The sequence below is a fragment of the Macaca fascicularis genome, chromosome 3, assembly GCF_037993035.2.
Source record: "Macaca fascicularis isolate 582-1 chromosome 3, T2T-MFA8v1.1".
Taxonomy (NCBI): domain Eukaryota; kingdom Metazoa; phylum Chordata; class Mammalia; order Primates; family Cercopithecidae; genus Macaca; species Macaca fascicularis.
In genome coordinates, this window is record NC_088377.1 from 92,411,987 (window position 1) to 92,484,075 (window position 72,089).

The 72,089-nt window shown below is 37.7% G+C and overlaps 1 protein-coding gene across 1 annotated transcript; it reads right to left on the reverse strand.

Moving 5' to 3' along the window:
- Positions 1–12,019: 12,019 nt before the first annotated feature.
- Positions 12,020–60,552, reverse strand: NME8 (NME/NM23 family member 8). Its single transcript, XM_045389018.2, has 15 exons — positions 60,512–60,552; positions 60,376–60,433; positions 60,071–60,177; positions 53,430–53,501; positions 48,632–48,748; positions 47,425–47,491; positions 46,464–46,537; positions 45,260–45,352; positions 42,962–43,158; positions 33,234–33,409; positions 25,321–25,465; positions 24,538–24,645; positions 21,353–21,504; positions 14,698–14,842; positions 12,020–12,362 (listed from the first exon to the last, which is right to left on the reverse strand). The coding sequence occupies exons 1-15, from the start codon at positions 60,542–60,544 to the stop codon at positions 12,140–12,142; spliced, it is 1,767 nt and encodes a 588-aa protein (XP_045244953.1). The 5' UTR covers positions 60,545–60,552; the 3' UTR covers positions 12,020–12,139.
- Positions 60,553–72,089: the final 11,537 nt, after the last annotated feature.

Sequence of the window (72,089 nt, forward strand, 5' to 3'; positions counted from 1 at the left end):
GGGCATCCCTGTCTTGTGCCAGTTTTCAAAGGGAATTTTTCCAGTTTTTGCCCATTCAGTATGATATTGACTGTGGGTTTGTCATAAATAGCTCTTATTATTTTGAGGTATGTTCCATCAATACCGAATTTATTGAGCGTTTTTAGCATGAAGGGCTGTTGAATTTTGTCAAAAGCCTTTTCTGCATCAATTGAGATGATCATGTGGTTCTTGTCTTTGGTTCTGTTTATATGCTGGATTATGTTTATTGATTTGCGAATGTTGAACCAGCCTTGCATCCCAGGGATGAAGCCCACTTGATCATGGTGGATAAGCTTTTTGATGTGCTGCTGAATCCGGTTTGCCAGTATTTTATTGAGGATTTTTGCATCGATGTTCATCAGGGATATTGGTCTAAAATTCTCTTTTTTTGTTGTGTCTCTGCCAGGCTTTGGTATCAGGATGATGTTGGCCTCATAAAATGAGGTAGGGAGGATTCCCTCTTTTTCTATTGATTGGAATAGTTTCAGAAGGAATGGTACCAGCTCCTCCTTGTACCTCTGGTAGATTTCAGCTGTGAATCCATCAGGTCCTGGACTTTTTTTGGTTGGTAGGCTCTTAATTATTGCCTCAATTTCAGAGCCTGCTATTGGTCTATTCAGGGATTCAACTTCTTCCTGGTTTAGTCTTGGAAGAGTATAAGTGTCCAGGAAATTATCCATTTCTTCTAGATTTTCTAGTTTATTTGCGTAGAGGTGTTTATAGTATTCTCTGATGGTAGTTTGTATTTCTGTGGAGTCGGTGGTGATATCCCCTTTATCATTTTTTATTGTGTCTATTTGATTCTTCTCTCTTTTCTTCTTTATTAGTCTTGCTAGCAGTCTGTCAATTTTGTTGATCTTTTCAAAAAACCAACTCCTGGATTCATTGATTTTTTGGAGGGTTTTTTGTGTCTCTAGCTCCTTCAGTTCTGCTCTGATCTTAGTTATTTCTTGCCTTCTGCTAGCTTTTGAATGCGTTTGCTCTTGCTTCTCTAGTTCTTTTAATTGTGATGTTAGAGTGTCAATTTTAGATCTTTCCTGCTTTCTCTTGTGGGCATTTAGTGCTATAAATTTCCCTCTACACACTGCTTTAAATGTGTCCCAGAGATTCTGGTATGTTGTATCTTTGTTCTCATTGGTTTCAAAGAACATCTTTATTTCTGCCTTCATTTCGTTATGTACCCAGTAGTCATTCAGGAGCAGGTTGTTCAGTGTCCATGTAGTTGAGCAGTTTTGATTGAGTTTCTTAGTCCTGAGTTCTAGTTTGATTGCACTGTGGTCTGAGAGACAGTTTGTTATAATTTCTGTTCTTGTACATTTGCTGAGGAGTGCTTTACTTCCAATTATGTGGTCAATTTTGGAATAAGTGTGATGTGGTGCTGAGAAGAATGTATATTCTGTTGATTTGGGGTGGAGAGTTCTATAGATGTCTATTAGGTCTGCTTGCTGCAGAGATGAGTTCAATTCCTGGATATCCTTGTTAACTTTCTGTCTCGTTGATCTGTCTAATGTTGACAGTGGAGTGTTGAAGTCTCCCATTATTATTGTATGGGAGTCTAAGTCTCTTTGTAAGTCTCTAAGGACTTGCTTTATGAATCTGGGTGCTCCTGTATTGGGTGCATATATATTTAGGATAGTTAGCTCTTCCTGTTGAATTGATCCTTTTACCATTATGTAATGGCCTTCTTTGTCTCTTTTGATCTTTGATGGTTTAAAGTCTGTTTTATCAGAGACTAGTATTGCAACCCCTGCTTTTTTTTGTTCTCCATTTGCTTGGTAAATCTTCCTCCATCCCTTTATTTTGAGCCTATGTATGTCTCTGCATGTGAGATGGGTCTCCTGAATACAGCAGACTGATGGGTCTTGACTCTTTATCCAGTTTGCCAGTCTGTGTCTTTTAATTGGAGCATTTAGTCCATTTACATTTAAGGTTAATATTGTTATTTGTGAAGTTGATCCTGCCACTATGATATTAACTGGGTATTTTGCTCATTAGTTGATGCAGTTTCTTCCTAGCCTAAATGGTCTTTACATTTTGGCATGGTTTTGCAATGGCTGGTACCAGTTGTTCCTTTCCATGTTTAGTGCTTCCTTCAGGGTCTCTTGTAAGGCAGGCCTAGTGGTGACAAAATCTCTAAGCATTTGCTTATCTGTAAAGGATTTTACTTCTCCTTCACTTATGAAACTTAGTTTGGCTGGATATGAAATTCTGGGTTGAAAATTCTTTTCTTTAAGAATGTTGAATATTGGCCCCCACTCTCTTCTGGCTTGGAGAGTTTCTGCCGAGAGATCTGCTGTTAGTCTGATGGGCTTCCCTTTGTGGGTAACCCGACCTTTCTCTCTGGCTGCCTTTAAGATTTTTTCCTTCATTTCAACTTTGGTGAATCTGGCAATTATGTGTCTTGGAGTTGCTCTTCTCGAGGAGTATCTTTGTGGCGTTCTCTGTATTTCCTGGATTTGAATGTTGGCCTGCCCTACTAGGTTGGGGAAGTTCTCCTGGATGATATCCTGAAGAGTGTTTTCCAACTTGGTTCCATTTTCCCCCTCACTTTCAGGCACCCCAATTAGACGTAGATTTGGTCTTTTTACATAATCCCATACTTCTTGCAGGCTTTGTTCATTTCTTTTTCTTCTTTTTTCTTTTGGTTTCTCTTCTAACTTCATTTCGTTCATTTGATCCTCAATCACTGATACTCTTTCTTCCAGTTGATCGAGTCAGTTACTGAAGCTTGTGCATTTGTCACGTATTTCTCGGGTCATGGTTTTCATCTCTTTCATTTCGTTTATATCCTTCTCTGCATTAATTACTCTAGCCATCAATTCTTCCACTTTTTTTTCAAGATTTTTAGTTTCTTTGCGCTGGGCACGTAATTCCTCCTTGAGCTCTGAGAAGTTTGATGGACTGAAGCCTTCTTCTCTCATCTCGTCAAAGTCATTCTCCGTCAAGCTTTGATCCGTTGCTGGCGATGAGCTGCGCTCCTTTGCTGGGGGAGATGCGCTCTTATTTTTTGAATTTCCAGCTTTTCTGCCCTGCTTTTTCCCCATCTTTGTGGTTTTATCTGCCTCTGGTCTTTGATGATGATGGTGACATACTGATGGGGTTTTGGTGTAGGTGTCCTTCCTGTTTGATAGTTTTCCTTCTAACAGTCAGGACCCTCAGCTGCAGGTCTGTTGGAGATTGCTTGAGGTCCACTCCAGATCCTGTTTGACTGGGTGTCAGCAGCAGATGCTGCAGAAGATAGAATATTGCTGAACAGCGAGTGTACCTGTCTGATTCTTGCTTTGGAGGCTTCCTCTCAGGGGTGTACTCCACCATGTGAGGTGTGGGGTGTCAGACTGCCCCTAGTGGGGGATGTCTCCCAGTTAGGCTACTCAGGGGTCAGGGACCCACTTGAGCAGGCAGTCTGTCCCTTCTCAGATCTCAACCTCCGTGTTGGGAGATCCACTGCTCTCTTCAAAGCTGTCAGACAGAGTCGTTTGCGTCTGCAGAGGTTTCCGCTGCTTTTGTGGTTGTTTACTGTGCCCTGTCCCCAGAGGTGGAATCTACAGAGACAGGCAGGTTTCCTTGAGCTGCTGTGAGCTCCACCCAGCTGGAGCTTCCCAGTGGCTTTGTTTACCTACTTAAGCCTCAGCAATGGCGGGCGCCCCTCCCCCAGCCTCGCTGCTGCCTTGCTGCGATATCGCAGACTGCTGTGCTAGCAATGAGGGAGGCTCCGTGGGCATGGGACCCTCCCGGCCAGGTGTGGGATACAATCTCCTGGTGTGCCTGTTTGCTTAAAGTGCAGTATTGGGGTGGGAGTTACCCGGTTTTCCAGGTGTTGTGTGTCTCAGTTCCCCTGGCTAGGAAAAGGGATTCCCTTTCACCTTGCACTTCCCAGGTGAGGCGATGCCTCGCCCTGCTTCAGCTCTTGCTGGTCGGGCTGCAGCAGCTGACCAGCACCGATTGTCCGGCACTCCCTAGTGAGATGAACCCAGTATCTCAGTTGAAAATGCAGAAATCACCGGTCTTCTGTGTCACTCGCGCTGGGAGTTGGAGACTGGAGCTGTTCCTATTCGGCCATCTTGCTCCACCCCAGGCGTCTATCGCATTCTTACAACAAAGCCCTTACTAGCTTGAGGGTGTTTCAGGTTGGGGTAACCAGTCCCTGAGTAAAAAAGAAGAGCACGTTTTTACTGCAAGGATGTACCTGTTATTATTACCAATTCAAAAAGCAAAAATGGTTGTTTGGAATCATGCAATGAAAAGGTTGAATAAGATCTCAGAAGTCATAACCTCGCTTGTTGGAGAAAGGTTGTATAAGTTTTTCTGATTTCTTGCACATAGCTAGAGACCAATTCAGGCCCTCAAATTTCCTGAATTTTGATTTACCAGTCCAAAGTCCACTGATTTTTTGGTAACATAAATCTGGGCTACTAGAGGGACCACTTATTTATCACCATAGAAAGCAACAGGATAACAAATTTCTGCTTCTTGTTGTAGTCTGATTTATGCTAATACTGACCATATTTCCTAATGGAAAATACTTTTGAAAAGCTGTTTACACTGAAAGATGTATTACGTCATAGGGAGAGGCATGCCAACCAACAATACATCAGTAATTAACTGATATTATTAGCCACAATATCAGTTAATTGTCAACTGTGTGATTTAACTGATAAGGAAGCATGCCATGTTCTCCAGATGAATGAATTACCCAAGATAGAGTAGCTACTTTAATTTAAAGCACCCTAAAGAAGATGCTGAACCCTAGGATAGCAATGGAATATCCCCCCTTATTATTCAAACAACAGAGATAAGCAAAAAAAATAAATAAATAAAATAAAACAAAACGACCCAAAATGTCAAAGTAGCTACTCAAAATGTCAAAATTAACATTTTGGTGTGAATCCTTCTGGTCTTTCTTTCTGTTTTGCTGTATCAACTTAATAAGGCAGCATGAAAATTGCTCCACGTAAAGAATGCAACAGTAGGTTTATATTGGACAGTTGCATAGCTTGGATGTATCAGAGTCTATTTTACCAATAATTTGTGACAATGGACTTTTAAATGTGGTTCACAAGTCATGCCAGGGTAAGATAGGTGTTTGTGACACAAATAATTTTCCTTCATTATTGAATACTAAAGACCATAAAAAATGTTGCCATAAGAGAGTGCAAGGCACAGACTGGGGGCAGTGGCTCATACCTGTAATCCCAGCACTTTGGGAGGTTGAGGTGGGCAGATTACAAGGTCAGGAGATCGAGACCAGACCATCCTGGCTAACACGGTAAAACCCCGTCTCTAAGAAAAATACAGAAACTTAGGTGTGGTGGCAGGCGCCTGTAGTCCCAGCTACTCTGGAGGTTGAGGCAAGAGAATCTCTTGAGCTAGGGAGGCAGAGGTTGCAGTGAGCCAAGATCACACCATTGTACTCCAGCCTGGGAAACAGAGCGAGACTCCGTCTCAAAAAAAAAAAAAAAAAAAAAAAAAAAAAAAAAAAAAAAAAGTGCAAGGCATAAATGTTTTCTGTATTTTTTCTAATGAACATGTATTACTTTTATAATTATCAGATACTACAAAAATATTATCAGAGAGGGATATATAGAATGTAGTTTGGTTTAAAGACATTTAGACATGCTAGTTTGAGAACTATTCCCTTGATCATACGTGTTTTCATCTGGGTTCTCAGAGAAGCAAATGCCAAAACAGAATTAAATGTGCAAAATGCCTGTGAGAGAGAATGAGGAGGGATCTGAGTAGGGCTGGAAGAGTTGTCAGAACACAATGGATGTCCACTCTGAGTGAAGGAGAGAGGGAAGAGAGAAGAAAGGTTGAGTAGAAGCATTCCAGACTGCTGCAAAGTCTAAAGAAGGTTTGGCAAGGTTATCTGGGAGTCTGAAGCCAGTCATCTGTCAAAAGAGTCCCTCTTCTCCCAGGGATAGCTCTAAGTACCCTGTTGTGCTCAGTCACTGACTGAGAGCAACCCATCGGTAGTGTGGTCTTGCTGCAAAGGTGACAGTCAATTTCAGGGTGCAGAGCTAGAACCCTTATCATTATGGCCTCTGCAATTGGAGGTTGTGATTCACATTCTCATGCTCAGCACACTATGACAACCATAAAAATATTAGCATTTGATCACTACACTTTTCCACCAGAATCTATAAAGTAGCGTCAAGCAACAGAATGTCTCTGTCAACTTCTGTAACTGTGGGCTTTTGTCTTCGTGCTTTTTCATGTCTTTTTCTTTTCAAATTTATTGAAGAAAGACTATGTTGATCATCACTACAGATCTTACAGTATTTGTTTGCTTTGCTACCTGAGAGAAATTTCTATCTACTGGGATGTAAGAAAATATTTTTAAAGAGGTAATTAATGGCAAGAACAAAGCCATGGTGTGTAATTTTGCCTTTACAGCATAAGTCTCATATATTTAGTTGTGATATTTGTATGAGAACAATTTTATAACTAAAACATGCAACTGCAGTATCTCAGTGAGAACAATTTACAATGGCTAATATGGCTAACTTTAATGACATATTATGAAAAGGGAAAACAGTAAAATTGTTTATTAACAATTAAATTCAGCTAACAGAGCAGGCTTATAATCAGAGGACTATTCCTAAATCTCATAAAATTATAAGAACTTGAATAATATAACCAGGTGCAAAGAACTGAAGTTAAGCAAAAAAAAGATAGTATTATGAATAAAATGTCACCATGGTACCAAAATAAATCTAAAATAATGTTGTTGATTCAAACTGATGGACTTTTAAAATTCACTAGCATTTTAATAATAATTCTAATCATTTATAATATTTATTATGTCATTGAAATATTTCAGCAGCTGAAAAATTAGGCAGGCAATTGCTGAATCATCTTTCTCGTTTTTTGAAAAGCATAAAATGTCTGGCTTTGGAGGTCATCCAAAGTAGCTTCCAATGTTTGAGCAGGTTCAGACACAGTTCAGATAGGCGTCAGTGTCAGGAATCCCTTTCAGTGTCCAGAAAGGGCACCAAGACAGTCCAGCTAGAGGGCCGCAAATAGAGGACAACATATTTTACAAAATCTGTCCATCTTCCACAGGGCATCCAGGGAAGGTACTGGAGAGTATTAGGCTCAAATCAAGAATGCTTTGGGTGTCCTGTCGTGGAACTGGGCTGGATGGACTGGGTGTAGACATCAGAGAGACTCTGGCTTTAGGGTTAAGGTGCATAACTGAGCCAGTACTAGAGAATGGGGACTGTTCTGTCTGGGGGAAGTCATGTAGACACTGACCTCATGCCAGTGAAGTCATCCTCGTGTATTTGGTTGATGGGATAGAGGCGCTTTCAGCACAGATGTCCCATTGCCTACTTACTAAGCCTGTCCCTGAATTCGGACCCACATCCCCACACTCCTGGGTATCTCAGCAGCTGACAGTTCTCAGCCCCAAGCTCCAACTTTTCCCACTGATTTTTCAGGTCATACTTGCCTTAGCCACAGTGGTCCAGGTCATGCTTTTACTACCTAAAGTCCAGCCAAAATTCAAGACCAGCCCATTTGGCAGAAGCCCTGGTGACTTTCTAGCCTTTTAAAATCTTTCTCCCCTAGGTGCAAGGTGCCAAGTACTGCTAACCCCAGTCCTTACACGCCGACCTCTTGCTATTGTGTTCCACCTACTAAACACAATCCCCTCTAGACTAAGACGAACTCAACTTAAAGCGTAGTTGGATAGATCTCTTTAGACATTGATTGTTAGATTTCTGGCTACTTCAGTTAGAAAGAAATGGCCTTTCTCTATATCTTGTGTATGAAATCTTTGTACAGCTTTAGTCACATATACACACAACTGAGTGTAGCTTGCCATCTGCTGGTGAAATATGATATCACTTTTAAGAGAGTTTTGTCTTGTTCCGTTTTTTTCCCAATGCATTCGAAGGTCTGGATCATCCTTGAAGTAATAGCAGTGTGCCACTCAGCACAATCACATTATGAATATCCAAATACTATTAGGCCATTGAAAGCATCAGATAATAATACTCAACCTGCGGGAGCAGGGAAGGTGAAGGAAGTGAGGAAAGTAAAGATACTGACTGTACTTATTTCTCTGCACAATCTAAAGGAAGCCAATAATTGATTTGCCTTATTTTTTAATGCATTCTGAGAAAAATTGAGAAATATCCTTACTGATAACTCCCATGTACGTAATTAGATTTTGTATAATTTAACACAGTTCACAGGCATGCTTCTCAAACGTTATGTTGGAATATGAAAGTATTGCAGTGAGTAATCTGTTTCTAATGTAGAGGGATCAAAGTTTGTGAGCGTCTTATTTTTATTAATATTAGAGTTAAGAAATTAGATTGAAAACTTAATCATTCAGCAACATGATTCTCACTCATTTGCAATCTAATATTTCCCCCGAGTGTAATGAAAAGGAGGGTGTCACGGCTAACATGCTGGGAACCACATATTACTCTGGCTATGGGCTTAAGAGCACGCCACTGCAGAAAACATCATTCAGAGTACATCGTGAGGGAGGAAAAGAAACAAAAAGAAAAACAAAATTGGCTTATTCCCTTCTTGCATTTTCTTACCCTCAGGGAGTTAGGTACACTGCCTGGACTGTTGGACTGTACTACAGTTTGCAAACTATACAAATCTACATGTCATCCTTTCCTTATTTTCTGCAAGAAAATTTAGAGTGAAAACTTTGATCAATTTTAAATATACATTAGACAGTGTGCATTTGTATTTAACTCCACTCCTGGCTTTATTTGATCTCTCCTACTCTCTTCTTCTCCCACATTCCGTGTTCCTTCCTCAATTATCTTGTTGTATATTGTGTGCATTTATATACCTTAAATCTTTTCTGGAAGATCGGGTAAAAATAAACATTAAGATTTGTTTGGGGAATACATTTTTATTGTTATTATGCATAGCCATTCATTTTTGTATCTTGAGATGAGTTTTCCTCCAAAGCATGTTTTTCTTATTATTCCTTCCAGGAAGCTGTGCCAAATGGTTACTTATTGATGTGAACTTGTGTATTATCTTCTCAAAGTTCTAGGAAAAGAAAGAATGCACTTAACAAAATAAATGACAGTGCTATACACTAATATTTCAGCAGTTACCAATTTCCATATTGAAGTGTTGCACACAAATCATAGAACTGGGAGATGGGCCTTAACCTTTACCTATAGACAGTCTGACTGAGCAAGTAAGCAGTCATCAAACATTTACAGAGCAATGAGTTAATGAACAAACATTTGTGACAGGGTTAAAAATATTAACTTGTGAGTAAGCTTTCTACTCAACCCGTTCAAGGATTAAGAATTGCTGGTTGAACCAAAGGTTAAGAAGAGAATAGGAAGGGGCTGAGAAAAATCCCAGGACTGATTGTGCAGATTCTTCTGAACATGATGGACAGGCTGGAGTGTAAAGGTGGGGGTTGTGGGGTGGCCTGGGAGGGCAGCTGGGCGTTCAGCAGGACTCTCAGGTCAGAGATGCCCAAGAAAGAGTTTAGGGAGTTTTGTTATTGTTATACTTTGTTTGAAACAAAATTTCCTTTATTTACTATCTGTTTAAGAACTTTATTAAAGGCTTACTTTTTTTTTCTTCAACTTTATTTTAAGTTCCAGGGTACGTCTACAGGATGTGCAGGTTTGTTACATAGGTAAACGTGTACCAGGGTAGTTTGCTACACAGATCATCCCATCACCTAGGTGTTAAGCCCAGCATCCATTAGCTATTCTTTCTGATGCTCTCCCTCCAGCCCCCACCGACAGGCTCTAGTGTGTGTTGTTCCCCCCACGTGTCCATGTGTTCTCATCATTCAGCTCCCACTTATAAGTGAGAACATGCAGTGTTTGGTTTTCTGTTCCTGCATTAGTTTGCTGAGGATAATGGCTTCCAACTCCAACCATGTCCCTGCAAAGGACATGATTTCATTCCCTTTTATGGCTGCATAGTATTCCATGCCATATATATACCTCATTTTCTTTATCCAGTCTATCATTGATGGACATTTAGACTGATTCCATATATTTGTTATTGTAAATAGTTCTGCCATGAATATATGTGTGCATGTATCTCTATAATAGAAGGATTTATATTCCTTTGGGTATATATCCAGTAATGGGATTGCTGGGTCAAATGGTATTTCTGGTTCCAGGTCTTTGAGAAATCAGGACACTGTCTTCCACAATGGTTGAACTAATTTACACTCCCACCATAAAGGCTTACTTTTAATTAAAGATTTCGATGTTAGGATTACATGCATTTTCTTTTAAAAATGTAACACTAAATTTTGTATCATTTTGGGGCGGGCGTTGAAGAGTTCTCTTGCAAGAGCTTTTTGTGCTTGTCTGAAATAATTCTTCCTTATTTCACTATTTTTGTTACTTTTTTTATCGTGGCAATATGTCGGGGGGGTGTGTATTAAATTTGCCATTGCAACCATTTAAGTGTACAAATCAATGGTATTAATGACATTTACATGGTTTGCAAACATCACCACAAACAATTTCCAAAATATTTTGTCAACTTAAAAAAGACTCTGTACCCGTTAAGCAATAACTTACAATTGCACCCTTCCTTCAGCCCCAAGCTATAATTTACTTTTTCTCTCTATAATTGCCTATTCTAGGTACCTCATGTAAGTGGTAACATGCAATATGTGTTATTCTGTGTCTAACACTTCATTTAGCAAATTTTTTTTGAGATTCATCCATATTGCAGTATGCATCAATACTTTATTCCTTTTAATAGCTAAATAATATTCCATTGTATCTTTATACCAAACTTTGTTCATTGTTCTGTTAATGGACACTTGGGTGATTTCTTCCTTTTGGCTCTTGTGAATCATTTTTCTATAAACATTACTGTACAAGTATATGTTTGAGTCCCTGTTTTCAGTTCTCTTGGGAATGCACCTAAGAATATAATTGATAGGTTAAATAATGATTCTATGTTTAACCTTTTAAGAAACTGCCAAACAATTATCCAGAAGATGCACCATTTTATATTCCTACCAGCCCAAGGTGACTATGGGTTTTTCCATCACTGTACACTGTACAATCATTGTACACTGTACACTAAAACTTTGGCCATTCAGGTAATTACTAAAAAGTCAGGAATAATAGATGCTGGTGAGGCTGTGGAGAAATAGTAACACTTTTACACTGTTGGTGGGAATGTAAATTAGTTCAATCATTGTGGAAGACAGTGTGGTGATTCCTCAAGGATCTAGAACCAGAGACACCATTTGACCCAGCAATTTCATTACTGGGTATATACCCAAAGGAATATAAATCATTCTACTATAAAGACACATGCACATGTATGTTTATTGCAGCAATATTTACACTAGCAAAGACATGGAACCAACCCAAATATCCATCAGCGATAGACTGGATAAAGAAAATTTGGTACATGAAATACTATGCAGCCATCCAAAGGATCATGTCCTTTTCAGGGACATGGATGAAACTGGAAGTCACCATCCTCAGCAAACTAACACCAGAACAGAAAACCAAACACTACATGTTCTCACTCATAAGTGAGAGTTGAACATTGAGAACGCATGGACACAGAGAGGGGAACAACATATAGCAGGGCCTGTTGGGGGGTGGGTAGCGAGGGGAAGGATCTTAGAGGATGGATCAATAGGTGCAGGAAACCACCGTGGCACACATATACCTATGTAACAAACCTGCAATTTTTTTTTAGAACAAATAAACCTAAAAAGAAAGAAACTTTAGCCATTCAAAGCGGAGAAGTGGAAAGGAGTTGAGTAGAGGGACTGCATGAGGCTTTTTATGTCATGGTAGATGACACCACAGCTCAAGACCAAGGTGTGCAAACCAATAGGTGCGTTGCTTGCCCTGTTGTCTCCATCCCTGCAGCCTGGATGCAGCATCCTCCCCCTGGTTACAAGCAACCAGAATCCCCAAGGTCATCAGCATCTACTAGGCTCAGGTTTGAGGCTGTGCAGCTACTATGCAATAGAACAGTGTGTCTCACAGGAAATAAAGTTTGATTCGGGAATTTGGGAAAAGTTCTTCTCTTTTTAGGACAGGTTTGTCCTAGCCTCAGTCACTGCAACAAGCAAATAAAATAAAATAATAATTAAACAGGTACGTACTTCACAGTATATACTTTAGTTTTCCTCAGGATTCTCAAAGAGTCTATTAATAACTTCTTTTGCTTCATAGGCATTAGATGCTCCATGGACAACATTTTTCAACTTACTTATTCCAAACCGGGCTCGGATGGAGTCAGGGGAAAGTACTTTTGCTTCTTCCGGGTCTGTTGGACCCATCAATCGTCTCCATTCGGCAACAGCATTCCACTTGGTCAGAATCATGACCATAGATGGACCTCTGCAAAGAACAGTGCTTTCAGAAGACCCAGCCTACTGAAAACTGTTGACACTGCAAACAAGGCTAAAGACAGAACACTGCACCCTGGGCCAGGGAGCTCCTCTTTATTCTTTGTCCTTATCAGTGCAATCATATACTTCCTTTTTTTTATTTCTCCCTCTTCTAATAGGTTTATATGCTAGGTGAGTGCTGTAATTTCATTCTAGACAATATTTGTCAATGAAGTCTTATTATTTTTCTAGTATGAGGTCTGTAAATAGAGACATTGTGATGGATTCAGGACTTGTTGCTTTATGGTTGTCCTGTAGCCTCTGACCCCTTCAGGGATTGCCTCCAGTTCAGACAGCCACCTTGCTCAGGCCACCCTCAATGCCAGGATGGCCTACCTTCAAGTAACTGAGTGATATGACCGTACAACAGCCTGGTCATCTCAGCCAATACTGGACAACTCTGATAGACCAATCTAGCTGTGCAGAGGCAGTTGTCTGGCCTGCACTACATCTTGACTTGCCCTCATCCCCATCCTGCTTCTTTGCCCTCTCTTCTTCGTCTCACCCTTATTCAATAGCCTGAATAAGAAACTCTTCCAGTTTCCCAGAAAATGCAACCTGCAACGAGTACAAAAGTTAGTTTTCTAAGCTTTCATGGTGCAGTCCTAGGCTTCTGCTTACTATTTATATCTAAATAGCACATATATTCCATTAAGTTTTGTTAACTTTATAAATTCTGCCTTCCTAAACTCATTGACAAATGGTCAAGAACGGAAAAAAGGGAAAATGTGCAATTAAAGAGATTTCTTATACGTATTTTATACACATGTGTGTGTGTGCATGTGTGTGTACATGTACAGTCATGTACCTCTTAATAATGGAGATACATTCTGAGAAATGTGACATTAGGTTATTTCATTGTAGTGCAAACATCATAGAATATACTTACAGAAACCTAGATAGAAGAGCCTTTTACACACCTAGGCTATCTGGTTTAGCCTATGGGTCCTGGGCTATAAACCTGTATAGCATGTTACTATACTGAATACTGTAGGCAACTGTAACACAGTGTTATTTGTATATCTAAACATATATGAACAGAAATGGTAATGCATTGCATTACAATGATCATGATGTCACTAAGGCAAAAAGAATTTTTCAGCTCCATTATAATCTTATGGGACCACTGCTGTACATGTAATTCATGATTGACTGAAATATTGAACTGCAAAGCATGACTGTATAGAAAATTTTTGATGTTTAATATATATGAAATAGAAAAGACATTTAACTCACAGTAAATGGATAATCATGTTCACATAATTATGAACTCTGTGTAAACGATAGTTTTGGAAAGCAGCAGTTAAAAGCAGAGACTCCCTGGGTTCAGGACCCAACGAAACATGAGTTTTGTGACTGTGGACAACTTCTAGCCCTGGGCCTCTGTTCTCTCAAAATCAAAGTGGAAATTCTAGTAAAACTACTTCATAGAGTTGTTATTATAAGAGTCAAATGAAATAAAGTGTGTACAGCTCATCACAAGGCCTGGAATTAAGGAAACAATAATTGTTAGCCTTTAATTTCTATGCGGTGGTTATAAAAGTATGTGTTGTCAGGAACAGATGTATCATGTAGAAAGAAGTTGTAAAGGAGTGTATTTCTTATCGCAATCTTTATGTTATTACGATACATAAAGACAAGGTATCAACACATGTAAAAGGTATCAACACATGACAAGGTATCAACACATGTAAAAAAGATGTGAATAATCATAGCTAGTATTTATCAAGTGTTTAATATCTGTCATGCACTGTTCTAGGTACTTTCAACACATAAATTATGTAGCCCTCCCAACAAGCCTATTAGATAGATACTATTATTATCCCCAGATAAGGAAACTCAGGCAACAATTAAGTATGTTGGCAAAGCAGGGGTTTGAACTGAGCCAGCCTCTATATATCTAATGCGAAGACCTAGAGAAACTAGAAGGAAGGAAGGAAGGAAGGAAGGAAGGAAGGAAGGAAGGAAGGAAGGAAGGAAGAAGGGAGGGAGGGAGGGAGGGAGGGAGGGAGGGAAGGAAGGAAGGAAGGAAGGAAGGAAGGAAGGAAGGAAGGAAGGAAGGAAGGAAGGAAGCAAGGGGGCGAGGAGAGAAAAAAGGAGGGAGAGAAAGGAAGATAGGGAGAGAGGTAAGTAAATAGAAAAAGGATGAACCGTGAATGTTCGCAGAATGTCTTCTCATGAATGAGATTAGATGAAATGTTTCAATTAATTTTTGCATTTTTCGAAGTTTCTATAATGAACATTTACCACTTTTATGATGCAAATAATTACGTATCAGAACTTACTCAGATAACATTTCCAGTAAATCTTTATAAAAGTCTTTTCCTGTTATTTTTGGATAAATGTTCTCTATTTGCTCAGGAGTTAGGGACATTTTCTTCACCTGTATCAGATCAAATCCAGCCTCCTTAATCATATTCAGAATCTTCTCTAGGAAAAACAGATATTTGATAATATTGCAGATTGCTTCACTTTTCCTTCATATTCAAGTAGACTGAAATAACTACGGAAAATGATAGTTTAACTTGCATGTTGTGGTTTAACACGGCAAAACTCTGCTAAACTAAATTAAAATTCCAAAGCACAAAATTGACATTCAGAACCTTAGTATGTTAACATAGATTTTCTAGTCTCTGAGGTTCACTTTTCCAGAAACCACCTGAAACACCTAGTAGACCACAAGAGTAGAAGGGGAAGGGACCTGCTCTCATGCTAAGAATAAAGATGTATTTTCACTTTCATGCTACAAATGCCAAGGAATTTCTTGCTAGACATGGATTGAAGGATAAAGCCAATCTGAACTCTTCTGCCTGAAGAATCAGAAACCTTAAGGGAATTAAACAAAGCAAATGTCAAAATCTCACCAGCAGCCTAAGTTTTGAGGGCTACATTCTAGAGACACAGGTGAACCAACGGAGAAACTGGGAGCTTTCTGGTAAAACGGCCTCTTCTTTGCTCTGGATCAAAAACACACAGAGTGGTCTGGGAGCTAAAGGCAATATGATTATAACCAACAGACAGCCTGGAGAAGGCTGGACTCCTCCTGCTGGAAGGGAGGTGGCCAGGATCTGCCCTAAGACAGGCACTGCAGAAATGAAAGAGAAGAAAACATAAACCTTTCCTCAGAGACTAATTGTCTCAACAGAGAGCAAGGCCTATAAAGATATCATGAGAAAGTGATCATTATTATAGAGTAATATATAAGGTCCCCAGAACCACAGGTGAGAAAACATTTAACTTTCCCTGGAGAGGTCAGGGATGACTTCACAGAGACACTGACCTTTGTGTTAAGCATGGAAAAAATAAGGTGAGATCACCAAGTGGACAAGTAGGGAAAGTACACTGCAGGCAGAGTGAGTAATGTATGCCAAGGGCAGAGGGCAGGAAGAAGTGACTGGGTGAAAATATACTGGAGATGAAGTTGGCCAAGTAAGTAGAAGAAAGATTATCAATAATTATGCCCTGTGAAGAAATCTGGACTTTCCTCTAAAAACAACAAGGAACATTTAAAGCATTCTAAGCAATAACATATTCAGATCTGTGCTGTAAAATGATAATTTCCTTTGCACATGAAGAATGAATTAGTGTAGGAGTGGGTGATTGTGGCATTGCAAGCAAGGTATTTGAAGACTAATGCAGTTTTTGGAAATCAATACTTCCTGGTAAAAGGAGCCACATTGGAAAACAAAAGTCTCTTACAGTTCTTCTTTTTTTTTTTTTTAATACTTTAAGTTCTAGGGTACATGTGCACAACATGCAGGTTTGTTATATATGTATACATGTGCCATGTCGGTGTGCTGCACCCATTAACTCATCATTTACATTAGGAATATTTCTTAATGCTATCCCTCCCCACTCCCACCACCCCACAATAGGCCCTGGTGTATGATGTTCCCCTTCCTCTGTCCAAGTGTTCTCATTGTTCAATTCCCACCTATGAGTGAGAACATGCGGTGTTGTTTGGTTTTCTGTCCTTGTGACAGTTTGCTGAGAATGATGGTTTCCAGCTTCATCCATGTCCCTACAAAGGACATGAACTCATCCTTTTTTATGGCTGCGTGGTCTTCCGTGGTGTATATGTGCCACATTTTCTTAATCCAGTGTATCATTGATGGACATTTGGGTTGGTTCCAAGTCTTTGCTATTGTGAATAGTGCCGCAATAAACATACATGTGCATGTGTCTTTATAGTAGCATGATTTATAATCCTTTGGGTATATAACCAGTAATGTTCTTAGATACAGACAGCAAGTGGTTCAGGTTAACATTCAAGATAAACAGAGAGTACTGTAGATAGTGAGACAGATTCACCCCCTGCAAAGGCCCTACCTATTAAGAAACTACCTAATTATATTAATACAAAACCAAGAGAAAATCTGACCTGAGAAATGAAATGAGCTAACCCAAACCTTATTAATCTTTACTGAACAATTAAAAAAGATAAAATTAAAATTACTTTTAAAATTACTATTTAAAAAATGTCTTCCCCTGCTAAAGAAAGAAATAAAAGAAAGAGAATGAAGAAGGAAGAGAGGGAGGAAGAAAGCCAGCAGAAGGATGACAAATACCCCCCAAACTGTAACACGACACCCTAATGTGAATTAAGCAGTTTGAACATTAAAAAAATCATAAATCAAAACTTCAAACTCAAAACTAGAAATGACCAAGCAATAAGTAGATGTGAAATAAAAGCTGCACTCACGAAAGACAAAGATAAAATAACAGAAATAAACTAGGTGTCTAATGTAACTTAAAACACAGAGAAGGACATAGATAACAGAAGTAAAAACAGCCAAGTAAGGGATAGCAAAATAAAGAAAGAGAAGTCAATAGGAAAAGCGATAGATACAAAAGTTAGGCAAAGATAAGTATGTCTACACATGTGTGTATGTAGGGGTGTGTGTGTACATATCTGTGTATATATATAATTAAATACTATACATTACTAAATTTATTTAAGAAATTTGACTTCATCTTACCAAAAGAGAATATTTTTAACTAAAAATTGGGTAAGTCAATCTAAACACTCAGAAACTTCAAAAGAATCCACTGTTAGTTCCAGTTGGTGAAATCCCTAAAGAAAAAAAAAAAAAAAAAAGACCCGTGGAACAGAACTAATATTTAAAACTATAAGGCAGGAAAACCATCTTGAAATAAGAGAGGATAAGAATCTAGACAGCAAAAAAGACTAACATGTATGTGGAAAAACAAACCAAGAGTGGTCAAATCTCAGACATATGTTAGTAAAACTACTAGCCTTGAGAAACAAACAAAAATTCATCCCTTCTTCTGGGAAAACACCATATTACTTACAACGAAACAAAAGTCAATATGGCACCAAGCTTCTTGAAAGAAATGCAGGAAACAAGAATAGAGATACCCTGTCAAGAAACTCCAAGAAAAAAATGTGAGCCTAGGATTATTTTTATCCAGCATATATGTAAATAATATGTTTACTAACAAAGTACATTTAACATTTAACACAAGTTCAAAAAATAGGAGAATAGCTCAAGAAAAGAGAAAGATTAAGTACCTAATTGTCACAAAGGTAAAAGGATATCATTTAAAGCAGAGAAAACAAATATCCATCCCACATTTTTTGTTGTTGCTGTGTTTTGTTTCAGGCTTTTAGCAGCCCGAAGCCATGGTTTTTTGTTTCCGTCTCTAGTGATAACCAGAAAAGAAAGATGAGGAACGGGCTTTACTGGCCCGATCAGAAATAGAAACTGAGAACCCATGACTATATTCTTTCCCTTGGACAATCCTGGTAGATATTACAATAAAAATAGCTTCCAGAACAAATAAATTTCTCAAACACAAAAGAAAATGTAAAAGACCACACAGAGAAGAACATCAGTAAACGAAAAAATAACACGTAAAGTAAATATAATTTAAAATAATAAGATGTTTGAAACTAAACATATTATTAATATAAAATAAACATATTATGTGAATTTATCTCACCTACTAAATTTTTTTCCCTGTAAGACCTAAAACAATAAAACTACTAGAAGAAAATATAGGTGAAATGCTTCATAGCATTGGTCTTGGCAGTGTTTTTTTTTTAATAAGACCTCAAAAGCACAGGCAACAAAAGCAAAACTAGACAAATGGTATTATATCAAACTAAATTCTACATAGTGAAGAAAAAAATCAACAGAGTGAAGAGACAACCTACAGAATTCAAGAAAATATTTTCAAGCTATGCCTCTGACAAAGGGTTAATATACAGCATATGTAAGGAACTCAACTCAATAGCAAACAAACAAAAGCCAGAAGAAAGGATTCTGATTTAAAAATGGGTGAAAACCTGAATGTACATTTCTCAGAAGAAATCTGTTGGACATACAATGACTAACAGATATATGAAAAAAGCCTCAACATCTCTTAAAAAATTAAAAATAGAACTACCATATATGATCCAGCAATCCCACTATGGGTATATATCCAAAAGAAATAAAATCAGTACATTGAAGAAATATCTGTACTCTCATGTTTACTGCAGCATTATCCACAATAGCCAAGATTTGTAACCAACCTAAGTGTTCATTGATGGATGAATGGATAACGAAAGTGATATATATACATAATGGAATATTATTCAGCTATAAAAAGTAATGAAATCCTGTCATTTATGGTAACATGGAAGAACCTAGGAGACATTATCTTAAGTGAAATAAGCAAGGCACAGAAAAGACATATACTGCATGATCTCACTCATATGTGGAACCTAAAGAAGTTGATCTCCTAGAAGTAGAGAGCAGAATGGTGCTTTCTAGAAGTGGGGAGGGTATGGGGGAGGGAGAATTTGGGAGAGATCAGTCTTTGGGTACAAGTTCTGGTGTTCTACTGCATAGTAGTGTAACTATAGTTAATAATATTGCATTGCATATTTCAAATTGGTAGAAGAGGAGATTTTGAATGTTCTCACCACAAAGAAATGATAAAGTTATGAGGCAATGGGTATGCTACATACCCTGATTTGATTATTACACAATATGTACATGTATCAAAACATCATAAGGTACCCCATGAATATGGACAATTATGTTTCAATTTAAATAATTAAAAATACATGAGTTGTGTACTGTTTTATTACAGTAAATTTGGCTGTTTAACATATATTTTGAGAGAAAGTCATGAATACAAATCCGTCTTTATGGATTTTATGTGTGAGACAAGCCTAAAAAAAAGTGATTCAAAAAGGTTAAAAATAAATAAATAGGCAAAAATGTATAAGGTAAATGCAAATGATAAGAAAGCAGGGTGTGTGGTCTTGATAGCAAACAATACAGAATTCAGGCCCCAAGGCATTAAATGAGACAAATAGGAGCTTTGTTTAATGCTAAAAACTAAATTTACCATGAATAGTTTTAAATATCTAGGTATCAAATAACATGGCCACCACCATTATTAATCAGAAAATACAGGAAATATAGCCAACAATATACTGAAAACAGGTGACTCACACCTCTAGTTTCTGACAGATCCTGCAAATTCAAGACAGATCAAGTTGGGAAAAAAATTAAATCTAGATGAATCAAACGGTAAGGCTGGTTTTATCTTATATTCAAACTTTTCACCATGATACCGGTGATAATATTTTTTCTCCTCATACACGTAGAATCTTCACAAAAGTTTGCCATATGGTAGTTCAACAATATCATGATAATTTCAAAAAAATGCAAGCTTTTTCTTCTACCAGAATTTTTAAAAATCTCTTTAAAATAAATTTATTTGTTGAATAACTCTAAGGCCCAAGGGAAAATATAAACCAAAATTTCAAAATTTTAATAATTAATTATCAATAATCAATAAAGATAATGAAAACACTATGCATTAGAACCTGTGGGCTATAATTAAAGCAGTAATCAAATGAAAATGTATAACTTTAAAAATTATTATCAATAAAAATTAAAAGTTGAAAATAAATTTACTATTCAACTCAAAAAGCTAGAAGAAGAACATAAGAAAAAACAACTAGGAAATAGAAGGAAGAAAATCATGAAGATACAACCAAAAATAGTAGTTAGAAAAGAGAAAAACATAGAACTCATGAATAAATTAAATTTTTATTGTTTGAAAGAGAGCAAAATACAAGATGGTAAAGTAGAAATAATCACTGAAATGGAGGAAATATAATAATGATAAGAAATTACTTTACAAATTCCATAGCTGGAATAGATAACTTCCTAGGAAAATGTAATTTATCTATATTTACTCAAAGGGTGATAGAAAGCTTAAATACAGCAATTTCCATAAAAGAAACAGAGAAAGTGATCAAATAATTATCCCACAAAACAAAACAGGCCCAGATATTTTTGCAGGAAAATTGTGCCACACCTCCAAATACCAATCTCAGTGCTGCTTACACTGTTTTGGAGCACTGAAAAACATATTCACATTCCTTATGAAGTATTCCATTGATTTCTAAACCTGATAGATATCAAACCAAAAAAATGGAAAGCAGAGATCAAGCTCAGTTTCAAGTCTCAATACAAAAAAATAAACAAGTGAAATATAAGCAAATAGTATCCAAAAGCATATCTAAAAATGCATCATAACTAAGCAACATCTATATAGGAATGGAAGGATATAGTTCAATATTTGAAATATCATTAACATGATATTCCATATCAATATATCCATGGAAAAAATAACTCATCATTTTCATAAATTCTGAAAAGGGCTTCAGCAAAATTCAATACCATTTCTGATTAAGAGAAAGACAAAGAGAAGGATGAGGGAGGGAGAGGAAGGACAGGTAGCAAAAGAAAATATGACAAAGTTAATTGTTGAATCTAAATGAAGGACATACGTACTCATCGCAACTTTTTTGAATTTTCTGTTTCCTGCTTTGCTTTTCTGTTTGTAAATTTTTTAAAAGTTCACAAAATTTGGAGAAAATGTATACATTGACTTTTATTCTTAAATATTTACCTATTTGTTCACTTGTTGCATGAGGTTTAATCAAGCCTAAAGTGCTTTGAAGAGGAAAGAAATGCTGTATTTCCCTTTCAGCGGTTTCTAATGAATCACTGCCATACAACTGGTTGACCGGCAAACTGTCCATCGCAAATTGTGCACATAAACTTTGAAAAAAGAAGTCAGATTTAAAAGCTATTGGAACAGAACAGAATAATATACCACAATTTATCTAAGTTGTTCAAAAGTTATCAAATAACAGCAAATTATTCCAGATCTTGACACTGTGCAAACGAAAGTGAGTACATGGTGGCTTAGGGCATGCTACTTCTTTTCAAGGAGGTAATGGTCATTAAGAAGAAAGGATGTGATCATTTAAATCATCATGACAATGAATATTGACAGATAACTATGAAAGAGCAATGAATGCTTATATGGTTTGGCTGTGTTCCCATCCAATTCTCATGTTGAATTGTAATCCCCAAAATCCCCACATGTCATGGGCAGGACCTAGTGGGAGCTAATTGAATCATGGGGGCAGTTTTCCCCACGCTGTTCTCGTGCTAGTGACTGAGTTCTCAGAAGATCTGATGGTTTTACAAACACCTGGTATTTCCCCTGCTGGTACTCATTCTCTCTCCTGTCACCCCGTGAAGAGGTGCCTTCCGCCATGATTATAAGTTTCCTAAGGCTTCCCCAGCCACGCAGAACTGTGAGTCAATTAAACCTCTTTTCTTTATACTACCCAATCTCGGGTATTTCTTCATAGTAGCGTGAAAACAGACTGATACAGATGCCCTGCGCAGTGAAAAAGCTCAGAGGGTAGAATCCTTGTTGCACTATTTGCTAGCTATGTGATATTAGGGAGCTGCTTAACTTCCCTGTTCTTTAGTTGTCCCAAATATAAATATGACAATAAAACCTGTTTCAGAAGGTGATTTTGCAGATGCAATCAGATGATGCCTTTGAAATATATGGTGCGTGTATTGAACTCTAAATAAATTTTCTTTCACCATGTGATAATGCTTCATATTATCAAGCATTACATGGCATTTGACTCTACACCAAAGATACAAAATTATAAACAATAAATCCAGAAGATACTGTAAAGGAACCCCCCAGGTGAGCAACAACAGCAATAAAAGAGAAGTAGACAGGGCAGCTTTGTGGGAAGAGGCGAGAGTGAAGTTGATAATACCAGACCAACCACATTAGATTAGACAGTTTATTGTTATGCTTTCTTTCCTATAAATAAGTATGTATCTTCTGAATCAGTTGTTGCTCCTTGGTTTTTTTTCCCAGTGGTCCTTTTTATCTGTCTTTCTATCTATCTATGCATATTTTAGTAGCAAATGATGCTCACTACCCATTTCACCTTTTTCCCTTTAAACGGTCCAGGGCAGTCAACCCAACAAATTCCAGCTATGGTGAATAATGTTCCTTCCTGCTAACACCAATGTGGATTCTTCATATCACAGGAAACTTGGTTTTCTGTCCCCAGCTTCCAGATCCTCTTCTTTCCTCTCTGGTCTCAGTGACTCATTCAGGATTTTGTTTGTTTGTTTTTGCTTTTTTTTTTTTTTTTTTTTTGCCTTATCACCTTGACGTTTCCATTCTGCCCTTGGCTGTTCCCACACCTCCGATTTGGAGATACTTTCAGCCCTAATCCCTTGGACTCTGTGATTGCCAAGGATGAGGGATTTGCACAACAATTGAATGAAACAGCCAGAGCCATCCCGAGCACTTACTCTACTCAATGCAGAGCATTCTCCCATCCCCTGTTACGCTGTCAAACATGATTATTGGAAAATGTCAGGGGAGGAATAGTGGGATAGAGGGAGTAATGGGTAACAATGAGGGGTTGCTGTGCTTCTCTTCTATGCAAATTATCGTATTTTGGGTAAAACAATGCCAGCATAGCATCTAATATTCAGGTACAGGAAAAGGGTGAAGTTCCATTGAAAGAGTTATTCCTAAAGCAACCGTAAGTGCTGGGTGGAGCCAAGGGAAGTGGAAAAGTGGGGATCAATTGGAAAGAAAGATGAAGATTAATTGTGAATTTGTGGCAATTTTCAGTATGATAGTGGGGTGGAGATGGGGCAGTAACTGAGAGCCTCCACACTTGGTGCCATAGTGTCTAGACCAGTGTGCCTACAGACACAGGCCTTGTGTTGATAGCAATCCTTCTCTCTGGTAGCATGCATTGCACTCTATGCCACATTTTATTAAATGATTCCATGGCACTCTGCTCACACCACCTGCAGAGGTTCTATGCTTATTATCCTTCACAATCATTGGCACATAAGCAAAGACATAACTGAGTAGGGCTAAATAAGGGGCAATACATGTTCATGCAACACAAGCCAAATTTAAGTATATCCTACCCAAAAGAAAGCACTTCAGCTTTCATGTAAGTGAGGCTTCATAACTATTGCTATTTATTGTGTCAACATGTATGTCAGGTTTGCAGTGCCTTAAAGAACATCTATATTCTTACACACTTGAAGGGGGTATGAGGGGAGTCCTTTCTTTCTTTGAACTGAATCCTACCCTAAAATCAGCACAAAGAATTCAAGGGAATTGAAATTCAATTTGCTTCCATCAGCTTCGTGCCAAATATGGAGATGCATGAGATACTATTTCTATCCTGCAGATGATATTAAGCCTAGCAGGTAAGCTCAGAAAATACAGAAAGAGTTTCCCCTATATGCCAGGTAATATGCCAGGGGTCAAGTTGATTACAAAGTTTAGCTGATTTCTAAGATTAATCAATAAGCTAAGTCAATAAATGTTCCCACTAAATTGTAGAGTACATATTCAATTAATCATCATTGTCTTAAAACTCATGATCAGTTAAAGAAGCTATAGCTGCCACCACAACCTTCCCAAAGGAATTTCTCCTAAATAGTGGGTAGGGTGGATATTTCTCCCAAGAGATGACCTGTTGACTGAAATATACATCTCTTAGCTCCCGGCCCCAAGCCTAGCATCTCACAATGGTCTCTTGCAAATCCTTGGCCATCCTCAGCCTGGCACAGGGCTGGACTTCCAGTCATAAGCAGTCCACTCCTTCACCAGGAAAGGTAGCTTTCCTGAGAAGCTCCCTTGGACTAGAGCTGTGGTTCCAATACTCTACATCTAAAAAGGTGTTTAAAGTGGAGCCCATGAAAACAGATAGGGACCCATGGTATGAATCCTACCTCTCTGGAAAATATTCAATAGCTTCTTCCACAGTTTTTGGTCCCAGTAATTGTTTCCAGTATTGCAAGCCATTGTCTCTCAATAAAACAAGGGCTAGAGATGGACCACTATTAGAAAAGGAAACAAAGAAGAGGTAATAAGAATTGTAGCTCAGTAATTAATTATGTGTAGGCAATACAAATGCATGTTGTTAAATAGATCAAAAACATGTAACATGTAAAATAATCTTTTAACAGAGGTCTGAAATTAGTTTCCACTGATAAATTTTCAAGAGCATATCTTTAAAATAGAAGCAGAGAAAGGAAGGGAAGGGGAGGGCCATGATTCTTGTAGATGTTTCTTTAATTATTCCCATGGTCCTGCTGGTTTACATGCCCTTGCAGGATTTCTGCTTCAATTGCCATTTCAGTTATTCTTCTAGCACATTTCTAGCAACTCATTCTTTCCAGAACTAGTTAACTACAAGATTACAAAAGGCTCTTGAGAGTCAGTCAGTTCTCTGCTTAAACTTGATAGTGTTGTACACCCTGGACTTCTAGTGTTCAACTCAACAGGACTCCATTAACTTCCTCTGAGACCTTCCTACTATTCCAGTAACATTCCTGGAAGACTAGAGAAGGTGAGCAGAGGATTGGGATGGGAGCAGGACTGGTAGAGAAGTAAACTCAGAACGTGTTTACAGACTTGAGGAGTTTGGCAGCTTAAATAGAAACCAGACTTAGGAGAAAGTTTACATGATTCAAAAATAAATCAGACTGAGTTTTCTAAATCTTGAATTCTACCTGGTCATGTTTTCTATAAGTTTATTAAAATAGTCTTCATTTTCATATTCCTTGCACAGTGCTTGTGCTTCTTTTTCTGATAATACTAGTTGCCTTTGCTCCAGTATTTTGAAGTCTTCATCTCTAATAGTACGCAAAACATCATCTAAATAAAAACAGTCACATAATAAGTTTTAAACTGGTAGATTACTGGTTATGTACACAATACATAATATACTATCATGAGGGCATACAATGCACTTTATTCTCATACAAAATTTTGAAAATTTGCAGAAATAGCTTCTTAGGTTTTAATTTAAGGTGAACAGTGTCTCTTAACATCTCATTATGATGCATTTCCAATTTTTCATTGCATAGGAATCATGCATACATACACATACACATATACAACACACACACATAGGTATCTCATTAAATCTTTTTCTTGGGTGTATGCATGTGAATATGAGTGTGTGTGTGTGTGTGTGTGTGTGTGTGTGTAGATAGTAACCTAAATAATCAACTAACACAATTATGGAAGTCATTATAAATAATTCTTATGTTCAATTACCATGATTTGATTTGTCCCATTTGGGGAGAAACAAGTTGATTGAATACCTGAAAGTATATCTCAACCTTCTTCTCTCTTGCCTGCTTCCCACTATAGCAGCCTAGAAAATCCAATACTCATACCTCCATCCTTCCTTACAGATAGTGTGGCAGTGTGATCCAGCTATGGTCAATGATATTTATAGGAAATACACTGGGGAGTCTTCTGAGAGAGGCACTCAGGGAGAACCTCTGTCCTACACCACCTTCTGCTTCCTGCTTTTGAATGTTTGAGGGACATGATGTTTGGAGCTGTGCGGGTCATCTTGTGACAAAGAAGGATAAGTCAAAAGCACAAATATTGACTCAGATCTCAAACAGCCTTAAGCTCCTTATTGAGGCCAAAAAACAGGAAATAAAGTGAATAAACTAGAACTAAGCAAACAATTGTAAAGAAAGAATAAAACAAAGTGCCATGCATGTTAATACAGTTTAAGCAACAATTTGCTTCAGAACAGCCTCATAGAAAAAAAAGAAAACACAGGATATATAGCTCTTGAAATTTGAAAAGGTGAAATCATATTAATTCTTAGAAGATACTGAAGTTTTTTTTAATTACTAATTTTGTAAAAAGATTTCTGAAAGGAAGATACCTGATGACCACAGTTTAAAAAGTGACAACCAATCCCCAAGCAATTGCCATATAATATTAATAGCTTCTTGAAATGACTCATGATAAAAGCCGAGGAAAAATATTCAGGGAAGGTAAATCTGCATAAAGCTAAAGAAAGTAGATTTAATGGGAGAGTAGGTCAATTGTCGACCCTTGAGAATCCTGGTGATTGCCTTCCCTAATTTGCACTCTCTCAGTTAAGTGATCACAGACAAGTTATAAACCAGGTGTAGAGAGGGTCCTCACCATCCAACGGATAAATGGAAAAAATATTGGTGAGTATGCTTTATTTGCAAGACAGCATTGAGTTTCTTTGAACTCACCACTAGAGGATTGTTTCACTCTAAATTCCATGATGAATATAATAATAAATATTTTATTTTGCTTGCACTATGCCCACAAGAATTTTCAAACATCCTTTCAAGCATTCCAGTAACACTTCCTAATGCAGTATTTGGTGACAGGTATGAACACATACAGAATTCCTGGTTCTAGATAAAGGCTTCTAGCAATTGCATAGAAGTTTCATGGAATAACCTGATGCATAAAAAATCATACTTCAAAGCCTTAAACACCTTGTTGACTTCTTTCTTTCTTTCTTTCTTTCTTCTTTCTTTCTTTCTTTCTTTCTTTCTTTCTTTCTTTCTTTCTTTCTTTCTTTCTTTCTTTCTTTCTTTCTCTTTCTTTCTCTCTCTTTCTGTCTTCTTTCTTTCTTTTTCTTTCTTCCTTCTTTCCTTTCTTTTTCTTTCTTTTTCCTCCCTCCCTCCTTTCCCTCCCTCCCTCCCTCCTTCTTTCCTCCCTCCCTCCCTCCTTTCCTTCCTTCCTTCCTTCCTTCCTTCCTTCCTTCCTTCCTTCCTTCCTTCCTTCCTTCCTTCCTTTATTTCTTTTCTTTTTCTTGACAGGATCTCACTCTGTCGCCCAGGCTAGAGTGCAGTAGCACTATCTCAGCTCACTGCAACCTCCACCTCCCAGGTTCAAGTGATTCTCCTGCCTCAGCCTCCCCAGCAGCTGGGACCACAGGCATGGGCCACCACGCCCGGCTATGTTTTCTATTTTTAGTAGAGATGAGGTTTCACCATCTTGCCCAGGCTGGTCTTGATCTCCTGGGCTCAAGCAATCCGGCTTCCTGGCCTCCCAAGGTGGTGGTACTACAGGTGTGAACCACAGCACCTGGCCCACACCTTGATACCTTACTTCTCATCAATCACAGGTAAATTTCTAAGTAAGGTGCTTAATAGTTAAATAAATGTGTAAACATCAGTTCATTCTTAGATATCTATATAATTTTGAAAAACAATTGAGCAAAAATAAAGGGAAAATATTTTGCAAGTATCTAAATAAATCAAGCCACAACTACCAAGAACAAAAACTGAATTATCCACAAAGGAACAAAAACCAAGCTGACAGCAGACTCTTTCTCTGCAATACAACTTTGTGCTCACAAATTTGATAATTCAGATAAATTGACCCATTCCTTGAAATACGCTAAATATTAAATACCAAAACTCACACAATGAGAGCTAGGTAATATGATTATCCCTATATCTATTAGATAAATTGAAATAATCCTTAATAATATTCTGAAAAATACAGCACCGGGACCAGATTATATCACTAGTGAATTCTACAAAACATTTAAGGAATAAATGACACCAATTATCTGGAAACAATTTATTTATTTTTTCCAGAAAATAGAAGCAGAGGGAACACTTTCTAACTCATTCCATGAGGCCAGCCTTACCATAATATTCAAAAAGATATTACAAGAAAGAAAAACTACAGATCAATAGCTCTCATGAACATAGGCGCAAAAATCCTTAACAAAATATTAACCATTCAAATTTAACAATGTATAAAAAAGTTACGAACCATGACCAAGCTGGATTTATTCCAAGTACGCCAGGGTGGTTCAACATTTGAAAATCAATTAACATAATCTTCACTAACAGGTTAAAGAAGAAAAGTCATATGATTATATTAGTAGATACAGAAAAATCGTATGACAAATTTAATACCAATTCATGATAAAAAATTCTTACCAGAGGAGGAATAAAGGGAAACTTTCTCAACTTACTAGAGAACATCTTCAAAAATCCTACAGTTAACACTGTCCTTAATGGAGAGAAACTAGAAGCTTTGCCTCTAAGATCGGGAAAAAAAAGCAAAGCTGCTCCCTCTCACTACTCCTCTTCAAATTCATACTGGAAATCTTAGCTAAAGAAATAACACAAGAAAAGGAAATAAAAGGTATACTGATTCAGAATGAGGAAACAAAACTATTGTTGTTCTTCACAGAGGGCATGACAGTCTCTGCAGAAAATCCCAAAGAATCATCATCATCATTGCCAACAACAACAACAACACAAAACTTCAGGCACTGATAAGAGAATATTATAGCAAGAGTTCAGGTTATAATTAATGCACAAAAGTCAATTTATTTCTATATACCAGAAATGAACAATTGGAATTTGAAATTTAAAACGAAACAATCTATACTAGCACTAAAAAAGAAAATACGTGGGTAAAAATCTATCAAAATACGCAAAGAATCTAAATGAAGAAAACTACAAAACTCTGGTGAAAAAAATCAAAGATCTAAATAAATGGAGAGATATTCCATATTCATAGATAATAAGACTTAATATTAAGATGTCAGTTTTTCCCAACTTGATCTGTAGATTAAACACAATCCCAACCAAAAACCGAGCAAGTTATTTTGTGGATGTGGAAATTGACAAACTGATTCTCCAGTTTATATGAAAAGGCCAAAGATGTGACACAGTATTGAAGGAGAAGAACAAAGTTAGAGAACTGATACTACCTGACCTAGCCACATCCATTAATGGAACACAGTAGAGAGCCCAGAAAAAGACCCACACAAATATAGTCAATTGATTCGTGACAAAGTTGCAAAGGCAATACAATGGAGGAAGGACAGTCTTGTCAACAAATGGTGCTGAAGTAGTTAGAAATACCCTCTCAAAACAATAAATCTAGACACAGACTTTATACTATTCATAAAAATAACTCAAAATGGATGATAGACCTAAATGTAAAACACAAAACTATAAACTTTCTAGAGAATAACATAGAAGAAAATCTAGGTGACCTTGTGGTTAGCAATGAGTTTTTAGATACAACACTAAAACCACAATCCAGAAAGAAATAACTAATAAGCTGGATTATATTAAAAATAAAAACTTTTCTGTGAAAGACACTTTTAAGAAACCACAGAACAAAAAACTTGGAGAAAATATTTGCAAACCACATATATGATAAAAGACTTGTATTCAAAATAAACAAAAACACTTTCTACTCAACAATGAGAAAAACAAACAACTCAATGAAGAAATGGGCAAAAATTTTAAAGAGACAACACATCATCAAAGAAGATACTGAGATGATTAGTAAGCACATGAAAAGAAGCTGTGCATAATATGTCATTAGGGAATTGTAAACAAGGACATCGGTAAGGTAATATTATTTACCCATTAATGTAACTAAACTCCCAAAAACTGACAATACCAAATCCTGGCACGGTTGTAGAGCAACAGGAACTCTGATTCATTTCTAATAAAAATGGAAAGTGATACAGCTGCTTTGGAAGACATTTTGGCAGTTTCTTACAAACTACGCATAATTTTACAGCATGATCCTATACTCATGCTCCTAGATATTTACCCAATTAAATTGAAAACATACATCCACACAAAAACCTACATATGAACACCTACAGCAATTTTCTTCATAATGGCTGAAAACTGGAAGCAACCAAGATGCCCTTCGATAGCTAACTACATCAATAAACTTAGTTGCATACATACAATGGAATATTATTCAGTGATAAAAAGAAATGAACAATCAAGCCACCAAAAGACATGGAGGAACACAAAATGCACATTGCTAAGTGAAAGAAGTCAATCTGAAAAGGCTATCCACTGGCTGGGTGCGGTGGCTCACACCTATAATCCCAGCCCTTTGGGAGGCGAGGCAGGTGGATCACTTGAGGTCAGGAGTTCTAGACTACCCTGGCCAACAGGGAGAAACCCCTCTCTACGAAAAATACAAAAATTAGCCAGCGTGGTGGCACACCTGTAATCCCAGCTACTTGGGAGACTGAGGCAGGAGAATCTCTTGAACCTGGGAGGCGGAGGTTTCAGTGATCCAAGGTTGCACCACTGCACTCTAGCCTGGGTGACAGAACGAGACTCCATCTCAAAAAATAAAAAATAAATAAAAACATATATATATATATAATGAAAAGGCTATATGTGGTATGATTTCAACTCTAAGACATTCCGTAACATATCAAATAGTAAAAGGATCAGTGGTTGCCAGGGGTTAGGAGAGAGAAAGGGATTGGTATGTAAAACACAGGGGATTTTTTAGGGTGATGATTCTATTCTGTATAATACTGTAATGGGAATACCTAACATTATGCATTTGTCACAATCCATAGGATGCACAAAATAAAGAGTGAAACTTAATGTAAACTATGGACTTTAGTTAACAACATTGTAACAATATTGGTTCATTAACTGTAAAAGTGTATCACAGTAATACAAGATGTTGATAGGAGAAGCTGGGAGGGAGCAGGTATATAGGAACTCTGTAGTATTTTTCTTAATTTTTCTCAAAGTCTACAACAATTTAATTTTTTGGCTTGATTTTTCTGTAAATCTAAAACTCTTCTATAAAGTCTGTTTATTTAAAAATAACATATATTTGAAAATATTATCTTTTTTAAATATTAAAAGACATTCAAAATGGCAAAAAGACAAAAATAAAACAAAATCTTCCAAAAAAGAGAATCCCATGTCTAAATCGTTTTACTCACAAATTCCAGTAAACATTTAAGATATAACTCCAATTTTATACTGTCTCATCCATAAAATAGGAGTGATTGCTTCTCATCTCACTTTATGAACCTGCATTACTCTGACACCAAAACCAGATAAAAACATTACAAGAAAATAAATCAACACGTATCCCTTCTGAATATAGACACAAAGATTCTCAAAAGAATATTAGCAAATCAAACCCAGCAGTGTGTAAAAAGGACAATACGTGACAGCCAAGTCAGATTTTTCTGGAGAATGCAAGGCTGTTTCAACATCAAAAATCAAAATAATCCAGCATATTATCAAAATGATGGAAAAAACACAATCACATCAATAGATACAAAAAAAAAATAGAGAAAAACACAACATCCATTCCTCATAAAAATTCTCACCTAACTAGGAAGAGGTGGTAATTTTCTTAATCTGATGAAGGACATACACAGCTAACACACTTAATGGTAAAAGACCAAATGCTTTTGCTGTAAGATCAGGTACAAGGCAAGGATGTCTCCTCTCATCACTCCAATTCAGCATCATGCAGGACATGTTAGCTAGCTCAACGAGGAAAGAAAAAGAAATAAAAGGCATACAGATGGAAATGAAGAGGAACAAGTATCTCACTTTGCAAACCCTATTACTGTGTATATCAGCGATTTTCAGCCAGAGAGATTTTGCTCTACAAGGGGCATCCTCCAGAGACGTTTTTGGTTGTCACAATTTGAGAGGTGGGGCAGTGGGGAAGGGGGATATGATACTGACTTTTAGTGAGTAGAGGCCAAGGATGCTGCCTCACATTTTACAATGCACATAACACAGTCAATTCTCCCCCCTGGACAAAGAATGATCTGGCCCAAAATGGAAGCAGGTCTGAGGTTGAGAAATCCTGGTCTACACAGAAACGCCAAGGAAACAATGTCAAAGCTCCTAGAAAGCTCCTGGGTAATTGGACAAGTCAGAGAATAAAAGGCCAATATAAATATTAATGGTAATTATGTTTCCATATATTAGGCATAAAAAAAGAATGAATAGTGTTAATTTATGACTCGTGTTCTTGTTCTGCCATATTCACTCTGCTATAAGAATGTGGGGTGAGATGAAAAGAACTAACTCTTTATGTGCCAGGTGCTTTATTTGTGTTTTATCATTTCAATGTTCTGAATTTTACAAGTGAAAAAATAAACTTGGTAAAATATCTTGTTCAAGTCACACTATCAGTTATGGTAAATCCAAGCTTTGAATTGAGGCATTTCAGACATAAAAGCTTTCAATCTTTACTATGTAATAATTCCTGCAATGTTAAAATCTACTCTAACAAATTCACAGGTTAGAAAATACCTTGTAAACTCTTCAGCTACAAATATGTTTTATTCACTATTATTAAGATATTAGTAAGTTAATACATTGATTTCTTTCTTTTTTTTTTTTTTTTTTTTTTTGACACGGAGTCTTGCTCTATCACCCAGGCTGGAATGCCGTGGCGAGATCTCAGCTCACTGCAAGCTCCTCCTCCCGGGTTTACGCCATTCTCCTGCCTCAGCCTCCCGAGTAGCTGGGACTACAGGCGCCCGCCACCTCGCCTGGCTAGTTTTTTTTGTTTGTTTGTTTGTTTTTTTTGTATTTTTTAGTAGAGACGGGGTTTCACCGTGTTAGCCAGGATGGTCGATCTCCTGACCTCGTGATCCGCCCGTCTCAGCCTCCCAAAGTGCTGGGATTACAGGCTTGAGTCACCGCGCTCGGCCAATACATTAATTTCTTAAGGTGCTTTTTCTTCAATGTTAAATTTTAAAACAATGTCTTTAAATGTAATTATACTAGGGTTTATTCAAATCTCATCTATAAAATACTTAAACAATTTATGCTTGATTCCCTACCTTTCCTTTCATGAAAGAGATTTGGTCGAAGTAATGCCAATGTCTTTTCTAATTTCATGCTTTTCGTTTTTATAAAATCAGGGAAGAAAGTTTCCATGAACTTAGAAACATTAGTTGCATTCTCTTCAATGTCACAAAACTGAGCTACATGCTGTCTTTCCAGATATTCTTGTAAACTGTCAAAATCCAAAATACAATTTAAGATTATTGTAAACTGAAGTTTATAACCATGCCAACAAATCAAAACTGATAGTATGTTCATAAACTACTAGAAGTTTAATAAAACAAAATTAAATTCCATATAAAGATAAATTGCATCTCCCTATTATATCCAAAAATATGATACTTAATTCAACTTTTTATTGAGCCCACTATAAAAATTACTTACATGATATCATCTATGTTTGACTTTATGAGAGAATAAACAAAGATCAAAATAAAATTTTGTGTCTTTAAGGAAAAATTTTTCTTTTCCCTATGTAGAACTTTCCAGATAGTTTTTAATTTTCTTTTTAATCTTGTCTTTGAACTAAAGGTTATCTGAAAATGCATTTAATATTTTCAAATGAAAATTGTCAGTTACTTTTTAATTGTTTATTTCCAATTTTATTGGATTATAATCAGAAAAATATGTGTGGTAAAATTTTGATTAAAAATGTGTTGAGGTTTTCTTTGTATAAAAGAAAAAATTATAACGTGTAAGGTTGTATATATGTTTATGTTTCATATATTATAGATAATTTATCTATCTATATATACATATATATACACACACACACACATACATATGGGTTTTTTTTTTTGTTTTTTTTTGAGACAGAATCTCACTGTGTCACCAGACTGTAGTGCAGTGGTGCAATCTCTGCTCACTGCTACCTCTGCCTCCCGAGTTCAAGCGATTCCCCTGCCTCAGCCTCCTGAGTAGCTGGAACTACAGGCACGCGCCACCAGCCCAGCTAATATTTTTTTTTGTATTTTCGTAGAGATGGAGTTTCACCATGTTGCCCAGGATGGTCTCGATCTCCTGACCTTGTGATCAGCCCGTATCGGCCTCCCAAAGTGCTGGGATTACAGGAGTGAGCCACTGTGCCCGGCCAATTTAGTATATATTATTTATGGATTATATATTTTTAATTCCTCTACATCCTTACTTATTCTCGTCTGCTAGCAGGTATTTTTTCCAGTTCTCCTTATTTTTCCAGTAATTCCCTCCTTATGTACTTAGCTGTTATGTTGGTGGGGGCACAATTTTTTCTTTTTTTGGTTGCTATATTGTCATAAATGTTGCCTTCTACATCATGTCTTTCTTTATCAAATTTAGCAATTTTAATGATCGATGTTAATACTTTATTTTTCCTGGCTATTTTTTGGCCATCCCTTTATTTTCATCTTTTTTTTCTAAACAGAATATAGATGAGTAAAGTTGTTTAAATTTTTTATTTTGAAAAACATTAAATTAATAGAAAAGTTGCAAGACTAGGACAAAGAACTCCCATTTATACCCTTCATCTAGGTTCACCAACTGTTAACACTGTCCCGTATTTGTTCTCTCCATCTCCTGCTTTCATCCCCCAATGTGTGTTGAGGGTTGGGGGGGCTCTGCAGATCCATTTGAGAGTAAGCTGCAGATATTTTAACAATTCACCTCTAAATACTTCAGGAAATATTACATTGCTACAAAACTATTACCTCATAAACAGTGTATATTCAATTTTCACTAATTTTCTAATATCATCTTATCTATAGTAATTTTTTATATTAATCCATGATTATATATTGCAAGCAGTTGTTCCGTCTCCTTAGTTTGCTTTTATCTCCAACAGTGACTCCACCTCTTTTGTCTTTCATGATATTGATATGTTGAAGAGTCCAGGCCAGTTGTTTGTAGACTTCCCTTCATTTTGGATGGTTTCAAATTATTGGATGGCCCAGTAGTCTCCTTTTACATTCCGGTTATGAATCTTTGGTAGGAAAACTACCTTTGTGAGCCTGTGTCCTTCTTGGTCCATTACTTGCTCCATCACATAGGAGGTGTATGATGTCAGTTTTTCCCATTATTGGTGATATTAATTAGTTGATATCCCCCGTTGCCTCTACTGAAAAGCTACAATTATCCCCTTATAATTAATAAGTCATCTCTGAGGACATTATATGAAATTGTGTATATATTTTTCACACAATATTTTTAAACTCAATGATGATTCTTGTGCCCATCATTAATATGGTGGTTTTTAATTTAGTTTATTTTTTTTACCTTTACCTAGTAATCTCTATATGTGATGGGAAAACTAACCTTTTCATAGTTAGCCTAATAGCCATATTCTTGACTTTATTTTTTTCATCTAACTTTATCTAGATTATTTATTTTAAATTGAGATTTCTTCTTTTTTCCCCTCTTTTGCTGGTCTGAGCAAGCTGCTATTCATTTCATGTTTTTCCCTTGTGAATGTGGAAGTTCTACTATACTTATCCACTGCACTAATGTTTACTGTCTTTTTCCGGCCCCTGTTGTCAGATGCGTATGTCCCAAATATTTCTTGCGTTCTGACACACTACCTCCCAATTTTAATACTCCAGTTATGCCCTTTCTGCAAATAAGAACCTCAAAATACAACTGTCAAAATACTACCTTCTTGATCTTTAAACCACTTTGCCACATACACCCAGAAACTTCTAGGTTTTGTTGAGATAATTTAGAATCTAGAAGAATTTTCTTCTATTTCTAGAGTCCTTCATCAGCTGTTATATTATAAAACCCAGAATTATGGACTGTATGTGTCTGTGTGTGTGTTCAGAGATTCCAAGTTTTGCTGATAAGAATTGTTTTTCTTTTGTTTTCCTCCCATATTTTTGATTTGGTTAAGTATATCCTCACATATTTTCCACAGGAGTATATAGGTGATATACTGCTAAGTATGTCCTTGAAGATCTTCATTTGCTCTACCAGGTAAATATCTTAGCTTTGTAAGAATGCAGAGGTTGCAGTCTTTTTCTTCCAGTAGCCCTAAAATGAGCCTTATGGCAGTCAGGTATTCTTCCCTTGTAACTTATTCTCAATTGCTGCCAAGTATGCAGTTGGTGGAAGAGATCCACCTAAAGTGCAAGTGCAATTTTAAACCAGTAATAAAACCAATTAAAAGTCTGGTTGCTTTTTATCAGCCCCATGTACCAGCACTCCTAAACATTAATGATAATGCTCCTATGTACTCTTGGAGTTTGCACATATTCATTACTTATCCTTTTGTAAGTAGTGTACTATACACGGTGCTCTACACAGAAGCAATCCCAAAACAACAAAGCTATTGGCAGTATTGCAATTTATGCAATGTACTGTAAAATGGGAATTTCACCTGTCTGTTTCTATCAAACATAGAGTGGAGATCAATTTTCAGAACATCATGGACAAATCTTCAAAAATTAAGACTTTCAAAAAGCAAAATCTGTACTTCATTTCTGTGACAGATTAATATATACAGGCATATATGTATTTTATTGATAAAAACATTAATTAAACAAATAATCTATCACTTTTTTCCTTTGGGACATATATACTCACATATTTATATATTCAAAAGTCCATAAAATACTATTTTCTTTTCTTCTTTTTTTTTTTTTTGAGACAAAGTCTCACTCAGTCACCCAGGCTGGAGTGCAGTGGTACGATTTTGGCTCACTGCAATCTCCGCCTCCTGGGCTCAAGCAATTCTGCCTCAGCCTCCAAAGTAGCTGGGACTATAGGCATGGGTCACCAGGCCTGGCCAAATTTTGTATTTTTAGTAGAGATGGGGTTTCACCATGTTGGCCAGGCTGGTCTCGAGCTCCTGAACTCAAATGCTGGGATTACAGGCATGAGCCACAGCATCTGGCCCGTAAAAGACTATTTTCACTGTCTGTATTTTTATTCTAGCATAATTGTTTGCCTCATTCAGTAACTAGTACTTAAAAATAATTTCATCATACAGAGGAAGAGGATGTTAGGAAGATGATCTGCTCTGGGTTTCAAACATATGAAGTATACAATTGCTTATTCTGTCTGTCTGGAAACAGTGTGCAGTGTTTCTTCCCAGGATGTTCCTATATTTGTGTGTGGGGTGGGGGTGGGGTGGCATCAGCTGAGGGTGGACTATTGTAAGCCGTTGCAATTGGCAGACAAATGCATTTATTCTGGGAAAACATTTCCCCCATTATTTGTTGAATTACAGTTTGTCCGTCTGTTCTCTGTGTGGAGTTTCTCATTAGCACATTGGTCCCCTCAGTATATTATCCAGATTGCAGACTTCTGCTCTCATAATATCTGTCTAATTTTTTGTGTGTACTTTCAGCTATTTCTTGCATCTGACTTTCCATGTCATTAATTTGAGTCTCAAACAATGATCATACCCACTAATTATCCACTGAGCTTACAATTCAAATCACAATTTGTATAATTCAAATTTGAAAGGCTGTTTAAATGTATACCTAGCAACTGAATCTCAAGCCCTATTTTTATTGCTATTTTATTTAAGGATTTTTCTGTCTCTAAGCAGATCTTTTTCACTAGACTTGTGTTGTGATTTTTGTATAGGCCTTCCTTTCTCTGGCTGCCAATCTCCCTTAGACAGGTAGTCATTTTTCCTTGTTGGCTCACGGGGGCTCAGGTCTGATTTTTGATATAAGTGTTGGAAACCCTGTAGTTGGAAGGCAAGATGACCTCTAGGCTACAAGCTTGCGCTGTAGAAGACAGTGGGTTGTTACTCTTCTGCAGGGCCAATCTGGAAAGGTACCCAGAGAGCTAGCTAGGACAAGGAATTCGATAATTCTACTCAGTTCCATCCTGGCCCTTTAAGAGTCAGGAAGTCGGGCCGGGCGCGGTAGCTCATGCCTGTAATCCCAGCACTTTGGGAGGTCGAGGTGGGTGGAGCACAAGGTCAGGAGTTCGAGACCAGCCTGGCCAATAAGGTGAAACCCCCCCGTGTCTACTAAAAATACAAAAAAGTTAGCCGGACTTGGTGGCGCATGCCTGTAATCCCAGCTAATCGGGAGGCTGAGGCAGGAGAATTGCTTGAACCCGGGAAGCGGAGGTTGCAGTGAGCCGAGATCGCGCCACTACACTCCAGCCTGGGTGACACAGCGAGACTCCGTCTCAAAACAAAACAAAACAAAACAAAAATAGCCTAGGCTGGGCGCGGTGACTCAAGCCTGTAATCCCAGCACTTTGGGAGGCCGAGACGGGCGGATCACGAGGTCAGGAGATCGAGACCATCCTGGCTAACACGGTGAAACCCCGTCTCTACTAAAAAAATACAAAAAAATAGCCGGGCGTGGTTGCGGGCACCTGTAGTCCCAGCTACTCGGGAGGCTGAGGCAGGAGAATGGCGTAAACCCGGGAGGCGGAGCTTGCAGTGAGCTGAGATCCGGCCACTACACTCCAGCCTGGGCGACAGAGCCAGACTCCATCTCAAAAAAAAAAAAAAAAAAAGAGTCAGGAAGTCTCAGTGAAGTCCACAAGTCTGTTATTCTCAGGTCTGTTGCTGTCTGCAGGTCCTTGTTTTCTGGGGAGCTCAGGAGCTCCTCAAACTCACAGTGGAGAAAACACCACACCACCCTCACCTTCTCCTGCCCCGGGGACCTGAACAGAGCTCCAGAATTCACTGATAGCCAGCTGCTCATCAGTTCAGCTTCCCTTTGACTCAGAGAGGAAAGAAAGCTTTGCAGATGGGAGTAGAGTCAGGGTATAGAATTCAGACTGCCCTGATCCCAAAAACACCTTTAGGGATTATTTTAGGAATTGTATCTACTGTGTTTAATTTAAATGAGAATACCATAAAATAAAAAATTAAGTTCCCTATAGCTATTACAGTTATAGGGACAAACAGAGAGGCTACTGAGAAGAGAATAGATATTTTCTAAGGACAGAGGAATACAATATAGTGGAGGTGGTTGGAAATGTCACCTTCACTCTGTCATAAAGACTTAAAACTGAAAGTGACCTCAGAGGTCATCATCTAATTCTTCCCCATCTTCGTATCTCTAGGATTTGGCATATAGTAGGACTTTAATAAATACTAGATGAATGAATCAACACATAACAGAATAAGTGAATGAATGAGAAGACTCGGCCAGTTACTATGTGTGTGACTCTGAGCAATGTAGCTAATGGAACCACACCTTCCTGATCTGTAGAAAGACTGGAAAGCAAAGATAAATGACACTATCCTTTGATTTCTTAAAACAGGCTGATTAAAGAGACAGACATGTAAATAATGTAATAAAAAGCCATCATGAAGGAAGCTGGAATGTGAACGACAAACGAGGGTACCTCTGCCCTGTTTCCCTGGCTCTTCTCCATCCTTCTGCAGCCACTGGAGCAGGGAGACCATCAGTGGCATGGAGAGAGTTTCCCCACACCATGTGAATTCATAAGCTGCGAAGTGTTTGTCTCCATAGGAATAACCAGCCAACAAAGCCCTGGGGCTCTGCTGCTCTGTACACAGAGGGGTCATGTGCATGGGAGGGGTCACCAATCACTCCCAGTTCAATTGCTCTGCTTTTAACTTCTCTCCTGTCTCACCCTCTCCATCCCCCCCACCCAGAGAGGAGAGTGAGCAGGCTGGGAGACAGGGGAGAGGGGGCAATAAAGAGTGAAAGTGAACAACTGAATAAATTACTCATGAGAGTTTTTTGTCCTTATTCCTTTAGATTCTGGACATACTTGAAAGATGTCACATGGAAGTGACAGTGCCTTTCAGGCCCTCCCTCCAAAACAAGAGCTGTGAAAACAAGAACAAGCACTATAAGGGCCGGGGAAAGCTTCCCCTCTGTCCTCTCAAGTTTTGCTGAAAAACCAACAGGCATCAACAACAAAAAGTAGCTTAGCTGGAGAAAAAGCAGACAAATTTGATTAACATGTACACAGTGAGAACCACAGAGTGAGTACCCACCCCCCAACGAGGTTCAGAAGCTTAAAGACCAAGCTTGTCCGACCTGCAGCCCGCTGGCTGCATGAGGCCCAGGAAGGCTTTGAATGTGGCCCAACACAAATTGGTAAACTTTTTTTTTTTTTTTTTGAGATGGAGTCTCACTCTGTTGCCCTGGCTGGAGTGTGATGGTGCAATCTCGGCTCACGGCAACCTCCACCTCCCGGGTTCAAGCGATTCTCCTGCCTCAGCCTCCTGAGTAGCTGGGACTACAGGCATGCACCACCATGCATGCCTAATTTTTGTATTTTTGGTAGAGACGGGGTTTCACCATGTTGGTCAGGCTGGTCTCGATCTCCTGACCTCGTGATCCACTCGCCTCAGCCTCTCAAAGTGCTAGGATTACAGGCATAAGCCACCGCACCCAGCTCAAATTGGTAAACTTTTTAAAACATTGTGATTTTTTTTTTGCAAGTATTTTTTTTTTAAGCTCATCAGCTATCGTTAGTGTTAGTGTGTTTTATGTGTGGCCCAAGACAATTCTTCTTCTTCCAGTGTGGCCCAGAGAAGCCAAAAGATTGAACACGCATTATAAACCATCTGGCAAAACAGGCAATGGGAGTGGGGAGAATTCTGCTGAGGGGCAATAAAGGATGACTAGGGAGAATGAATGGACCAAGGCACAGAAATTAACTTGTACACTATCTCCGTGCAGATGTGGTTACATTTTTGGTCTTATAGGGAGGGGAAGAAAAACAGTTGTTCTCCTTGTCGGATCTGTGGATTTTAGGCAGATAAAAGAACTTCAGCTTCATCCTGTGCTTTGAGAGAGACAGCTGGCCGGGAGTGCTGGGGCAAGTCAGAGAGATTGTGAAGCTTTTTCAGTTCAGCAGGTCAAAGCGCCATATTTTGGGTATCAGTTTCTGAGCCCCAGCACACCAAACAAGCATGCTCCATGCTGTCCCATGCTGTCTGCTGTGGCCAGCTTGGGATAAACATGGGCCAAAGGCACATGGGGACTCTAAGTTTAGAAAGGAAATACTGCAGACTGTGCCAGAGCAAGACGTACACATTTCATGTACACTCTGACCTTGGCCCCTACAGTGCTTGCTCTTGTTCTGGAGGGAGAGCTGCTGGCACTTCCTTCTGACATGCCCATTAACATGCCGAAATTGTTCATGGTGTCATGTGAGTATTGAACAATGGGAGCTTCTCAAAGTTGGATGTAAAGGAGGTTTACTATCTAAACAATAGCCCCATGGAATGATGACTTTATTCATTACATTAATGAGTGCTTCATAGAACGCTTTTTGTTTTTTGAATGGCTTAAAAGTTCTAGGATAAAATGTGGTAACTTTTTAAACTTGACACATCCTACCCAACAAACCTTCCCTCGGCCCACTCATTATTATTTTCCCTTAAAACCCTGAAAGTAACTGCTACTGTTTACAAAGCTCCTTGACAACAGGATTTACTTTATGAGTTCCTTTATCCTGCATACAATTTGGAACTAATGATATTAGGATCTCCCACTTCCTGAAAATATGGCATCATTGGGAGCCAACAGAGGTAGGCACCCAAGAAAAGCCACTACAATTCATTAATAAGACAAGAAGGAATAACAAGGAATATTCTGGAGATTCTCCATCAGAAAATGCAATGGAGATGGGCTGCCAAGCACAGGGAGACACATCCCAGGAAGCCTCAAGGCTCAGATACTCTAAGTATGTTCTTGCTCACCTGACTTTCTTTCCGGTGCAGCCTGACAACTGCTGTGTTACACTCTCCATTCTCTGAGTCTTCAGAGGAATAACAGGCACAAACAGCAGCACATGAAACCAACGCTCTACAAATTATTTACATCCATTTTCTAATATTTTAAAATCCATCAACAAAAAATATACAACCATTTTGTTCTCAGTAATTTGTAACCACAAACCATCTAAAGTAAAAGTTCATGTTTCATGTTTTTAGGGCACCGGGAAGCTGGAAGGGGAAGGTGGGGAGATGGGAGAGGAGACTGAGTTGGGAAGGGTTATACATGGTTCCAATACACCCTTCAAGCCCCAGCCCTTGTGGCCAGACTGGTGTACCCAGCTTTAGAAAAACAAACGGGGAAAAGGCCTCCCTTTCTAGTGGTCTTGACATAAACTTTCAGGGTAGTCACAGTGAGGGGAGCAAAGATCACCTGAGGGCTACCAAGCTGACTATCCAGAGGCCAAACTCCTTATGTGAGGAATTTAGAAGTAACTAGACTTCCCTATTATTTAAAGCCAGCATCTGGTACCAGGCTTAAAAAAAATTATAAGGAACTAGAATTTCTACACATCTCCGGAATGCATGTATGTTCAAACTCATTGTGCAACCCTTGCTGACATCAAGGCATAAACATGTCTATAAGTGCAATTATTTGTCATGACCTGTGTGGCTAATAAGGTCCAAATTACCCTTAAGCTCCAGCTTTAAAGTCCATAAATATCCCTAAAGAAAAATCCACCAAGGCGAGCTCAGTCCTCTCTTACTGAGGAGCCCTGCTGGACTCTTCTGCAGTCCTCTTTCTACCTAACAAAACTTTCCTTTCAAACCTACACCGTCACCTCTAAATTCTTACTACCCTACAACCCACGAGCCAACTACTTTTTCCGATGCCAGGTATCTGACACTTGACCCGGCACACAGCTCTTCTGAATATACAGTATGTTAGGTTGACTGGAAGAAATACTTATGCCTTTAACATAAAAACATTTGCCCTTAGGTATTGAGGTGCCTACATGACGCTTCATTACCCAATAACACATTGCAAGTGACACAATTCCTGGTCTTGAGCTATACCTGTCTCGTTTCTTCTTCATCATTCCAGGTGTAACCTTGGCTTCAATCTCACATTGATCCTCAGATGGTTTGTTAGGTGCCGTGTCAGGCTGTGGTTCAGTTTCTTCAGGGGGAGTATTGTGTTTACTTCCTTGAGATACAACTAGAATATAACTTAAGCCACTTGTCATAAAAGAGACAAACTCTTCGAAGTCAGGCTACAAAATAAAATGATAAACTGTTTCCTTCAGGCTCCTGAAATGGATGGACTAAAATGGTGGTCGCTACCCAAGTCAAATGAAATCTTCCCCCTCCATGGTCCCTGGGCAAGGGAATGTTACTCTTATAAATCTCTGTTAACAATACATTTTTATGTTTGGGGTTTTTTTTGGTTTTTTATTGAAAAATAATTGTATATATTCATGGGGGACATAGTGATGGTTCAATAAAGAAAATGTATAATAACCAGAGCAGGGTAATTTTGTATCCTTCGAAAAATATATCTCTTGGACCCCAAAATCACTAAGCCAAAGGGAATAGTCAAGCTGGGAACTCCACTGGGCAAATCTGCCTCTCATTTTATTCCTAAATAAGATCGCTACAGAGATTAAAAAAAAAAAAAAAAAAAAAAAAGCTACATACCTCCCTCATAATTTGTCCACAGGGAAATTCCTTGTGGGCCTCAAGATCTTTACCCTAAAACAGTTCTGTTGGATTTCACCCTGGCAATGTAAATTGATAATTGATAGCTTATCTTCACAGGTGGGGGACAGAGGACAGACAGAGCCGAAAGTCATCCCTCTGCTCACCTGAGACAAATGCACATCTGATGGCTTCCTCTGCTCAGTTGTTTATGTAAAAATGCAGATTCACTAAGCGAGACTAAGGCATAAGTGACTATTCCTCTATGGCATCTCGCATGTAAATCGTGTGTTCAGTGAAAGGCTCATCAGAGACTCAGAAGAATGCAATCGTTTGTCTCTTACCTACCTATAACCTGGAAGCATCGCACCCCACAACTCTGCTTCATGTTGCCCCACCTCTCCAGAAGAACCAGTGTACATATTACACACACTGACTGATGTCTCATGTCTCCCTAAAATGTATAAAATCAAGCTGTGCCCTGACCACCTTGGGAACATGTCATCAGGGCCTCCTGAGGCTGTGTCATAGGTGTGTCCTTAACCTTGGCAAAATAAACTTTCTAAATTGATTGCAACCTGTCTCAGATAGTTTTAGTTCACACCTTTAACAAATCTTTCCCTATTCCTTCCCAGCTACTAGTCTCCTACATTTTTAAGTGGTAGAAGTTCAAAGCTAGTTGGAATTGATCTTAAAGATAACCTAACAACATTCCCAAATTTTAGGATGTTTCCAAGTCATCTAGGGGGCTTGTTAAGACACATTTTTCTGGAACCCAATCCTAGAGTTTCTGATTTAGCATGTCTGAGGTGGGGCCCAGGAATTGGATTTTCTCAGAAGTTTACAGTTAATGTCTATGCAGTTGGCGTAACCCTTTCTTTCTACACAGGTGGAAGCTGGGGCCAACAGAGATGGCGTGAGTGGTGCAGTCAGTTCCACAAAGTATTGTCCAGTAGAACGGTCTGTGATGAGGTACATGCTCTCTGCCCTTTCCAACACAGTAGCCACATGTGGATTTGAACACTTAAAATGTGGCTAGTGCAACTGAGACTTCATATTTTTAATGTAATTTAACCTTAATGAATTTAAATTCAAATGATCACATGTATCTAGTAGCTACCATATTGGACAGTACATTTCTAGAAGTGAGGTCTCCTGACTCCCAAGCCAGTACACTTTCTAATACACAGCACTGCCTTTATTATATTACATCCCCAGACAAAAAAGTGTTGGTGGGGCAGGGAGGTGGCATGAGTGGGGCAATTAGGGTAGGGACAGCCTGAGAGAAATGCCTTTAGGTAAAGAAAAGATTAAAGCAGTCTTGTGAAGCTGATGTCAGAGCCTTCAACCCAGAATAAAAATCAACAGGAAAGGACTAGATATTCACTTCCAGAGGACTGATGCAGGGGCCTTTGAAAGACATGACATAAAGAGGTCTTCATGTCAACAAAACACAATCAGACCATCCAGTTTTGCTTGGCAGTCACTATTTCTACCGAAGATTTTTTCAGAGCCGCTATCATTGGCATCTCCATGATATGGACACCAACAGGGACACCAGAAGTTATTTTAGTTGTTCAGACTTACCAATTTGCTTTTCTGTAATAAAGATTTAAAGCTTATAGAGGTCACTGTATTTAAACACATAGAGGATTTTTTTCTTTTTAACTTTCATACCTGGTCTGCTATTCGACTATAGAAGTTGACAACTTGTTCTTCAGTGAACACTGTCTTATGCTCTGCTTCTATGATAAATCCTGCTGTGGTAATCTTCAATTAGAGAGTAAGGTCAAATCCAAGTGTCGTGGGATCACATGTAAAACAAGTTAAGTTTGTTTTCTGGGCTTAACAAACCACCAGCTTTCAATGCATTTTCTATAAGAACCTCAGCAAAATCTATGGGACACTTGGTTTGAAGTGGCTCAAAAATATGCAAACTTTAAGATTTGACTGCCCTGCTGGATTTCAGACTTGCATGGGGCCCATAGCCCCTTCATTTTGGCTAATTTCTCTCACTTGGAATGGCTATATTGACCCAAATACCTGCACCCCTACCCCTATTGTATCTAGGAAGTAACTAACTTGCTTTTTATTTAACTGGCTCATAGGCAGAAGGGACTTGCCTTGTCTCAGATGAGATGCTGAACTGTGAACTTTTGTGTTAATGCTGAAATGAGTTAAGACTTTGGAGGACTATTGAGAAACCATGATTGGTTTTTGAAATGTGAGGACATGACATTTGGGAGGGGCCAGGAGCAGAATGATATGGTTTGGCTCTGTCCCCACCAAAATCTCATCTTGAATTTTAAACTCCTACAATTCCCACGTGTTGTAGGAGGAATCCAGTGGGAGGTGACTGAACTATGGGGGCGGGTCTTTCCTGCACTATTCTCATGTTAGTGAATGAGTCTCATGAGATCTGATGGCTTTAAAAATGGAAGATTTCTTGCACAAGTTCTCTTTGCCTGCTGCCATCCATGTAAGATGTGACTTGCTCCTCCTTGCCTTCTGCCATGATCGTGAAGCCTCCCCAGCCATGTGGAACTGTAAGTCCAATAAACCTCTTTCTTTTGTAAATTGCCCAGTCTCAGATAGGTCTTTATCAGCAGCATGAAAAGAGACTAATATACAATCTAGTATAAGAACTATACTTTTTTAAATTTTACATAGGATGCTGGTAGAGTAGGATCATTTACAGAAGGATGCATGAATAGATCGAGCCTTGTAAAGACATAAAGAACTCAAAGCCTTCAGAGGTAACTAGCACCAGTAGTGCATTTTTGTTATATTTCACTCTAAATGATAAGTTTGTCTTCAAACTGACGATTAAGAGGTTGTTATTTTGCAATTAATTTAATCATAGTTGGAAAATATTACTTACTTTTCTTTTAATTTCTAGACCTTTTCCACTAATCACAGCATCCGGTTTGATAATAGCAATACTGAATAAGTCCTCTAGAAAAAAATTTAGAAGAAGACAGAATTTCATTTTCTTGGCACAAAGTCTGGATAATGAAGGATCTGGCAATTAGCAATGTAAGTTTCTAACGATCAGTGAATTGTTGCCCATTGATAGCTGCGTATCTTATTATGGCATTTCAACTACCAGAGGGTTCCTACTTAGAATCAAAAGGCAGTTCCTATATTTGCATGCAGGAGAAACATTCACAAGAGTTTTTAATCAAGAGGAAACAAAACTTGAGTAGATAGGCCCTGGCGGTTTGAATGCAATTCCCATGTGTAAGAAGCACACACAGGATCCATCCAGCACAGTACCACCAGTGAGTGAAGTTTTAACTGTGAATCATGCAAGTAAACATCACCAACGGATTCATCTATGAATGTACCGACATTCTTATAATGAACTTTTAGTGTAAGATAACTCATTTGGTTGTGGCTGTTTGCCTCTGCTCCCTCCAGGACATGAAGACATACACCCCGCTACCCCAACGCAGATCATCTAGTGAAGGCGTGAAATTGTTAACTGCAAAGTAAACCAAGAGTATGGGTCATCAAGGAAGAAATTATCATCACACATTTTTGGAAGATGGTAAAGGATGAAGTAGGAAGCTGCTGTCCAGATTAGTAACAGGAGACAGGAATCCATTGTCCTGGGTAACCTCTGAAAGCCTCCAGGCCCAGAACCAAAGGTAAGGCGAGTGAGGAAAAGAGGGTGCTTTTTAATAGCTGAGTCTTGCAAAGCACAAAATCATCATTTATCTGAACAATTCCTCATTAATAAACATGGATTTTGTTACCAGTGTTTAGCTGGAACAAGTGATGCTCTGATGACCACCCATATACAGAAAACCCTTGGATTACTTTGAAGTAAATTTACTTACGAACACTTTCATACAGTGATTCCTCACTAACTTCTGAATCTGAGTCTACTAATGGAATTTCAGGATGCTATGAAAAAGAAATGCAATGCAAAGAGAACACAGTTATGTTTTAAAATGATAGTGAGTGGGTTTTTAGAAATTTTGTGTCTAGTAAATATTTATAATTTACTAAATAGAAAGTAAAGTGGAAGAGTTCCTGAACTTATCTGACATTACTGTCTCCAGCTTTCCACTGAAATAAAACAAGGGATGTTTTCAAATGGAAGGGGCAGGAATAATGCATATGTGCAGTATGAAAAGGGTAGCAAACCTTAAATTTTTTTATTTTTTATTTATTTATTTTTTGAGTAGGAGGCTTGCTCTGTCGCCCAAGCTGGAGTACAGTGGTGCTATTTTGGCTCACTGCAATCTCTGCCTCCTGGGTTCAAGAAATTCTCCTGCCTCAGTCTCCCAAATAGCTGTGGTTACAGGCACCCGCCACCATGCCGGGCTAATTTTTGTATTTTTAGTAGAGACGGGGTTTCACCATGTTGGCCAGGCTGGTCTCGATCTCCTGACCTCAAGTGATCCACCCACCTCGGCCTCCCAAAGTGCTGGGATTCTAGGCGTGAGCTACCGCACCCAGCCAAACCTTAAAATTTAATAAGAGCATGGGAGATAAAATAAGAACAAATCAGAAATTAATAAATAAGAAAACTGTAAACATATGATTATCATGTTAATGATCAAAGGAGCATTTGATAAGTGTGAAGATCTATTCTTGACCATTACTATCAGCAAATTTGGAACAAAAGGATATTTCCTTAACTTAAACAAAATCTTTCTAAACCAATAATCAATATCCTATTAAAGAGCAAAATACCAGAAGGACACAGGTTCCTAACTTACAGGGAAGCCATGAATATGCTTCTATGATTCTGTGAACTATCTGAAAGGTTTCATTTATATATATATATATAAATATATATACACATGCATTGCCAAAATGCTTCCCAGAAAGGTTGCACCATTTACACACCTAGATAGTTACAAAATTAGGTTAAATAATTTAGGAAAACATCAAATAAAAGGTAATATACTTTTTAAAAATTAAAAGACATAAAGTACTCAAAGTCTTTAGAGGTACCTAGCACCAGTAGTGCATTTTGTTCTATTTCACTCTAAATGATAAGCTTGTCTTCAAACTGTTGTTAATCCAAAGTATTACCTGAGGTCGAGCCATTTCACCTGCTGCAATTTTTCTCTCCTCATTGATCAAATTAATAACTTTTTTATTAACAAGTGGTGCATTTGCACCCTGAATCTTTGCGATAATTTTGCCATTCTATAAGGGAAATGAAAACAAGAGGGGAACTTTCATTGCAGAACACATCAAGAATTAACACTTAAACTAGACTAAGTCATCCCTCCCTTCTACCCTGGTCTCATCCTCATGAATCCTCTTTGAGCTATGGTAATTAACCATTTTATAGTAAGGTCTTAATAATGTGAATGTTCTTGAGTTGGTAAACTCAGCTCTTTGAGTTCTACCTCCAATTTGCATGTCCTCCAGCACCTTGCAGCAAATCATCCCCCTGCAGGAGCTCTCACCTGATGCAATCTTTCCTGAGGCATCCTTGCTTTAAAGTTGAACAATTCTGGATAGGCCTCCCAATGACATCCTCCCTAGTTATTTCTGACACCATGCCCCTTACACTCACTTTTCAACACCTGTTTACTAAGCATCTGTTTACTGGTGCTGTACCAGGCATAATGGTATAAAATAATAGATCTGGTACCTGACCTAATTAGATTAAAAAAATTTAAAAAGCCCTAGTAAACACAAGCACGTGAAACAGCAACTTTAGTAGGTGCCACCAAGAGTGGTGCAAAGCCCTTGGAGCACCTATAAGGATGGATTTTGGTCAAAGAGATCAGGGAAGGTACTTCTCAATGTCAGGAAGTGATTCTTGGTTTAAAATATGAAAGATGGGTAAAAGCTAATTGGACAAAAAGGAGAAGGAAGAGCAAAAGGAATAACAGATATAAGGGTTCTAAAGCTGGAAGGAAAGATGGCAAGTGACGAGGCCAGGTGACGAAGTGAGGGGGAGCCTGGTGTGAGTTGAAACCCAGCACCCAGGGGAAGCCACACTGTGCACAGTGTGGTGGGCCAGAGATTCAGTCTTCATCCTAAGTGCAGTCAGAATGTTTAAGCAGAGGCCATGGCCACTATTAAAATTGTTTGCAAAAATTATTTCACCTACTGTGTGGAAAAAAAAATGCTGGGGGGTGCAAAAGAAAATATTTGCAGACAAGTTAGGAATCACGCTAGAGGTGGAGGTGGAGAAATGATGGTAGTGGAGATGGAAAGGATGGAAATAGGTAGATGAGTGTGACAGAAACTTGGGCAGTAAAATTGACAGGTCCAAGGTATGACTTGGATAGAATGTGATGTAAAGAGATGTCACCAAGGCGACTCTTCTGTTTCTCACTTGAAAACTGGATAAATTAGAAATTATCATGTTACATGCCAAATTCTGAGACAATAGAAGAGAACTGTGTTTTGTGGGGAGGAAGATCTGATATTGAATGAGTTTGCTATGAGATGCTTTTTGAGAAAGCCAATAGGAGATGCCAAGACACCAACTGGAAAGGTGAGTGGAAAGCATAGGATTCAGTTGAAGATGTAAATGTGATTTATTGATATACATATGGTGATGACTGAAACTGTGTGTAGACAAAATTTTCAAAGGAGAGTGTATTGCCTGATAAAGTCAATATTTAATCATGGAATAAAGAAGGGTGAATTTCTCAAAGGGACAGAGGGAAGTGGCATCCAGGAAGGTGAAAGGAAAACCAAGTCACATAAGCCAAAAGAAGCAAATATTTTAAAAAGGAGAGCATGGTCACCATATTCAATCCATTTAAGAGGTACAAATGATGACTACCTAACAATATCCATTGTACTTAGCACAGGCTGATTCTTGAATACATTAGCAACAGCAATTTTGATGGAATTATCAGAACTCAGGTCAAATGGATTAAGGAGTTAATGGGATGGAAAGAAAATAAGTAAAATTAAATATGAAAAGTCTTCTGACCAATTTAGCTATGAGGTGAAGACAAGAAAATGGTGAAGGCTAGAGAGGGATATGCTATCAGAAAGAAGTATTATATATTTTTTAAATTGAAAAGACTTAATCATATTCAAAAGCCAATGAGAAGGATCCAGTTGAATAAGGTTTAAATGAAATCTGAAACTCTAGTTACCCTTTCCAACTAAAAAGTATCTTTCAACAATTCTGTGAACTATCTAATATCTCTTGAGGAAGCCTTCTGCTGAGACTAGCTGGAATGAATCTGTTGTCAGCTAAAAATGCTGAGCCGTACAAAGGCCTCATATCTGATGAGGGAATATCTGAATAAAATGAGCATTGGGCTTGATGGTGTTTTTGTGATTACAGAATTCTATTCTTAAATTAATGATTATGAATGTGGAGCAATGGGCAGTCTGAGACATGATTGCAGAAGTGATTGGATGAAGTTTATTGGAAGAAAAGTTTTTTAACAGCCAGGAGGACAAGAATTGAAAGGCCAGGTTATTGGGTGGGTTGTCAACGTGGATACTAAAGTCCTCAAGGTGATGGCAGGACTCAGGCTTGAGAGTAGACTTTGAACCACATGCCAAAGACTTCAGTCATCAATAGACCTGATTTGAAGGTCAGCAAATGACAAGAGTGAGATAGGGGAACAGGAGATTTAGTCATGTGAAACAGACCTCTAGTAATAACAAAGAAAAGAAGGTTATTGAAGAACTAAGAAGTAAGGGAAATACCAACTCTATTCCACATTTTGAAATAAACAATTATCACTTCTGGGCTGTGGAGAGAGTGTCCAAAGGAAGAAGGTAGAATTAAGGCAAGCCAAGGAAGAAAGACAAAAGCTCAGAGCCATGGTCAAAAATCTTAGGAAGTCATTTTAATTCCAGATGTCAGAGAGTGGAAAGGTTTGGGAGGCAGGGGAAGAGTTGGAGAACTGGGTGTGACAAAGAAGCATTAGAAGGATGGATGAAACATGGCTACAAAGGAGGGTGGACTTAAACTCTGGGCACTGATTGCAGGGATTAGAGAACACGGATTGGATGATCCACTTAAGGAGAGTGGGGCTGGGTCTACTGGTCAGACTGGACTAGCTGTCGGGGTGATGGCCCGATTAGTCTGTTTTGCATTGTTATCAAGGAGTACATGAACCTGGGAACTTTGTAAAAACAAATTTATTTGGCTCAAACTTTTGCAGACTGTACAAACATGGCACCAGCATCTGCTTCTGGTAAGGCCTCAGGAAGCTTGTTCTCATGGAGGAAGGGAAAAGGAGACAGCATGTCACATGGAGACAGAGGGAGCAAGAGAAAGGTGAGACAGTGCCAAGCTCTTTAAATAATCAGCTCCTGCATGAACTAATAGAGGGAGAACTCACTCATTACTGCAGGGAGGGCACCAAGTCATTTATGAGGCGTCCGCCCCAATGAGCCAAACACCTCCCACTAGGCCCCACCTCCAACGTTGGAGGTCATATTTCTGCATGAGATTTGGAGGAAACAAATACCCAAACTATATTATCAACTATCCCAGAGCTCCAGACTCTACAATGTGACCCACCTGCTCAATCTTTTCTCCTCAGTCCCATGCTCCTACCCACTACATGGAGCTAAAGCCTCCTCATTGTTCCATGAGCCCCCGAAACCCATTCTGCCTCTGTGTTGTTATTCATTCTGGTCCCCTCATGAGTGTAATGACATCTAGTTTAGGAGTCAGCAAACCTCGGCCCAGTCCAGAGACTGTATTTTAATCATGCTGAAAATATTCACTCTCTGGCCCTTTACAAAAAAACAAAACAAAACAGACAACAACAAAAACAACGTTGGCTCACCCCTCACCTAAATCATTGAATTCTAAACATCCAATTTAGAGGAGATCTACAATGCATTTTTTACCATTCAATGCATTTTTTTTATCTTTAACCCAGCAATTCAACTCTTTGAAAGGGTTACAAGAGTATTGTTTAATAGCAGAAAAAAGCTATATCCAAGATGTGTTTTTTAATGAGTATTTCTAATATCAAAAATAAATATGCCACAGTGGAGGAACAGTCCAAGTCCTATCTATCTCCTCCGTGAAGGCTTTCTTCTGTCCCAATTCTCGAACTCTGGAGCAGCTATACTCCGTGTCACACAATTTAGCACTAACTGTACACTCTGCTTTTAGAAAATAGCACTTTTTATATCTTTCTAATTATTCATTTATATTTTATACTTATTTTATTATTACTTATTTTTAAAAATAGAGCTGTGGTCTCCCTATGTTGGCCAGGTTGATCTTGAATTCCTGGCCTCAAGCAATCCTCCCACCTCAGCATCCCAAAGTGCTGAGATTACACGTGTTAGCCACTATGCCTGGCCCCTGTCTGATTATTAAAGTTGTGTATTCCTCACAGAATATGTGGACAATATAGAATAGTATGAATAATAAAACTCAAATTAGTCACCTGTTCCTCACACAGAGAAGACTATGATAACATTTTGGTGAATCCACTTGCTTTCTTCTTTGTAAATATAGAGATAAGAGTAATATGTATTACAAAAGACTGATATACAGATGCTCCCTTGTATGGATATGCATGAATGTTTATAACCAATTCTCTGCTGCTAGGTATCTAAGAAATTTCCAAGTTGTTACTCCTGTAAATAATTTATTGTGCAAATCTCCAATCATTTCCTTAGTAAAGGTAAACACCATATTACTTTTCCTTTCCCTGATCAACCCAGTGTGTCATCATCTAATCCCTTCAATCCATTATAAGCTCCTAGCAGCCAAATTACAAAATTTATAAATAGTCAAGAAAAGATAAGGCAAACATTGTATAATTACTGTCATTGGCAAACAATTTCATGGTAATTTTACAATGTTACTTGTTCTTAACTGCAAACTGGAATCTGATAATGCAATTGAGAAAGTCAATATACTTACAACACTAAAGAGAAAAACAGGTTCACATTTATCTCTAAATGGCTGCAAAGTCACAATGTTGTCAGCTTCTGCCTGAAAAAGTAAATATTTCATATAACAATAAATAAAACTATATTCAAGTAATTTGATACACTATGTTGAAACAATGCAGAGATACATATAATTTTTATGTTTACTGCAACATTGTGTATGCCCTAGTGGTTTTAGGGATCAAACTGCACATACTGGCGATTCAAGCCCTACATCATTTGGCCTTAAGCTTTCCTCACCATTTCCCTTTACATTAACCAACCTTTAGCCAAACTTATTTACTCATCTTTTCCTCCCTGGTCCTGCCCTTCTTTTACTGTCCCTGTTCAGCTATCCTTCCTCCAATTCTGTCTCACATCCTTTTGCTGTAAATCATCTCTTGTTCTGCACAACATGTTACTGTCCCTCTCCCAAGGCAGCTATGTCCCTTTCAATATTCTGCTACAGGCACCTGTGGGCCTGCTGCACCTGCTCTGTTAGAAGGAGAGTTGTGTGCACAGATAGAGTATGTTTCCTATCCACGTTTGTATCTCATCTCCCTCTGTCAGTCATAGGGTCATACATTAAAAGAGGCTTACTAAACATTCCTTGAATAAATTAGTAGTCAACTTTTAAAGATTTTGAATTTTATGTCTGTAATCTTCTAAATATTTTCTCATAAATTTCAAGTTGTTCCAAATTAATTATGAACAACTATGCATTCAATAATAGTGTCTTCTTCCATATTAATGTAGTATCCATTGGTCCAGCTGCCAGAATGAGATCTTTTGGTAGGGTCTTCTGTAAGAGTTGGTGTCTTAGTCAGTTTGAATTACAATAGCAAATTGCTGTTGACTGGGTGGCTGAAAAACAAACATTTATTTCTCATAGTTCTGGAGGCTGAAAGTCCCAGATTAGGGTGCCAACACAGTCTGGGTGCCAGAAGTGAAGGCCTTCTTCTCCATTAATGTCCTCACCTGGAAGAAATCACATGTCTCTTCCCTTATTTAAATAAAGGCTTTGATCTTATTCTAATTACCTTCTAAAGTCCCCATCTCCAAATATCATCACATTGGGGATTATGATTTTAATATATGAAATTTGATAGCAAACATTCAGTTTGTAGCAGTTGGTTTTTGTAATCTAAGGCAATGCTTTTCAAAGTGGGATTTTCATTGTGTTTAGTGCAATGCCATAAACCTTGACTAACACCTTGGGATCCAGACAAAGTGCTACTAGGGATGTTGGAAGTGCTCCTGAAAAGCTGAGAAAAATCATGACATTACAAGAAAAAGCTAACTTGCCTGATAGGTACCCTAAATTGAGGTCTGCAGCTGCGGTTGCACACCATTTCAAGATAAAAGAATCCAGTCTAAGAGTAATTGTTTTTTTCTTTTAAAAGAAGTTCATGAAGCCATCGCTGCAGCTATGTCAGTAGGCATATAAATCTTGCACTTTTTTTGAAATATCTTTTTATCTTACATTGAAAATGCAGCTTTTATGCAGGGGCAGGATTACTATAAGACAGGCATGCATATAGACTCTAATACGATTCCAAAAAAAGCAAAGTCATCATATGGCAACTTAAAGCAAAAGGAAGTGAAGGACCTAAAGATGGAGAATTTAATGCCTGCAAAGGATGGTTTGATAATTTTTGAAAAGGCTAAAAAATATTAACATATCAGGAGAAGCAGTTGCTGCTGACCAAGAGACAGCAGAAAAGCTTCCAGATGCCTTTGAGAAAATAATTAAGAGGAAAAGATGTCTACCCGAACAGGTTTTTAATGCAGGTGAAAGTGCCCTAAACTTGGGTTTTGGTGGGGGGAGGGGAATGCCACAAAGGTCGTTATTTAGTAAGGAAGAGAAGTGAGCACCAAGACTTAAGGAAGAAGAGATAGGCTAACTCAACTGTTTTATGCAGTCGCAGTCGGGTTTATGATCAGGGCTGTCTTTCTCAATAAAACTGCTAACCCCCAATCCTTGAAGAGAAAAGATAACACCAGCTGCCAGTCTTTCAGTTGTACAACAGAAATCCTGGACAATGAGAATCTTTTTTTCTGGATTGGTTCCATCAATGATTTGTCCATGGTGTCAGGAAGTACCATGCCAGTGAGAGACTGTTTTTAAAGTTCTTTGATTTTGGACAATGCCCCTGGTCACCAAGAATCCCATGAGGTCAACACCAATGGTGTCAAAATGGTCTGCTCGCCCCCAAACACAACATCTATAATTCAGCCTCTAGATCAGGGGCTCATAAGGACCTGGAAGGCTCATTACACGTGGTCCTCTATGGAAAAAAATGTCAGTGCTATGGAAGAGAACCCTGATAGAACATCATGAAAGTCTGGAAGAATTGCACCATTGAAGATACCATCATTGTTACAGAAAAACTTGCAAAATCTACCAAGGACAAATTAATAAATTCCTGCTGGAGAAAATTGTGTCCAGATGTTGTGCATGACTTCATGGGATTTATGACAGAGCCAATTAAGGAAGTCATAAAAGAGATTGTGTATATGGCAAAAAGGTGGGGGGTGAAAGGTTTCAAGATATGGATGTTGGAGAAATCCAAGAGCTGAGAGACACCACACCAGAGGAATTAACAGAAGACAAATTGATAGAGATGAGTGCCTCTAAACCAGTGCCAGATGATGAGGGAGAAGATGTAGAAGAGCCAGTGCCAGAAAACAAACGGACACTAGAACATCTGGCAGAAGAATTTCAGTTATTCGAGACTGCTTTTGACTTCATTTATGACATGGACCCTTTGATGATATGGGCACTGAAACCAAAGCAAATGGTGGAAGAAGGATTGGTACCATATAGAAACATTTTTAGAGAAATGAAAAAGCAAAAACGTCAGACAGAAATTACCATGTATTTTCATAAAATTACATCCACTATGCCTGCTTCTTCTGCCTCCCCTTCCACTTCCTCCACCTTTTCTGCTTCTGCCACCCCTGAGACATCAAGACCAACTCCTCTTCCTTCTTCTGCTCCTCAGCCTACTCAATGTTAAGATGATGAGGATGAAGACTTTTATGGCAATCCACTTCCACTTAAGGCATAGTAAATATATTTGGTTTTCCTTATAATTTTCTTAATACTATTTTCTTTTCTCTAGCTTACTTTATTGTAAGGATATAGTATATAGTACACATAACATACAGAATATATGTTAATCGACTGTTTATGTTACCCATAAGGTTTCCAGTGAACAGTAGGTTATTAGTAGTTAAGTTTCGGTGGAGTCAAAAGTCATACATGAATTTTTTACTTCACAGGGGGGTTAGCACCCCTAACTCCAGCATTGCTGAGGGTCAACTGTATTTAGAAGTAATTCAGGTATTACAATTACAATGTTTATATTATAATACATAAGTTATTAAGGATTAAGTAATTTAATAGTAATATAGTAACTATAATAAACACCATTTACTAAATTTTTATATGCCTATATATATATACACACACAAAATATTTAATGTTCCTCTTTTAAAAAGGCACACAGTAGAAAAAAATTGTATACTGACCATTAAGCTCAGGATAATTTTAATAGGTAATCAACCTTATACATTTTAATTTTGGACCTACATGTTCAAGTTCAGAGTGTCTCTCTTCCTTGATTAACAGCAGAAAACAATACGTCCAGCAGAGGGCATCCCTCCATTACTGCTCACAATGGAGGTTTGGAGATACAATTTTCTTGCACCTTTATGGGCAGGTCACCAGAATCCAGAACCCCTAGTCTAGGTGAATGTCTACTCCTACCACTTTTGAACAAAGTTTCCTAATGCCAACTGCCAGGATTCGCAGGAATTTCCTGATCCTCAATTTCCTGTGATCTATCTGTCAGCTGTTAGACACCTGTGACACTGTCTTTTAACGTCTATCAACCCCTTTCCAACTGCATGTGGCAATCTCCTTTAGGCCCTATTCTCTGCTCTTCTAACTTGATTTTTCTTTCTTGTGAAGAATCGAGTCTGGAATAACTTCCTAGCTCCTTTCTGGTGGTTCTGATTCTTCAGAGTGAAACAGGTTGTTACAGAATCTTGTCTTTAAAAAAACTACAATGACAAGAGAATGAAACAACAAGCCACAGACTGGGATAAACTATTTGCAAAAGTAATAACTGATAAAGGACTGTTATTCAAAATACACAGAATGCTTGAAACTCAACAATAAGAGAACAAACAACCCAATTAAAAAATAAGCCAAAGTCCTTAGCAGACACCTCCTCAAAGAAGACATACAGATGGCAAATAAGTGTATATAAAGATGCTCCACATCACATAATCTTGGGAAATGCAAACTAAAACTATAATGTGATTCTACTACACACCTATTAGGATGACCAAAATCCAGAGAATGGCTGCTGGTGAGGATGTGGAGCAACAGGAACTCTCATTCATTGTTGGTAAGAATGCAAAATGGTACAGCTGCTTAGGAAGAAGATTTGGTGGTTTCTTACAAAATAAAACATATCATTACCACATGATCCAGCAATCTTGCTCCTGGGTATTTACCCAAATGAGTTGAAAGTGTATGTTCATGCAAAAACCTAAGCATGGCTGTTTGTAGCAGCCTTTTCCTAACTGCTGAAAGTTAGAAGCAACCAAGATGTTCTTCAGCAGGTGAATGGATAAGTAAACCCTGGCACATCCAGATAATGAAGTACTATTTGACGCTAAAAAGAAATGAACTGTCAAATCATTAAAATACATGGAGCATATCACTAAGTAAAAGAAGCCAATCTGAAAAGGCTCTACACTATGTGATTCTAACTATATGACATTCTGGAAAAGGCAAAACTATGGAGGTAGTCAAAAGATTGGTGATTGCCAGAGGTTATGGGATAGCGAGAGATGAACAGATTACAGAGGATTTTGCAGGGAATGAAACTATACTATATGATGCCATAATATAATAAGTACTTGTCATTATACATTTGTTAAAGTCCCTAAACTATACAACACCAAGAATGAACTTTAATGTAGACTATGGATTTTGGTAAATAATGATGTGCCAGTGTAGGCTCATCCGTTGTAACAATGTACCACTCTGATACGGGATTGATGGTGGAAAAGGCTATGAGAGTGTGGGGATAGGGGATATATGAGAACTCTTTACTGTCTGGTAAATTTTGCTATGAGCCTAAAACTGCTCTAAAAATAACATCTATGTAAAGACTTTTTCTTTTTTTAATTAAAGGAACGAAAACCTTACAAAGTCCTTATTTCAGAAGACAAAAAAAAAGTCAATTCCTTCACCAGAACAACAGGATTTAACTACTGTAGACAGCCACTTACTTTCTTGAATAGAAAAATAATAAGAGGTGAGTGTCTAGGCTTTAAACTGCTTATTCATCATCTTGAACTAAGGAAAATAAGTCCTATGGAAAATGCATTTAAAGAAGGGGATGGATAGTGAAATACAAGGTCAGTAGGCAAACCCATTCCAATGTTTGGGTTGAAAGCGGGGCCATGAAAGACCTGTAACTGGGAGAACATGAGTGGGTTGTGGTTGCATGTCTGCATTAGGGACTATGTATTTCAGAGATAAGGAGTAAAGATCTGTTATCATCTGTTACCTGCTCCTGTATCTTAAGCCTAGTTGGTTTGGGTGCTTTTCTATATAATATAAATATATTATGTAAGCCACACATATAAATTCTCTAGTAGCCACATTTAAAAACAAAAAAAGGTGAAAATAATGTGATAATAAATTTTACTTAACCCGATACATCCAAAAGATTATCATTTCAACATGTAATCAATGTATAAAATTACTAATGGCATATTTCACTTTCTTTTTCCATATTAAATCTTTAAAATTTAATGAGTCTCTTACACTTAAGAACACATCTTAATTCATATGCTAAATGTTAATCAGAAATAATTAATCTTTAATTAGCTTTAATAAAATTTACAGTTAAATAGTAGATCCACATACTCAAGTTATCCCAGATTTTAAAGGTTTTACAATAACTCAATTGAGTGTCAGTTTTAAAATTCAGATTTAAATCATTAAAATTAAAAATTCAGTTCCTCAGTTGGACCAGCTACATTTCAAGAGCTCCATAGTCACTTATGCCTAGTAGCTACCATGTTGGACCACAAAATCCTAATTAGTTGATCATTTTATGTGAATACATTGAATAAACGGTACGATTAAGTAAAATGTGTTTGGCTATAATATTTCAATCCCTTATTGCAAGTAGGTAGCAAATAAATGAGGAAGAATATCATTGCTGCTGGAAAATATGGTAACTGGGTTAATGCCAGAGCATTACTCAGTGATACCTAGTAAACAGCTTTTGCAGCCCTTATTCTAAAGGACACACACTGAACATGTGGTCAGGTGAAAGGAAACAGAACAATAGACATATCCATTATTACCCTTTTCTAACTTTCACAGTCATGGTAAATAGCCTTAATGTTATAAGAATGGGATAAAAATCATGTTCATTCTCAGATCTAGTAGAATTAAATATATAGTAAAACTGCCAAGTAAAGACTATTTTGAAGAAATGACAAGTTGTTTAAATTAAGACAATACTTAAAAGTATTAGAGGATACTTAAACACTTAATATAACGTGAAAATAGTGGTTTAATTAAAACAAAATTCTTACAACAGCAAAATGCAGAATTTCATCTTCGTTCAGCTCGTTTTTCAATTTTCTGAATAAAGGTTGCATTGCTTTGCAAGGTCCACACCAGGCTTGGTAAACATCAATCACTAGAAGATGATGATATTTATGAAATAACTAAGTCTACCAATCTAGGATAGCAGTTATCCCAATTTGGAGCCACGCCAGGGCAAAGGCACTGCAGGATTTCTTGATCAAAGTGGGGAGTGGCACTCTAGAGGGGCAGGGTGCCAGGAGGTGCCCTAGGTCAAACCCCAGGTGGCCAGACAACCGGGGAGCCCTTATACCTGTTAAGCCTTTGTTCTGCAGCATCTCATCCCACAGGCTTTGATTATTGATGACTGCCTGCAAAGAGGAAGGCACTGTAAAGGGTATTCAAGCACCAGTGCACCAGATAAAGAATTGTTGATATGTCAGACCCACCTGTAACTGGACTTCTCGTTTTTTGCTTGCCATTTATCTACTATCATAGGAAAAAGAAAGAAAAATTTTTAAGTCAGAAATTTAAATAATATCTTCTTAATGCATGCGAATAACATCTTTTAAAACAATTTTTATTTTTAACTTTTGAGGGGACATAGTAAGTGTATATATTTATGTATCTCTGTATTTACGTACTTAAATATTTGTGTATTTAAATCTGAGATATTTTGGTATAGGTATGCAATGCATAATAATCACATCAGGGTAAATGGGGTAACCATCTCCTTAAGCATTTATCCTTTGTGTTACAAACAATCCAATTACACTCTTTTACTTATTTTAAAATGTACAATTTAGATTTGACTGCAATCACCTGTTTGTGCTAGCAAATACTAGGTCTTATTCTTTTTTTTTTTTTTTTTTTTTCTTTTTGAGACAGAGTCTCACTCTGTTGCCCAGACTGGAGTGCAGTGGCACAATCTCAGCTCACTGCAATCTCCGTCTCCTGGGTTCAAGCAATTCTCCTGCCTCAGCCTCCAGATTACCTGTGACTACAGGCGCCCGCCATCATGCCCGGCTACCTTTTTGTATTTTTAGTAGAGACAGAGTTTCACCGTGTTAACCAGGAGAGTCTCAATCTCCTGACCTTGTGATCCTCCCACCTCGGCCTCCCAGAGTGCTGGGATTACAGTATTAATTATTCCTAACTGCAAATAACATCTTAATATAGTAGTGAAAATTTTCCCCACTGTATATTGGATTATGCAGTCTCATCTTTGCTGGGGAGAGAGAAGCAAATGTCATGGAAGGACTCTTGTATGCTAGGCTCTATGCTAAATGCTTATAGCGACCACGCTATCTTATCCTCCCAACAGTCCTGTAGCAAGGTAAGAATGTTACACGTTGTCTGTTTTTTTTTTTTTTTTTAAGTTTTGTTTTCCTGAAATATTAGAAAGTGTTTCCTATATTATCAATTGCAAACATATTGTCTGTGAACATGCCCGTGGATCTTTCTGGGGTCCCTCTTCAGATCTGGCTGCTCTAAGGATATTTAACCCTGAGAACAAGGTCACTAGTGTTTTCTGGGGAACAACATAAACTTCCCAAACTCCCCATTCAGTGGTATCGGGGCGGTGTAGAACAGGAATCCGTCAGCGTGTGGGCGATACTGGACACTAGCATACAAGAAAGGAAAGGCCACATGCAAGCCCGTATCCCAGGAAAGGTTCTGGTTGCTCCGGCAAGCCTTACACAAAACAGGTCCTCCTCTAAGCTAGACTGGGACGTTTAAAGAAAAGGAAGGAACAGGCCCAGAGGATCTAAATCAGCTCGCTCGTTGTGGCCGTTTGAGCGTTGACCTCAGTGAAGTTCCATTCCAGTACCTAAGGCCCTGCTAGGGCCCGGGGCTGAGGCTGGCCAACCTCTTGCTCGGTTTTCTTCTCCAGCTGATTCACCAAAAGGAAGAAGGGGGATTCCCTGCCTGTCTGGGAAGAAGAACGGGGGCAACGTTTTGTCCAACCCATCTGCCCATGAGGCTTGAGCTGCGTCTCGAGGCCCCTGCTCCAGCCAGCAGCTATACTTGGGCAGCAGGGACAAGACCAGGGGACGCCTAAAATCCTCCACCTCTTCTGCCCACACAATGCAGGAACAACGAAGTCCTGATTCCACCATCACAAGACTCTCTCTGTTCTTCAGCTGCCTCATCCCCAAACTCGCATCCCCCATCCTCCCATCCCCCCATTCCCCTATCCCCCAGATGTGCACCAAGGTGCGCTTTCCCAAATGCAGATTTGATCATATCTCTCCTTGGCTTTGAATCCTCCCATGACTGGCCACACTTTACAGCATAAAATGCATACTCCTCAAATTGGAGCAGAAGGCTCTCTGCCAGCAACAGCCTTTTCTTTCTTTTTAACTTTGTCTTCATTTACCCTGGTTCGTTCTTTCTTTCTTTTCTTTGTCTTTCTTTCTTTCTTTTCTTTGTCCGTCTTTCTTTCTTTGTCCGTCTTTCTTTCTTTCTTTCTTTCTTTCCTTTCTTTCTCTTTCTCTCTCTCTCTCTCTTTCTTCTTTTTTCTTTCTCTTTCTCCCTTTGTCTCTTTTTTTTCTCTTCACTTTCGTTCCTCCCACGTGCAGCATCCGGAAATAATTTTTAACAACAGTTTCTGATTAATCCGCAGGCTGAGATACAGAAAGCAACCATAGAGTAGAGGGACACAATGAACCTTTGTAGGGATCCTCATCCCTGGAGTGGATCTACAAAAAATAGATGAGAGGGCTACCTGTAGAAAGATCTTTGACCAGGATCATATCCTATCAAGACAGGACATGTAGTACTCCTTCACTTCACCATCTGCAATTTTCTTTCTTTTCTTTTTTTTTTTTTTTATTATACTTTAAGTTCTGTGATACATGTGCAGAAAGTGCAGGTTTGTTACATAGATATACACATGCCATGGTGGCTTGCTGCAGCCATCAACCTGTCATCTACATTAGGCATTTCCCCTAATGCTATCTCTCCCCTAACCCCCCACCCCCTGACAGGCCCCAGTGTGTGACATTCCCCTGCCTGGTCCATGTATTCTCATTGTTCAACTCCCACTTATGAGTGAGAACATGCGGTGTTTGGTTTTCTGTTCTTGTGTTAGTTTGCTGAGAATGATGGTTTCCAGCTTCATCTATGTCCCTGCAAAGGACATGAGTTCATTTTTTTATGGCTGCATAGTATTCCATGGTGTATATGTGCCATGTTTTCTTCATCCAGTCTATCATTGATGGGCATTTGAGTTGGTTCCAAGTCTTTGCTATTGTGAATAGTGCCGCAATAAACATACATGTGCATGTGTCTTTATAATCCTTTGGGTATACACCCAGCACTAGGATTGCTGGGTCAAATGGTAACAAAAGCCAAAATTGACAAATGTGATCTAATTAAACTAAAGAGCTTCTGCACAGCAAAATAAACTACCATCAAAGTGAACAAGCAACCTACAGAATGGGGGGAAACTTTTGCAATCTATCTATCTCACAAAGGGCTAATATCCAGAATCTACAAGGAACTTAAACAAATTTACAAGAAAAAAACAAATAACCCCATCAAAAAGTGGGCAAAGGATAGGAGCAGACACTTCTAAAAAGAAGACATTTGTGAGGCCAACAAACATATAAACAAAAGCTTTTCAACATTGATCATTAGAGAAATGCAAATCGAAACCACAATGAGATACCATCTCACACCAGTTAGAATGGCAATCATTAAAAAATCAGGAAACAGGTGCTGGAGAGGATGTGGAGAAATAGGAACACTTTTACAGTGTTGATGGGAGTGTAATTATTTCAACCATTGTGGAAGACAGTGTGGTGATTCCTCAAGGATCTAAAACCATCTGCTATTTTCAAATAAGTTTTATGTATTTCCTATAATTGCTATTTCACCAGAGTCAGACTGCTAGCAAATTGACTTTTGATTCTTCTTTGATTCAACATAATAGTTCACATGGAGAAATGTTATGCAAATATTTCAGGCTAGTTCTTCATATAACACTTTGATGCAAGAAGAAGTTTCAATGTATTCTCAAATTAGAACAAACATTTACCAGTGGCCAATACATGGAAGGAAGGTGTAATTAAGTTTTTTTTTTTCCTACATCATTACTACTAATTGCAAAAAATTTGAATGTTGAAGTTTTAAAACATAAATCTGAAGAGCTTTTGACTTGGGTCTGCCCAGAATTGACTTTAAGGGCAAATTCTCTGAAAATGTTGGTTACAAGACAATATATATTTTATTATAGGAGAGTATAAGCTATAAATGCCAAAAAGCCTATGAGACATGTTACTTCTGAAGGGACCTAATAGTTTGTTTTGCTCCTTGCATATATTTGACTTTATCTTTCAATATTCATTAAAGGTACTCTCCTACATTGACTTGCCTTTTCTTACCCTCACACAGCACTATGTATAATGCTTAATTTGCTTCCTTGGGGCACAAGTTTATTAGTGCCTAATTATTTCATTTGTGTGTTCTCATGACTTCTAAATATATATGAAGACCCAGAAAAGAAGAACTGGATTGTAGAATTGTTTTCACTTTGCCTTCTTCCTCTCGAAATCCTCTCTGGCACCTAGCATCACCATTTGGACATAAATACTTTAAAATTAGGTAGCAAGCTAGTGCATTTGGAAGTAGCAGATATTCTTGACACATTTATGTACTCTTTAATGAGGATAAATAAAATTCTTAATTTTTGAATTCAAGAAATCTGCCTGGTGATTTCTCAAAGAACTTAAAACAGAGAGCTACAATTTGACCCAGCAATCTTATTGGATATACACCCAAAGGAAAATAAATTATTCTACCAAAAAGACTATGCATTCATATGTTCATCACTGAGCTATTCACAATATAAAGACATGGAATTAACCCAGGTGCTCATCAATGGTACACTGGATAAAGAAAATGTGTATATAAACATATACACCATGGAATATGACACAGCCATTGAAAAGAATGAAATCATGTCCTTTGCAGCAACATGGATGCAATTGGAGGTTATAATCCTAAATGAATTAATGTGGGAACAGAAAACCAAATACTGCATGTTGTCACTTGTAAGTGGAAGCTAAACACTGAGCACACATGGACATAAATATTGAAACAATAGATACTGCAGATTACTATAAAAGGGAGACAAGAAGGGAGACGTGGGTTGAAAAACTACTTATCAGGTACTATGCTCATTACCTGAGTGATGGGATTTGTACCCCAAACCTCGGCATCATGCAATATTCCCGTGCAATAAATCTGCACATGTACCCCTTATTTCTAAAATAAAAGTTGAAATTTTTTTTAAGTTTAATAAAGACACAATGCTTAAAAAAAGAAGAAATGTGATCCAGGTAATTAAGTAGACTACAAAGAAAATAAATGGTATAGGGACTTCCTTTAATTTTATCACTTCAGCTAGAGATAGAAGTAAGCTAGTCATCTATCCAGGAGAACTTTATAAAACTTTATTTTATTTTATTTTATTTTTATTTTATTATTATTATACTTTAAGTTCTAGGGTACATGTGCATAACGTGCAGGCTTGTTACATATGTATACTTGTGCCATGTTGGTGTGCTGCACCCATCAACTCGTCAGCACCCATCAACTCGTCATTTACATCAGGTATAACTCCCAATGCAATCCCTCCCCCCTCCCCCTCCCCATGATAGGCCCCGGTCTGTGATGTCCCCCTTCCCGAGTCCAGGTGATCTCATTGTTCAGTTCCCACCTATGAGTGAGAACATGCAGTGTTTGGTTTTCTGTTCTTGTGATAGTTTGCTAAGAATGATGGTTTCTAGCTGCATCCATGTCCCTACAAAGGACACAAACTCATCCTTTTTTATGGCTGCATAGTATTCCATGGTGTATATGTGCCACATTTTTTTAATCCGGTCTGTCACTGATGGACATTTGGGTTGATTCCAAGTCTTTGCTAAAAATTTCTCCTATCTCCACTAGATCAAAATGGCAGATTCTGAATTCCAATTTTAAAAGTCACCTGCAAAATAATACTAAATTAGATATTCTCTTTTCCCATTGTATATGAAATTAAGGCACTGAGAATAATAAAAACTCATAATAATAAAACAGAATGAGTGAACCTATTACAGCTGCAACCTATTGGGAACTGCAAGATTGATGGGTTTGGAATGAAATAAAAATTTTATGCAGTTTCTATATCCAAGCAAATCTGCCAGCCTGAAACTAATCAGAAAGAGGTTTTGGACCTTCCTGTCTGCTTTCTGTCCCAGAGACTCAGAGAGTTGCAATAAACCAAAACAGTAGCCATCCCTCTGCAGTCCAGGCACTGATTCGTAATGCAATTTATGTACTATTTTCTACCTTTTACTACCTTATTTGCTGTATTTATGGAAGATCACAATTCTTTCTAAATAAGAAAAGCAAGGGTGAGAAAATGGAAGAATTAACTTGTGATATCCTGCGAGTCATAATCAGTAATACGCTGGTAAATGTTAATAACCAGTTCTCTTGGAAAAAAATGTATACAACGAAGTATTATAAATTTAATTGTTAAAATGATGTTTCACATTTTTAATATACATTATAAAATATACAGTACTCTTTATTGCAAATCCCATATAGTCAATTGATTTTTACAAAAGTGTTTTTCTTTAATTTTCGCCAAACTTGTGTTTCCATAGCCAATTCATGGTTGCAATTTGTTCAGAAGATGAATAAATGCTTGTTTACTATATGCTTCAGCAAAGAAATTAGTCATGTCATCAATGAATGTGTGTAGTTCCAGTAAGAATGTTGGTCAATATTTCAACATACATTAATGAGTTCGGCGAAGTGAAACAATGAAGATATGTTAGAATTTCACCCATTCATCAGTGAAATAAATGACTTCTTGCTGAATATGGTAATGGTTTGCAAATACTGGAAGATTATTTCTCAAATATTGGGTGCTTGTTAGAATATAACAACTACAGATGCAACATACTTTAACATTTAATCTGCATTAACAATCAACAAATCAATAAAGTGCTAATTTGTGGCATTTGCAGATTTCTATGGTGTAAATATTCCCACCATGTTCAGTTTCAAGTTACTAGCATGATGCCATGGGACACAAAAGATATGCACTAACACTTCATTACATGGTTGGTGTTTTTACCTAAAGATACAATATATACAAGTAATTTTAAGAGCACAGAAAATAGTAAAATGTGATAAAGTGATAAGGAAGTGATGAGAAATTTGAGAAATTTATTACTTATGTTTTAAATATAAATAATTTGTTACTTTATATATTTTTCGTAATGGCTGTGATTAATGATCATCTCACAGAATTCCTGAAACCTAACAATTTGTTCTCATTAACTAGTATAAGGTGGCTCCAAGACTCTGCTGGATAATAATTTTAAATGACGTCTTACATTGGGACAGAGATAGGAAAAGAAGGAGTGGAAATGTAGGATGAGTACAGTATATGAATTCAGAATATTAGAGAAGCAAACAATGGGAAGAGGAGACTATCTGACTTCTGACAAGAAGAGCAGCACCAGATGTCTGCCATTTCATTAGATCTAGTTTTCAAAGTGCATTCAATCAACAACTATGTGTAGGTGAGTAAAACCAAGAAAACCTGGCACCTTGCTATTAGGCATATGACAGATATTTATATGAATGAAGATATATATTTCAATGAAATAGTTAATAATAGCAACAAAAACAAAAACAACATGAGGCTTATGAACAAAGTAATAAAAATTAGTTAACATAATTTTCAAAATTAAAGGGTTCTTTACCTATATAAAATGTTTAAGATATAAAATTTGAAGAACTGCCTTATTAATTGCATCCTATAAATTTTGACACATTGTGTTTTTAAAATCACCATTCATTTATAAATATTTTCTAATTTACTTTGTGTTTTTTTTTTTCTTTTACCTGTGGGTTGGTTATTTACATATGAGTTGGTTGATTTTCAGATAGGACTTTTCTAGGTGTTTTATCAATGCTGATTTCCAATTTAATTCTGTTGTGGTCAGAGAACATATTCTGTAAGATTTCAGTCTTTCGAAATCTACTACGATTTGTTTAATGGCCCAGTTTATAGTCTACCCTGTTAAGCCTTACATATGCTCTTGAAAATAGGCTGGGTGCTGTGGCGCACGCCTGTAATCCCAGCACTTTGGGAGGCCAAGGCGGGCAGATCACGAGGTCAAGAGACACAGACCATCCTGGTCAACATGGTGAAACCCTGTCTCTATTAAAAATACAAAAATTAGCTGGGCATGGTGGTGCATGCCTGTAATCCTAGCTACTTGGGAGGCTGAGGCAGGAGAATTGCTTGAACTCGGGAGGTTGAGGGTGCAGTGAGCTGAGATTGTGCCACTGCACTCCAGCCTGGCGACAGAGCGAAACTCCATCTCAAAAAAAGAAAAAAAAAAAGAAAAGAATGTGTATCATGGAGTCGTTGGAGGCAGTGTTCTACAAATCTCATTTGAGTTAAAGCCACTGACATTGTCGTTCAGATTCTTACGGACTTTTTTTGGTGTAGTTGTTCTAACAATTACTTAAAAAATCTGACAGACCACAATAAGATACCATCTCACGCCAGTTAGAATGGCGATCATTAAAAAGTCTGGAAACAACAGATGCTGGAGAGGATGTGGAGAAATAGCAACGCTTTTACACTGCTGGTGGGAGTGTAAATTAGTTCAACCATTGTGGAAGACAGTGTGGCGAATCCTCAAGGGTCTAGAACTAGAAATACCATTTGACCCAGGCATCCCATTACTGGGTATATACCCAAAGGATTGTAAATCATGCTGCTATAAAGACACATGTACACATATGTTTATTGCAGCACTATTCACAATAGCAAAGACTTGGAACCAGCCCAGATGTAAATCAATGATAGACTGGATTAAGAAAATGTGGCACATATACACCATGGAATACTATGCAGCCATAAAAAAGGATGAGTTCATGTCCTTTGCAGGGACATGGATGAAGCTGAAAACCATTATTCTGAGCAAACTATCACAAGAACAGAAAACCACACACCACATGTTCTCACTCACAGGTGGGAATTGAAAAATGAGAACACTTGGACACAAGGTGGGAAACATTACACACCAGGGCCTGTCGTGGGGTCGGGGGAGGGAGGAGGGATAGCATTAGGAGAAATACCTAAATGACGAGTTAATGGGTGCAGCACACCAACTTGGCACATGTATAACTATGTAACAAACCTGCACATTGTGCACATGTAACTTAAAGTATTAAAAAAAAAAAAAACTTGGAGCAAATTATTCTCAGTAAGAGATCAAAACTGTTTTATTAATTCCCAATCTCATCAAACATTTACAGAGACCCTATTAGATATGGCAAAGGATAAAAATTATTATTATTATTATGAAAACATTCCCTTTCATTCATTTATTATTTAGTTGTTTGAATACTTATTTATCTCTTCTAGTGTCAGGCACTGCTATTAGCTAAAAATTCAAGATTAATAAGATACAGTGCTGCACTCCAAGAACACACACTCCAGAGATTTACATCCTGAATTATTATTAGCTTACCTCTGCCCAAGAAAAGAGGGAGGAGAATGTGATAGAAAGGTGGGACTTCAGCTGTCTTTGTAATATTTTATTCCTTTATAAAACCTAATAATAAGAATATTAACATTTGGAAAATCTAAATGGCAAAAAAAAAGTCTGATAGAGTCTCCAACTATGACTGTGGGAATTGTGCATTACTTCTTTTAGTTCTGTCAATTTCCTGTATATATTTTGAAGTTCATTTATTAGGCTCATATGTTTGCAGTTGTTTCCTTTTGAACTGTCTCTTTATCATTACAAAATGTCCCTCTGTCTCTAGTTAGTATCTTTGTCTTAAATTTCATGTTGGCTGATATTAGTATAGCTACTCCACTTTATTATGTTTACCATTTTCCATCCTTTTACTTTCAATTTATTTGTGTTTTTATATTTAAAGTGCATTATTTTGTGGATGGCATACTGATGGTTCTTACTTTTTTACACAGTTTGAAAAATCTTGATTGTTGCCTTTTTATTGGAGTATCTAGTCCATATACATTTAATGTAATTATTGATATGGTTGTACTGAGGTCTCCCATTTTTCTATTTGTCTTATCTGTTTTTGTCTTTTGTTCCTTAGATGCCTTGTTTTAACTGAATATTTTTAAGCATTCCACTTTAATGCCTTTTTTAGTTTTCTAACTACATGTTTTGAAATTATTTTTAACTCATTGCTTTAGAATGTAAAATATACACCTGTAACTTATCTGTACCTACTTGGAATTAGTATTTTTTTTTAGGTAAAATATAGAAAACTTGCAACAGTATATTTCTAGTCATCTCTCCCCCATCCTTAATGTTATTATCATCTTAGGCATTATATTTATATATCTTGTAGACTCATCAAGAAAGTGCTATAATTTTTGTTTTAAAATGTCATGATTTTTTGAAAATAACAGATACACAACATATGTGGTGAGGGGAGACAGAGAGAGAGAGAGAGATGGAGAGAGAGAGAGAGGAGTTCTTCTGTTAACTTGCTAACTCACATACTTACCATCATTTTTGGTTCTCTTCATTTCTTCTATGTATCAGAATTGCCATCTGGTTTCATCTCTCTTCAGCCTGGAGAACACTATAGGATTACTTGTAATGCAAGTCTTCTAGTGACAAATGCTCTCAGTTCTGTTTATCTGAAAATGTATTAATTTTTCGTTCGTTTTTAAAAAAGTTTTATGGATACAGAATTCTTGCTTGACATGTTTTTTATTCCCTCTCTTCAGCACTTTGAATATATCTTTCTGAAGTATGATGACTTCCGTGGTTTCTGATGAGACATCAGTCTTTAACATTATCATTGTTCTCCTGTATGCAATATGTCATTATTCTCTGCCTATCAAGATTTTCTCCTTAATTTGGCTTTCAACAAAATGACTATGATATGCCTAGTGGTGGTTTTCTTTGCGTTTATTCTGCATGTGTTTTGTGGGTTTCGCAGACTCCTATGTTAATATTTTCCATCAAACTTCCAAAGTTTTAGATCATATTCCTTGTAATATTTTCTTGCCTTCTTTCTCTATTCTCAATCTCATATTCCAATTGCATGTATGTGACAGTGTGATGTTGCCCCACAGGTCTCTGTAACTCTGCTTAGTTTTGTTCTTTTAATTCATTCTTTGGGTGCAGATAACATATTTTGATTTATTTTCAAGTTTATATTTTTTTGTCATTTATTATTTGTTGAGCTCATCTAGTGAATCTTTTTTATTTCAGTTATTGTACTTTCCACCTTTAAAATTTACATTTCTCATAGTTTGCATTTCTCTATTGAGATTTTCTGTCTAGTCTATTAATTAATGTAATTTTTTATTTAATTCTTGAATTTTTTTGAATTTATTGAACATATTTTTAACAACCGCTTTGAAATCTGTGTCTACTAATTATAACATTTGGGCCCATTCAGTCAATTTCTAATGACTGCCCTTTTTTGAGCATAGGTCATACTTTTCCATCTCTTTATATATCTAGTAAATTTTAGTAATAAAACTGGACATTGTAGGTAATGAAGTCAGCTTTGTAACAATTCTGAGTTCTGTTGTGTTGTTTTAAACATTTCTATTTTATTATTCTAGCAGGCAATTGACATACATTTCTATACTCAAAATGCAAAATTAGAATACCCATGATATATAGCATCTGGTAAAAGGACATGCTTTTTCAACTAAAGATATATATGAGTTGAAAGTCAAAAATGGAAAAAATATAATGTAAAAAGTAAGAATGCTGACATGACCATGTTAATATCAGACAAAGTAGATTTCAGTACAAGGAATATTTTCACAGATAATAAATATTTCCTAATGATGAAAAGGTTCATTAGGGAGACATAAGTATTTTAAATGTGTGTATATTTAAGAACAGAGATTCAAAAATATATGAAACAAGAATTTCCTAAATTAAATGAAAAATAGATAACTCATTACATCTCAATAATTGATATAAATATATAAAATCA

What these genes read in the sequence shown, in the direction of transcription:
- NME8 (XM_045389018.2), bottom strand. Translation starts at nt 60,544, where the DNA reads ATGGCAAGCAAAAAACGAGAAGTCCAGTTACAG. An exon ending in GTCTAGAAATTAAAAGAAAA is followed by an intron (nt 45,353 to 46,463) that starts GTAAGTAATATT and finishes CTCTAATTGAAG; the next exon opens with ATTACCACAGCAGGATTTAT. An exon ending in TGCAACAAGTGAACAAATAG is followed by an intron (nt 14,843 to 21,352) that starts GTAAATATTTAA and finishes TGTTTTTCCTAG; the next exon opens with AGAAGATTCTGAATATGATT.